Raw genomic sequence first — 56,957 nt, forward strand, 5'->3', positions numbered from 1 at the left:
TCTTCTTACTTTACCGCCTTCTTTCATGAATCATGTGTTTTACGATCTACGTTTTTACGACACTAATTAATTTCTTATATCTAAACCTTTTAATTTTCCTTTTTTTCAATTAAACCAACAATATTCAACTTGCTTATCAATAAAAATTACACTCACGTTCAATTCCTAACATAGTGTCATTTTTTCTTTTTCTTTTTTATAGATACATACTTCCGTGTTTGATTTTGTTTCAAAATGTTCACGAGCCTCATTTTGTATAGATAATAATAATGCATTAATAATACAATTCATAAAATACATAATATATTAAAAATCGCAAATAATTAAATAAAAAAATTAAGTAAACTTAAAAAATAATTTATGAAACTTCTTTAACTTGTAAATAAATTTTCAGATTTTTTTTTGCATAAATTATGAATCTTCTTAATCTTATATATATATATATATATATATATATATATATATATATATATATATATATATATATATATATATATATATATATATATATATATATATATATATATATATATATATCCCACAAAGTAGGATGGTAAAGGGAATGACAAGGAAGTTGCCAAACCCAAACCTACTGCTCCTACTTTGAAGCCTATTGAAGGCATAGTAAAGGATGGCACTTGCTTCCATTGTGGTCAGACCGAACACTAGAAGAGAAACTGTCAAACCTTATTTTAGACATGGTTTGATCCATGATGAGTCACGTCGATCTTTCAAACTCATTTTGAGGACATGCACTTTTGACAGCAGCTTACACACTTAACTGTGTTCCATCGAAAATGTTGAGAGGACACCATATGAGTTATGGAGTGGTAAGAAACCACATATGTCTTACATGAAGATTCGGGGTTGCGAATTTTATGTGAAACGACAAATTCAACTAAGCTTGAGCTCAAACCTAACAAATACTTATTTGTGGGGTATCCTAAAGAAATAAGAGGGTATTACTTATATAATCCTTCTGAGGGAAAAGTGTTTATCATTCGAACTGGAGTTTTCTTGGGAAAAAGGACTTTATTTTCAAAGGAATCAATGGGAGAAAAGGAGAGCTTGAAGAAATTCAGGAATCACAAAGCATTGATACACCTAGGGGAAATAGAGCTGGAAACACAAGTAGTTGTGGAAAAGCAACATGCTTAAGTAGAACAAGACCAGCGTAGGTCAAGTACGATACATGACCAACTTGAGATGTATGGATATCTCATAACTGATCAAGGTAATGTATTGCTCATGGATCAAGATGAGCATGTGACCTACCAATTCAAGAGGCCATAACTGGTCCTGAGTCTCTGAAGTGGCTAAAAGCCATGAAATCTGAAATGGATTCCATGTACTCAAACCAGGTTTGGACCTTGGTAGAGCCTCATGTAGGATTTAATCCTATAGAATGCAAGTGGGTCTTTAAAAAGAAGATTGACATGGATGATAAGGTACATAACTATAAGTGGCACAATTTTGCATTCATATGTGCAAATATATACTTATGAATATCATCTCATACTTGGTGTGAGTTAACACATATGACAACATGAGGGAGAACTGCATCATAAATTGTTGTGCAAAGCCAAGTGAACAATATCAAATCTTGCTTCTCCCATGGGTCACGGACGCATGGTTCTCGATGTCACTGGTACGTTCATCTTTTATAAGGTAAGGTGGAGGAATCGAAGGATTCACAAGGAGGAAATGAAGTTTGTGAGTGCGAATTATGCCTTCAATTTTCTACTTCCACCGAGAAAAATTGTTCTCATTAAGCTTCAGCGTAACATGTTGAGTGAAAGTCTTGAAAATGTTCTTCCTATTGGAATCGATGCACGCTCAATGTTAGTTTAGGTTTCTTCAGTCGTCATAAAAGGTGACCGAACTCAAGTACATGATACCATATTAGAAACCGAGAAAGGAAAGAGAAAAGTGTGAGGATTTGATTCTATTGTAACTGAATTGTGATTTTGCTTTTTAAAATTAGTTACAGTAGAAAAGAGACTGAAATTATATAATTTAGTTAGAACTGTGCTGACTCAAACATAGTTTGTTACGAAGATTGTTATGAAAAACTAATCTCCTATTCTATTTACACTAGTAATAAATGCGTGGTCACTTGAAATTTGTAATAGTAAGAATATCTCTAAGTCGGTATAAATATATAAAAAGTAAAGTACTTGAAAATTACAAGTTAAGCCCACTATTTAAAAGTTAAACCTAATTTAATTACAAAAATAAATCTGACATATTGCAAACTACTTGATTTTATATTGATTTGGCATTAAATATGGCTGATGTGGCACACCAAGAAATTTTGTTATATTTTATATTTTTTTCATATCCCCAATTGTTTTATTTTTTTTTTGACATCTTCGTATCCGTCCTTTCAACCCACTAATATTTTTTATATTTTTTCATATCCTTCATTGTTAATTTGCATTATTAATATTTGTAATCAATACTTGCATTTTTTACTGTGAAAAAAATAAATAGAAAAACTCTTCGGAACATGATTCAGCAATGGATATGAACCATCTGAAACGTTTTCATTATCAGTTTGTTATAGACCTGCAAAGATACCGTCTTTTATTCCTTGGTTTGGTTTTCTACACATCAAAGTTCGTCAAAATCCTACCTCTTCCATTCATAGCTTTCCCCTAATTTCTAAAATCATTAGCAAGTTTCGAATCAAAAGGTAGGCTCTTTTTTTATCAAATAATAACAATAGAACATCCAGGATTCAAACCCAAGAACACACGGATACAAAGAATAATTAGAACAAAAATTGGAAATAGAACAAATCCCTAATCTTCCTTCCATCTTCTTCTCCAAATTGAAACACGTTTCTCTAATCCTCCATGTTCCAATTTTGATAACAGATAAAATCAACACAGTGACACTAAAATCATCCATCTCCGGAATCAATTCAGTCGTAAATACACTACGACTATGAAATTAATTCCTCCGTAATTTAAAACGAAAATCCCCAATTCTAAAACCCTAAATCTCAGTATATTAGATTGTTATGAAATGAATGTTAATTTGGATTTTCAGATTCATGAACAATATCAGTTTATTATATTGAAGGAGAACCAATCATTTCCCACTAGAACGATAAAAGTTATGCGCGATATTGTAGCAGAGCTAATGTCACCACCGGGAATCTCTATAGTGAAAATTTGAAAACCCCATTTTTTGAGATAAAAATTGAATCTTTTTCTTGTGGGTGTGAGGGATTCAAATTAAATTGGGGTTTGAGAAAATTGTGAAAAGATTGTTGAAAAGTTGGAGAAAATTGTTATAATTCGCCACTTACAGTCTAATGGAAGAAAAACTGAAGAAAATTGTTCTCTTCTTGTTGTTATTATTATACAAAAGCAATTATAAGAGAGATGAAGCAGATTTGCTGGGTCCTTCAAATAAGATAATTGTTACAGCTTGGTGTTTGCTTGGCCCGTTGTGAGAGAGATGAAGTAGATTCCGTTTTGGATTCTTGGTGTTTGCTTGATCATAGCTACTCCATACAAGAACTTGTGAGAGAGGTGAAGCATTAACAAAAAAGAGTAGTTAGTCTGGTGGTTGGGCATTGGCATTTCATTCCATGTTCCTAGTCAGCCAAACAAGGGATACGAGCTGCAGAAAACAGAATCTTCATTTTATAAGGGGGGAATCACAAAAAAAAAATTACTTCTGGGGGAAAACCAAAACTAGCCCTAATGGCAGGGGGTCATATATTTAACCCTAGATTCTATTATCAAGCTAAAACATTCAATTGATGATTTTTTTTTTTTTAAAATTCAGTAGTTATCAGTATTTATCAAAACTCTCATTTTACCGTTATCATTCTTCTTAGAATTGATTCGTTTTCAATTGTGAAATTGTTTCCACTTTTCAAATTATTTGTTGATTTATTTTATATTTATTATTTTTTAAGTATTTTGTTTTGTGTTTACCTCTTAATATGTTTTTCATAGTACTGAATATGTGTCATAGTTATTGAAAATTAAAACGAAGTTGATTATATTAATTTGTTTTGTAGATTTTTCAAACCACTATGGAATATGAACCATATGCTAGATTTGAGAAGGCAAGGATAGACTCTAATATATACCAAAGAGTGGAAGGACCAACAATAAAGTTGTTTACTTTGTGTTTACCTCTTAATATGTTTTTGATGTTTTCCATGGTATTTTTGTCGGATATGTGTCATAGTTATTGAAAATTAAAATGAAGTTGATTATATTAATTTGTTTTGTAGGCAAGGTGATAGACTATTCTTATGAAAATAAAGAGAAATATAATTTGCAATTTGGGAATAGATTTGGAAATTGTTGATTTGGGTTTGGGAATGAGATTATTTGATTTGTTGTGTCATTATTTGAACCACGGATATCCATTGCCCTGTTTTTGTTTCTGAGAGAGAGAAAATTAGTCATACATATAAAGATTTACGGTGCATCAAAAGTAAATTTCTTCTTAAAATAATGTATAAAATGATATATAATAATTTGTACATATAAAATTTCTATACGATTCGACCCGTGTGTTTTTTACACTATTGGGTCGGTTCGGTTCAAGTCTTCGGGTCTTCGAATGGTTACAAAGCGTTGGGGAAGTTTAATTAGGTCGGAATTTGCTTGTATTCTTGGGCACGTCAGAATCTGAATCCGACTGAGTCCAATGATGTTTTTATGAGCCTTCTACTCGAACCCAGTCCGTGTTCAACTTGCTACTTAACCTTATTATCCTTTCCTAACCCTAAATCTCAGCCTTCATCTGCGTCGCACTCCATTTGCAACTCTGCTAACAATGAACGCCGAAGAAGATGAAATAGCTTAAGAAGTTGAAGCCATGAAATCCGTTTACGAAAACATTGCACCATTCTCCATTCCTTTCGTCCTCACTTCTATCTATCCCTCAAACCCATAACCGCCAATGTTTCCTCTCACCAGGTCCCCAATTTTTCCTTAACCCCTAATTTCAATTTTTTTCTAACTTTTAATCATTCAAATTAAATATCTTTGCAATTTGTAGAAATTGTTCTTAAGGTACATGCAACTCCACAGATACGTTTCACTAGATTATGATTGTTCTTATGGTTCTGTATGTGTTTAAAGTATATTGGGTTCATAAATCTAAGTAGTTTGTGTATTTATTTTTCCTCCTTGCAGATCAGAAGGGGATTAGAAGTAGATCTGAAGCAGAGATTATTTGGTTTAAAACTATGTTTGATTATGCCGATCTGGGTAAGTTTGTTTTCTAAATCATAAGTGTTTTTTTCATTTTACAATCATAATATCTATGAAGTTTTTGTTTTGTAAAGTGTGATATGTTGTTGTGTTTCGTTCTCAGGTGATGAACTGATTTGAAGCCATGAGAGGTCATTCAACTGCTTGAATGAAATGAAGACAACATATGGTTAGTTTTTATTGATTTTTAATTTTTTTTAATGATCTATGGTTAAAGTTTTTTAATTTTTATTGTTTGTGTTTTAAAAAGTTGATTTAGAAACTTTTTTTTTGTAATCTTTAAGACTAAGTCACATGAACTTGTTTTTGTGATCTTTAAGACTAAATCACATGTGTTTCAATTTTGGTTGTGTTTTGATTTATGTTTGATAAGATTTTGATTTTTCTCTCATTGTTATTTTTTAATATGTATACTCTTATTGCATCTTGATAGATCTCTAAATTTTTCAGAGATTGCGTAGATTACATGGCCTTGAAAAGAGAACTCAAGTCCTAAAAACATAAGGTTAGTGAACTATCTGTTGGAAATCTCATAAGGTTTATTTAATTAGAGTATAATCTCATAAAGTAGAGATCTAATGAAATATGAGTTCATAATAAAAGTGAAATGGTTTCAAAGAGTTATGGTTCTGGTTTGTCAATAAATCATGTAATAAGAGATAGTTTTGGTTCTGCATCATAGTTTTTATCTTATTTAATAGTTGATGCATCATAGTTTTGGATCTGCATCATATTTTGGATCTAACAACAAGCTAATATGATGAGTCTAAAGCTTTCCCAAAAAGAATGATGGATCAAAAGAGAAGATGATTGAACTTCTTATATAAAAGTATATTAATAATGTCATTTTTGATAATGTGATTGAACTTTTTAAATATAATTTGTTTCACTAATATGATTTTTTAATGTTTTATTGTAGATGAGTTTGTTACTTAATCTCACATTTGAAATGGAAGATGGAAGCTTGGTAGATGAGTTTTTGTTTAATTAACAAGATTAACATTAAAGGATCAATAAAAAGTCTTCTTTAAAATAGAAGTTTGGTTTGGAATGAAGCTTGGTAAATTGGAATGTCTTGATTTGAAATGAAATGAAGCTTGGATGAATGACTATTTCTTGATAAATGTCCATAATAAGAAAATAAAATTGTAAGAACAAGATTTGGTTCTGCAATACGTCTATGTGTTTTGATGATAACAATGGAGTATTTGTGAAAAGAATAATTTGTGTTCTGATGGGGTTCATCAAATCTATCAGATCAAACAAACACCATCAAGATAAATTCTAAAGATCATATGTGAGTTACTATGTGTAACACTAGTCGCAAACATTTTGGAGAAGCAAGTATGCTTCTGTATCTGATCACAATCGGAAAGATCTTAGGACATCTTATATTGTTGTTGCAATGATCCTATAGACTCTGTTCTGATAAGTGATTCTGACTCAGAAGTCAGTGGAGATTCTGAACGTATAATCTTCTGAAGAATGTAGGAACAAGTGTTGAAGACTCTAAAGACTGTAGGAAGAAGTGCTAAAGATTCTGAAGACTAAAGGTTTTAAAGATTGAAGTTCTGAAGATTTGGCTCCTGAAGACAAAGAAACCAGTTATGAAGACCAAGTGTTGAAAGACTCTAAAGAAGTGGTTCTGAAGACTTGAAGCTCTGAAGACTAGAAGTTCTAAAGAATGAGTTCTCAAGATAAAGGCTGCAGTTTCGAAGACAAGGTTCCGAAATGGACAAATTCCTAAGACTGAAGACCTGATCAGAAGATGGTTTCACTCCTCTACTCATGCTTCAAATAAACTACCATCAGAAGCCTCTGAAGTTGAGAAGACAAATGTCACCGTTAGCAATGATAAAGTACAAAGTACATAAACGCTTTATACCATTATCTCTCCTTCAGCATGCTTTATGGAAAAAGGACAGACATGGTTGTACTTCTCAATATCATTGTGTAACGACTCTTCATCCATAGCTAGCTGGTTCTCAACGGCTATTTCTTCAACGGTTCTATTTCCCTTGGCTATTAAGATGAAGATGTTCTGAAGAGAAATGTTGTTGGTGCTGGTGTTAGTGCTACCGTCACTGGAACACAGCCAAACCATCAACCTATAACAACAAGAACAACTGCCTCTGTATGACTTTTTCATCATGTTGTTAGTTACAAAATGATCTTTGAAGAAAAGAGAACATGGGTTGTTGTTCGATATGTTCTCAGAAGATCCAAGATGAAGACGTTCTTCCTTCTGATGTTCTCATGTAATAAAAACTTCCTCAATATTAAATGGTAAAATGAGTCTAAATATTTTAGATTTTTTTTAATATATAATTAGTTTTAGTGATAATTTTTTTAAAAGAAATTTAAAATTTGATTGTTTTGTTTGACTTTACCTTTAAAATGATCTGAAATAAATAATTGTAAAAATTTAATTGCATTTATATTTAATTATTTTTAAATGGGCCAAATTTGTATAAAAAAAAATTAAACTTAAATTGATTTTAAATTTGGGCTTGATTTCAATTTGGTCCAGTAACAAGCTTAACAAAAAAAATCGACATGACTAACCGAACCCGAAAAAACCCGAATCCTATTGATTTGAAAGTTGAAATGGTTAGAAGTGAGTTCATTGGGCTCACCCATCCGGTTCAAGGTTTTGGGCCCAAATCCAAACCGATATCCACCCCTTCTTATAACTTATAGGCCTCAGATAGGTTTCTTGTAAGCAAATGCATGCATTGTTGTTGTTGCTGTAGCCGCGTGTCAATCATTTATGAAACTAAAAATATTCCATATTTGGGATATAAGGGTAAAATTTGTATTAATCTGAGATGGTTGTATTGAGTAGCTCTTTGATGGATAATCCAAATTCAAATACTAGAAGAGAGGTGATTATAGAGAAAGATATTTCACTTGAAAAAATTACACACGATAATTAATTACAAATTACAAATATGGCTATTTGTACAACAATATATTTTTTTTTCCATCAAATCAAAATTCAACCTGGTTGGACACCAATAACTACTACTTTTTATTGCATACGCAGCAACAAATATTTGTGCATCATCTTTCCGATCAATATCACTATAATAAAGCATTTGGCTAAGTCCTAATAAATAGAAAATGTTTAAAAATGATGATTTATTACAAATTTTAAAATACTCAATAACTTATGACAAGTTTAATGTACTATTTAATTGATATGATCATTATACATTATAAAATTAAGGAAAATGCTTAATAGCCCGAAAAGAAATTCCTGAAAACCATACGAACATTGTTACAAATCTCAATTACTCTCAAAATAGCATCATTGACAAAGACAATACTCCCATGCAAAAACACAATACAGATGTCAATTAGATTTTCTACTTTTTTTAATACTAGTTATCTAGGCAGAAGAGGAGAAGAAAATAACCATATAAAAATAACCACATAGAAAAGTGATGAGATACATTACAATACAACCATGACTATACATACCATACCAATTATCTAGTTTTTTATTTATTAAAAAATAATTGTAAGTAGCAATATTTCAAAAGATTAGACAATTTCTGAACACATGTGCGTCTTCGTAAAATTTCGTGAAATTTTTTTTTGCACCATATAGCATTGCTCTAAAATTAAATTTATCATTTATCATTTCATGTTTATAAGCATTTAATAAATTATATACCAGTTAAAATTAATGGACCCGTGCAGACACGCTCGGGTCTTCTACTAGTTGTCAAAAGAGACAATTCAAGTGAAATTAAATTTGTTTTGTCAAGCAAATAGTTTACCAATTTGTAGTTCATACACATCGAAGAGTGTACTACAAGGGTTTCACATGTGATTGGTTAAAAAACATTTATTTAAAATTAAAAAAAAAAAGGCATTCCAACTTAAGTATATTCAATAAATATGTCATATTTAACACATGAAAAATTCTATTTTATATAAAAGATATGCAACAAAATACTGCGACAAGTCCTTCAAATCTCTCCAACCAGGATGAGCCACACTGAACCATTTTTAGCCATTATATCAACTTAACCTTTTTGCTGTTAAGGATTTTCTTCTTGAAATGATTTCGGCTGCCCAACTCTTACCTAATTCAGTTTGAAACTTGCCTGAATACAAAATAAAAATCATGTGATTGACAAAGGTCTAAATAAGGATTCATGCATTTCATCTGTATAGTATAAGTTTCAACTCTACCTGCAGTTGAAACGAAAAATTCATCTAATACTTTTCCATGCTCTGCCACAGAGAACGATACAATCATTAAAGATACTTAGTGTTGCAAAAGCATATCATTATGTTGCTTTTGTAATATGAATTCAAAAGCTACATGTAAATACTGTATTTTCCTATCTATATCTATATATTACTTACCCATTTCATATTCCAGAGCTTGTAGAATCATTTCAACCTGATCAAAATTTAGAGCAAGGCAATACAATTAGAAACTAACCACAAGGTCTCCAATCTCCATATTATAGTTCTAGATATGCATGTTATGAGGACCAAATTGAACACTTTAAAGACTAGACGTTATAATTAAACAAATGTTTGGAACGGATGTATCCCTCAACACGAATACTGTAATTGTGCAACAGATCAGGTAGCTGTAAGTGCCAAAATTGCTAAAGCAGTCTGCATAGAATTTTCCGAAAAAAGCTTTTATTGCTAGACAGACATAGGGTATGTTCTTAATAATGTGTTTTCTACTGAAAAAGGTAATTGATGTTCCAATTAAACCTGAATCCCTATAGGGTACTCAGAAAAGCAACCGAGCATGGGAAAACAATGACTAAATGGCTGACTCCATGGAAGTTTTAAGTTTAGACTGGCCAAATGAGCTGCATTGGAGGACGAAAGTTGCATTGGGCCATTTTCTTAATTTCCACTTTGAGGACAAGGTGACATTTATTAAATAGAAATGTAATCATATATTCCAAAACAAAAAGCCATATTTCAATGTTCCCATTTTCAGAAACATCTAGGTTGATATATTTTCGTTGGTTTAATAAACAGATGATAACTAATTGTACCATAGAAAGGTTCAATGAAGGAGCAAGCAGGACAGAGTTCTTTGATCTCGTCAGCATATGTGTACCTTGTCAAAATCTTTAACAACATTAGCCTCTAAAGAAGAATTGTTTTCATACTCCGCCCACAGTTCTTTGATCTCGTCAGCTTCAAAATACAAAAATGTTTCATCCTCAAATAAACTTTACGTAGAATAATTTGGAAGTTCTTAAAAAATATACAAGAAAATATGTTTAGCAATACCTCTCATCCCTCCACCAAGAACTTCACACATTTTGTTTAAAGCTTCTTCCTCCATTCGGCTTTTTTCAGCCTTAGGTACACCATCCGATGGTGTTATATCTCCAACAATAGCTATTCAGTACAATACTGAGCTCAGATTTCAATATTAACAGTATATACTTCAATTGAAAAACTGCATAAGCAATTGAGTGAGAGGAACATGTACCTTCTGCAATATCATGCACCAAAGCTATTTTAATACATCTGCACAGAAAAAAGAGTTGATATGAAAGAAGGTAAGAAATAGAGATGATACTAATTGAAATAGAAAAGATAGTAATGAGTTGTAGTCAGCATTCATTGGGACCGATTGTGACAATAAATTAGAGTTCATTTGTGAAGGTCTAAATGATTTATTTCTTAAGGTAGAATCTATTTGTCTCTTTGTATAGCTATATAATTTACTATCATTATATAGCTATACAATGACCCAAATGCATTCTATCTTACAAAATAAATCGTTTTAAACCTTCACAAATTAATTCTAATTCATTGTCACAATCAGTCACAATGACCGCTTATGCCAACCAATAATACTACAGGTCATGCAAACCTTTCTCTACAGAGTCCAGGAAGATCAGAAGCAATTAAGGACATCAAAGCCATGCGGTACATATGGTCAGCTATGGACTCAGCACCCTTAATCCCGTGATTAACCCATCCTTTCCTCTTGGTGGTCTACAAGGCAAGAGGATGTTTAACCTAATTCTGAGTAATAATAATGTATAGCAAAGAGAAGAAATAGTGGATGGGTGTTTGAAAGGGTACCTTGAGTCTGTGGCAGAGAGTGAGAAAATCGATGGCAGACGAAGATGACGGTACGTTGGGAGAAGCAAACCCTTCCGAACCGGAGGTTTGGGACCGAACCAAAATGAGGCTTAGGCTCGGAGCGTAGCGGGGGAGAAAGGGCTTGCAATTTGGTGTAACGGAAATGGAGCGGTAAGGTGAAGTGCGATGCAGAGGTGACATGCAACACCGGCTGCCAGAATTAATCCTCATTTTTTTTGTATTTTAAGATTTTGTATTCATCTGAGAAACGGAATTGAAGGTGACGATACAAATAACGTGCTTTGGTCTTTCTTTTTCCCGATTAGGTCTTCATTCATTTCGGCAAATCCTAACCAAACTAGATTATCAATTAAAATTTAACTTTTTTTTTTTCAATTTTGGGAAAAATTGAACGAAAATTTCTCTTTATATTGTGGTAGGTGAAAATCACCCCTAAAAACTCGAATAAATCTTTCGGGGATGTATCTCTGAAAATATCTTTTATGTATTTGAAAGATGTTTAGGAGATGCATCTTCTAAATAATCACTTATAGTGGTTTTTTTATAGAAAATTATCAAAGTTAAATTTTAATATGAATAATGAAAACGTGAACGAAATAAAAATGTTAAACAACAATGACCACAAACAATAATAAGCAATATCAGACGATAATAAATGATAAGCACAACGATAACAAACGATAATATGTTGTTCTGAAAATAGTAAAACATTATACATAAATTGTTATGGAACAAAAAAAAAGCATAGCATACTGCGTATGCCTAATCCTCACCACATGTCCCCTCCTATGCCTCCTGTATCTCACCGTAGTCTCTGCCTAGCTAACCACTCTCTGCATGATGGCCACCGCCTCAAGTCCGCCCCTCTCAACGATCCCTAAGTGTAGAGTCTCCTGCACAATCGCTTGTATCCGCTGATAAGTCGGCAAGACATCAGTGGCATGGTCATCCTCAGCCTGCTGGTTCTTCACAATCTCTTCATGAGCTGGACTAGATAGACGTCCAAGAGCATCTGGTGTCATGATAGTGTGTGACACTATGTAGAACCATGTCATGTATCCCTCTACATAATGCTAAATGTTGCATGCCGACATCATCTGATAGTCTTATGGCACCAAATTATGCTCCCAATCATCAAAGATCTCATTAAGATCTCGGCGGACAATGGTGTCAGGAGCAGTCTGAGATGGAGATTTGGGTATGATCTGGACATAACCAAACTATCGCATACATCGCTCCGGCAGATACCTGACCATAGTGTCGGTCCCACATGCCAGCCACCCAGGGTACAAAGAGATGGAGTTAAATGGGATAACCTCTCTGTGGTCCTCGAACAACGTCCATAGGATGTCCTTGTGAACAGTCCGATCGAGATACACCCAAAACGGCAATACAATCTGATTCCATCTGTGTAGGAGATACATGGCAGCCCTCGGCATAACCTCCGTATAGTCAAGATCCAGAGCATATCCATGAATGCGGTGGAAGTGAGAAATGATACATCCTTGAAAAACAAATAAGAGTTGTGTAAGAAAAAATTATTAATAGTAATTAAAACAAATTTAATAGTAGGAATGAAATGTACCGCCAGTAGCATGCAATAGCCTATAAGTTGCATCGTCCTCCAGTTAGAGGCTTCATTCAGCTTTTGGTATAGGTATACCAAGAAGCCGGCCCTCTGGTTCCACTCACTCACCGCATCCAAATCCACAAAGTACCAGAGGTATGTTACATCCACGTAGTTAGCACTTTTGTCCACAAAAAGGGACGTGCCAACCAAGTACATGAAGTAACACCTCAAAGCACACTGACGGTGATATCGAGCAAAGAAGTCGTCGCCCTCAGATTTGAGTCAATAAGAAATCATGATTCAAATCACAATATATTGTGATTCAAGTCAAGTTAAGTTCCTAATTCGAGTCACTTTAAGAAAATCCCAAATTTAGCTTCATTAAGACATTTGATCTGAGTCGTGGTTATCACTTTATTCGAGTCACAAGAGTTTGTGATTCGATTAAGGCTTATTTTGTGATTAAAATCAAAGAATCCAAAAGAAAGTTCCAATTTTTACATGGTTCATGATTCAAATCACACTTAATAGATGATTTGAATCAAATCACTCAACATTTTGATTTAAGAGCTCTAACTTGTGATTTAAACCACGTTTGATGAAACGAAAGAAAGAGCAATTTACTAGGCTAAAGAAGGAACATTATCAAGGATCAAACACTCTTATTTTATTGAGTAATGAGGGGTCTCAATGGTACAATATTGCAATAGTCGAAGCGATTATAATACAACTCAAATGTGAATAAAGTACAAACACGCGAATATTAAATGATAAGAAAATTTGTAATGTAATTGATGCAATGTACTAGACCCGATATAGCATTTGCAGTTAATAAAATGAGCAGATTTACTAGCAATCTAAATATTGAGCACTGGAAGGACATCACTAGGATTTTTGGCTATCTTTTGAAAACCAAAAATTTTAGCCTTCAATATGTTAAGTTTTCTGCCATACTAGAGGGATATACCGATGTGAGTTGGATATCGAGTGTTGAAAATCATAAATCTATAATTGGGTGAGTATTTACATTAGTTGGGAATGTAATTTCTTGGAAGAGGAAGAAATAAATGTGTATCACTCTCTAGACCATGGAATATGAGTTCCTGGATCTTACTTGCGTTGGTCGAGAAGTTAATGGTTGAGGGACCTTCTACTGGAAGTTTCATTGGCTAAAGACAATGCTTCAAAGGTATTGATGCATTGCGAGAGTCAAACAACTTTAGTTAGAGCATTCAACAAAGTGTATAATGGAAAATTTAGACACATACAACTTAGACAGTAGTCTTTCGTGTGAAAATTAATTAAAGATATAATAATCGAGGTATAACTATGTTGATCTACTTACTAAACCAATAACCATAGATTTAGTAAAGACTACCTCAAGAGGTATGAGATTGAAACTCCTTGATTAAGAGCTCCAACAACGGCAGCAACTCAATATAAAGTTAAGAAAACCTTAACCTAAGATTCAATGGGTAAAAACAAGTCGTTGATTTGGATGTTTGTGCAATATTATGTGACAATGTTGACTATTGCATATTGGGGGTTGATTTTTCAACCTCTTAATGAAGTTCAATGTCGAGAATATGTATCTCAAGAAAATAGATACAATATGAACACCTATGTGAATTTCGAGATGTTGATGTCTTTAAGTGAGAATTAGAGTTTCTTTCGCGAAAAATTCACTAATCAAGGAAAGCACATGGCCATAAATAGTTCTAGGCAAGAGATGTAGGTGAAGAACCATTAAAGAGTGTGTGTAAGGTAACATCAGTCTAATCACAAGGGATAACGGTTCAATGCATTGCTACCTAGCATTCCGATTAGGCTTTGTGTTTTCACAATTTTAAATCGAAAGATACTTAGTTGTATTAATATTCTTTATTTTCCCTTTTTTCGAAATTGTTCTTGTCATTATTAGAACAAGTGGGGAATTATTGTAAATACTACTATTTTTGTTTAAAAATAATTGTCGTTTAAGGTTTTTTGCATATAGATTAAGAAATGTAATAATTTTGTCTAAAACATTACACTTTTAATAAATTAACCTTATTAATGTGTTGGAAGAAGTGTATAGAGTAATAATTAAAGGACACAATTGGAAAATAGTAGTCATTTATACTTTGAAAAGTAAGAATAAGAGTTATTTTGAAAAAAAAAATTATGTGCTAAAACGACAGTCATTTTGAAACAAATTTTACGTGTTAAAACGACACAAACATTTTGAAATTAAGGGAGTATCAATTAATCAGTGTGTTCCAAAATGACAAGAAAATATGCAAGTGAAGATTGTCTTTTGAATTCAGAAATACGCAACACTTTGTGAAGTGTTGTATTAGGGAGTTTGTATTTTGAATTCATAAATAGGCAACACTTTGTGAAGTGTTGCAGTAGGCTGTTTGTATTTTGTATTCGAAAATAGGCAACACTTCTGAACTGTTGTAGTAGGCGAAACAATGTAATAGTTGGTAAAAGTTTTATTGTAGGCGAAACAATACAACATTTGGTAAAAATGTTGATGTAGACGAAACAATACAATATTTAGTAAAAATGCTATTGTAGGTGAAACAGTACAACATTTGGTAAAAATGTATTGGATGTTGTTAGAATTTAATAACTTCCATTGAAGAAGAAGAAGAGAAGAAAATTTGAAAGAGAGAGAGTAGATTGAAGCTATTGTTAAGTATTTAGCTTGATGAATAATGTGTCACATCACAGTATATATAACATAGTTTTAACCATATTTTCTAACTAACTAACTAATCTATAATAGAAAAAATAGTTAGTTACAAAAGGAATCTAAATCTATCCATTATTCTAACAGCCTCCCTCAAGCTTAAGCGTGATAGATGTTGATCATGCCAAGCTTGGATACAAAAGAATGAAATTTGGATGGTTGCAATGGTTTTGTGAGAGAATCAGCCAGTTGTTCCTTGGATGCAATAGGTAGCAATCGCATCAGACTTTGTTGCACTTTCTTCCTTACCAAGTGGCAATCAATCTCTAGATGCTTCGTTCTTTCATGCAAAACGGGATTAGATGCAATATGGATGACACTTTGATTATCACAGTATATGACAGGTGGTTTAGAATATGAAACGTGTAAATCTCACAAGACATGCAGACACCATATTTATTCACATGTTGTTGATCCAAGAGTGCGATACTCAGCCTCTCAAGAACTTCTTGAAATCGTTTATTGCTTTTTAGCCTTCCACGAAACTAGGGATGACCCCAAAAATAAGCAATAACCTGAGGTTGATTTCCTTGTATCCATAAAGCCAACCCAATCAGCATCTGTGTAGCCTAGTACTTGAAAATTAGATGATCTGGCAAAGTACAAGCCATGTCTAGGATTCATTTTCAAATCCCTCACAATTCTGCAGGCTTCCTGATAGTGTACTTGTGTGGGCTTGTGAAGGAACTGACTTAGCTGTTGTGTAGCAAGAGTGATATTTGGCCTGGTGTTGTTCAAGTAGACCATCCTTCGAGTCATTCTTCTGTATGCAGTAATGTCTTCTAAAGGAGCACTATCATTATGATGGAGCTTTAATGATGGATCAAGGGGAGTTGTTGTTGGCTTTGATGCTAGAAGACCTGAGTCATTGAGTAAATCTATGCAGTATTTTCTCTGTGATATAGTGATGCCATCTTTGGACTGAGCAACTTCTAGTCCAAGAAAATATTTCAGTGTTCCCAAATCCTTTATTTTGAAACTATCATCAAGAATGCCTTTGACACGATTGAACTCCATCAAAGATGTACCTGCCAATATGATGTCATCTACATAGACAAGTAAAACTGTGATATTGTCATCATGTTTCAAAGTAAACATGGAGTAATTAGAAGTGGATTATGTATAGCCAAGTTTCAACAAAAGAGAAGTAAGTTTCTCATACCACTTACGACTAGCCTACCTTAAACCATACAAGCTCTTCACAAGTTTGCAAACTTGATTTGGTTTGGAAGAATAAACACCTTATGGTACAAGCATGTAAACATCCTCATTCAAATATCCATGCACAAAAAAGCATTATTTACATTAAGTTAATGTAAATGCCAATGATTGATTGAAGCAGTGGAAAGTAAAACTCTAACTGTGGACATTTTGGCAACAGGTGAGAAATTATCAAAGAAGTCCAATCCTTCAACTTGGCAATATCCCTTTGCAACCAATCTAGCTTTATACCTTTCTATAGATCCATCAGCTATATGTTTTATCTTGTAAACCCATCTGCTGCCTATAGGTTTAATAAGAGGTGGAAGGTCCACCATTACCCAAGTACCATTGCTAGCTAGTGAATCTAATTAAGCCTTCATAGCCATTTTCCAATTTTCATCCTTACAAGCTTCCTCATAAGTGTTAGGCTCAGAATCATGTGTGATGAACAAACTAAATGACTTATGATTAGAAGACAAGGAATTAAAGGAATGGAAAAAAGTTATGGGATAAGGAATACCTGAAGTTGATGATACAACCAAGATGTTGGATGAATTGCACACATAGTCCTTAAGGTGAGATGAAGTGTGTTTGAGTCTAATGGGTCTGGTAAATGTTGGTGAGGAATCACCATTATCATCAATGGAAGTTTCAGGGATGTGAGGTGTATTTTCAGGGGGAACTATATTAGGTTCTGATTGAATTGTGTCAGGACATGGAGGTTGGATTGGATCGGGATAATCATGGGGCTGTCATGTCCTGAGGTTAAAGTGTCTATATAAAGTTCATGAGTGACATTGTCACTAGTATGGTATTACCAATTTGGCTTAAGAGGAAGAATATGGTCATGATGAATCACATGTCTAGATATAAAAGTTTCATTGTTGTTTATATCAAGTAATATAGTTCCTTTAACATCTCGCTTATATCCCAAGAAAACACATTTTCTGCCTCTATGATCAAGCTTGGTTCTATGAACCTGTAATGTAGAGGCATAAGCAAGAGTGACAAATGTTTTTAAATCATGCAAGTCAGGATTCTTGCTGAATAAACATTTATAAAGTGGCCTATTTTCAAAACAACAGTAGGAACACGATTCATACTGAAGACAACATGGTTAACAACAAAAGACCAAAACTTTTTAGGCAAATTGGTTTGAAAAAGGAGGGCTCGAGCTATGTTTAAAATGTCTTGGTGTTTCCTCTCAACTCTCCCATTTTATTGAGGGGATTCAACACAACTTGTTTGGTGGGAAATTCCCTTAGAGGCATAAAATGTAGGCATAACAAATTCTGGTCCATTATCACTTCTAATACATTTTACATTGGTGTGATGTTGGATTTCAGCTATCTTAATGAAATTAATGACATTTTGTCTGGCTTCTTCCTTAGATTTCATTAAGATGATCCATGTATATCTGCTGAAATCATCCACATTAGTCAAGAAATATGAATGACCATTATGTGACTTAATGGCCAAGGGACCCCAAACATCAAAATGTACTAAATCAAAGGGTTGAATTGAATTAGTAGAAATATTATTAAAGGGTAGTTTCTTGTGTTTGACATAATGACAAACATCACAAACAACATTTTTATCAGAATCAATAAAAGGAAAAGAAGAATGTAAATGTTGTAATCTAGTAAAGGACAAATGTCCTAATCTAAAATGCCACAAGGCACTATTTGGTATGCTAGCAAATACATTGTTTAGGCTAGAGGTGGATTCTTGTTTGTCTTTGAGGACTAAGTGATACAATCCATCAATCTTTTCAGCTGAACCAATCATCTTCAGAGATTTGGTGTCCTGAATAAAACATTGTGAAGCATGAAAATTGACAGTGTATTAGTGAGTTTGACAAAGTTTGGGAATTGATATTAGATTAACAGAAAAGTCACGAATATATAAAACATCACATATGCTGAAGGAAGAAGAGAATTTGACAGTGCCAATATATTTAACTAAAGCAAATTGACAATTTGGCAACTTAACATGTATGAGTCTGATTAAAGTAAAGTTGTGAAATGAAAAACGATTTGAGTAAATATGATCACTTTCTCCTGAATCAATTATCCAGGAATTAAGTGTTGAACACTTGTAAATGCAAGAAAAAAGATTACCTTGAGCATCTACAGATGAATGACCTGTAAATGAGGATGAGCACACTTGATTGGAAGCTACAGTGGATGAACTTTGGTGAATGGTTGATTGTTGAAGAAGATTCACTAGTGTAGCATATTGCTCTTGAGTAATGTGAGTCTGCCTAGGAGACTCATGATGTTGTGGAGCTAGATCATGATTGCCATTTTCAAGATGCTCCTCATTTGTGTTGGCATTGTTTGCAGTTGATCCTTTGCCAAAGTGTGGTGGAAAGCCATGTTTCTTGTAACAAACCTCAATTGTGTGGCATGTTCTTCCATAGTGAGTACAAATCTTTGACTTGGAAGTGTTGAATTGGGAACCAGAATTACCAATGTTAGAGCCAGTTTTCTTGAAACCTACAGCATTGACTAAGGCTTGAGAATCATCAGTAGGAGTAAAGTTGCCTTCGCGTTCATGTTGTAACACCATTGAGAAAATTTTATTCATAGGGGGCAAAGGATCCATGAGTAAAATGTGAGGTTTAACTACAGAAAAATTTTCATTCAAACCAGTGAGAAATCTAATGACATATAACAAATTATGATGGTTTCGAGCGTTTCTCATGGCAGCACAAGAACACCTAACTCAACACACACATTGTGGTATAGGCATGTAAATCTCTAATTCCTCCAAAAAAAAATTCAACTCAGAATAGAAATCAGTAACAGATTTAACATCTTGTTTCAAGGTATAAGTTTCTTGATAAAGTTTAGAAATACGAACCAGATCATCTTGAGAAAAATGTTCTTTCAAATCATTTCAAACATTGAGTGCATTCTCCATGTAAACGATTGATTGAGCTATAGAATCGAAAACAGAATTGATGATCCATGAAATGATTAACATGTTGCATCGATTCCATGCACGTGTAAAAGGATCGAAGGAATCTTCAGGATTAGGAATGGAACCATCTATGAATTCAAGCTTCATCTTTGCACCAAGTGCACGAGGCATCGAGCGGGCCCAAGAATGATAGTTAGCTCCGGTGAGCGGCGGCGCAACCTTGATTGTACTAGGACCATCACTAGGGTGAACGAAATAAGGACTGGTAGGGTCAAGTTGAGGATCGACCGGAGGAGTAACACGCGGTGGCGCCATTAATGAAAAAGAAGAAGAAAGAATGAAGGTTAGAGAAAAGGTTGAATCTCAATGGCGAATGGTACCATGTTAGAATTTGATAACTTCCATTGAAGAAGAAGAGAAGAAAATTTGAAAGAGAGAGAGAATAGATTGAAGCTATTGTTAAATATTCAGCTTGATGAATAATGAGTCACATCAGAGTATATATACACATAGTTCTAACCATATTTTCTAACTAACTAACTAATCTATAACCCAAAAAAAGAAAATAGTTAGTTACAAGAGGAATCTAAAGCTATCCATTATTCTAACATATGTAAAACAGTGCAACATTTATTTTTCAATTTTGTTTTTAATTGATAGAATTTGCATTTTATGAAATGAAATTATAAAATGAGTGAGACGAAAATTGTGGTTTTTATTTATTACGTTTATATTTTTCTTACATTAGACTTCTTGTATTTTGTCTTTCCGTTGACGTTTGATTGTTGGGTAAAATTTAACGTGAAAGTTTGAAATGAAGTTACGCTATTGATATGAAAGAGAAAGGAATTGAAAATAGTGTATAAATTTATAAAAATGGTGGGAATTCAGTTTTATATATTATTTGGGTCTGAAAAAGTATTGTAACTAAATTGGCAGCGGACCCCATAATGCGTGTTAGTGAAGAAAGAAAGACAAGGAGAAAGAAAGACACAGTTTGTGTGAGTGCTTGGAAATGGTATTCCAAAATAAGAAGCACTTTTTCCCTTCTCCTTTTAGTATTTACTACCATTACCATACTCTCATGTTCTGAAATATGTCAGCACCGTCCCCACCACCTTCCATATCCACTCCTCCGCCTTCTTCACCGTCGCTGCCTCCTACTCCACCTCCGCTATCATCGCCGCCTCCTACTCCAACTCCGCCAAAAACCTCTCCTCCGCTATCATCGCTGCCTCCTACTCCAACTCCGCCAAAAACCTCTCCTCCGCCTTCACCTCCCTCCAATCCACCAACATCACCGCCGTCCAATCCATCTCCTCCACCGGAAAATTCACCACCTCCTTCCGTCCTATCACCACCTCCCAAAAACTCAACTCAAACTTCTCCACCAGCATCACCTCCTACGTCTTCGCCTCCACCACCCCCTAGAAACTCAACTCAAACTCCCCCACCTAGGTCATCGCCTTCACCACCACCCCCCAGAAACTCGACTCAAACTCCACCACCTAGGTCATCGCCTTCACCACCACCTAAAAACTCAACTCAAACTCCACCACCTAGGTCATCGCCTCCACCACCCCTCAAAAACTTAACTCAAACTCCACCACCAGCATCACCTCCTCCTCCACCTTCAAATTCACCACCAAGGTTATCTCCTCCATCACCCTCAATCATTCTGTTGTCGCCGCCGCCGCCGCCGCAACAGAACGGATCAGAAACCGAAGCAGTGGTGGAATTGGTTCTGGTGCTGTAGTGGCTGTTGCCGTGTTTGGTGGAATTCTATTGCTTGGCTTCATTGGAGTTGCTATCTGCTGTTTGAGGAGGAGGCAAAAGAAAAAGGATTCTCCTAATGATGCTTATGTCGTGCCTTCCACTCTTCCCTCCTCATCTCAATCAGGTATGTCTCTTTGCTCCCATTCTACACCACTTTTTGCAATGGTGTGTGCCAAACACCCCACTTATTGTGGTCTGTTACTTACTAAGTTAACTACATAGTAAATTTGCAATCAAGTAGAACATGGTTTAGATCCCAACAATCCCGCGTTGGTCACAATATATCTAGCTTTTGATATATGTTTCATACGATAAACCCATGTATGCCTAGAATGATCATCAACAATAGTAGTATGTAAGATCCCAAGGCTTTATCAAGATTTACAGTCTGAAAATAGGTACAATCCACGATGTAACTCAGCACGCCCAATCGTCCTCAAAGTGGTTAATCCTAAATTAAACAAGAATTTTGAATGAAAATCAATTTGCGATGGAGATTGTGAACTAATTGGGAAACAGAAATGATGTTGCAAGTGAATTCGGGAATATACGAAACATTATGCAAATGAGAACCATTGGAGAAATGGATAGAACCAGCAGAGTTTGCTAACACAGTTGTGCCATTAGGAATCCAAACACTGACAGAGTTAATACTCGGTGAATTATGTAGCAGATGGTAAAATGAGGTAACATGATTTGTGGCTCCAAAATCCAAAATCCAAGAAGAAAATTTGGAATGAAAGATATTATTACCTGAGACATCGAAGTTGGAATGATGTTGTTGTTGAGTGTGTTAACTTGAAGATTGGATTGATGAATGTTTAGGAACTGAATAACCTGTTGGATTTGCTCTGACTGAGTTGGTTAGACCCTTGATTTGGATTAAGCTGATTTGAAGCTGGAGAATTGTCCATACCAGATGCAGATTGATCAACAAAATCAAGACTTGCTGAGTTAACGGAACCAGTGTGTTTAGGTTGATATCCTGGAGGGAAACCATATTTTAGACAACGGTGTGACCAAGCCTGTTGCAATGAGTGCATTTCCGTGAGGAACCTCTCCCTTGATCTTCATTGAATCCACTTCCATTACCACGACCACCGTTGAAATTTTTGTTGTAGGAAGCTGCAGAAGAACTGTGAAGAACTTTTTAGTTACCAAGAAGGGAAAAACTATTGAATTTTCCTTCTTGTTGTAAAATTAAGGAGTATACTTATTGATGTTAGGAAGAGGTTCCATAAGGAGAATTTGAGATTTAACTGCATCTAACACGTCATTTAATACTTTGAGTAAGCAAATCACATATTCCAATGGAAGATGATCTTTGACATTCTTGATAGAGCCACAGTTGCATTTAACTACACAAGAACAATCTTTAATTGGTCGTAATGCTTCTAGGTCATCCCATAAGATCTTTAAATCGGTGTATAAATCAATGATGGATCGTTCACCCTGTTTGATGGAATGAACATCACAAAGAAGATCGGAAAGACTGAAATGATTACCTTTGGTAAATCGTTCATGCAACTCATCCCGTAGAGCTTTACGCTATCAATGTAGATGACACTGGACGAAATTTGGGGATTTACGGTTCGATTGATCCATGAAACTACTATAGAGTTGCAACGCTACTAAGCATCATAGTATCGATTGTCTTCATCTGGTATTGGAAAATTTCCATTAATGAACTGTAACTTGTTCCTCGATTGCAAAGCGCGCTTCATCGCCTTGCTCCAAGTGTTGTAATTTGCAGGACCAGTGAGTGCAGGAGAAACAAGCACAGTTCCTGGATTTTCACCAGGATGGAGATAATAGGGAGTCGATGCATCTTGGCAAGGATTTTTGAAAAATCTTGATCGAGAATTTTATGAAGAATCTATGGAATTTGCCATGGAAATGGATCAAGAAATTCAGAATCTCCCAGAGAAGAAGCAGAAGTAAAAAGCGAATGATACCATATTGAAGTAATTGAAAATGATTTCTATTGAATGAAAAAAAAGATAAGTACATTGGTTTATATACATAGTAAATTTGTAATGAATTGCTCTATAAACTATGGTAGCAGGTTAACAAACTAACATAATTTTCCAACGAGAGTTAGACTAACTAGCTAAGTAGCAGACCCCAATATGACCCACCTTCAACCTCAAGTGTTGTGCTAAATATATGTTACTTTATAGCTTTGTGAATTTCTTGCCATTAAATCTGAATCAATTAAGGTTTGTAACATTCTCCAGATTCATCCTTTTTTAAGATACATGCTGCCTCTGCTTCTTTTGTAACAAGTGGATCTAGCAGTAATGTTGAACATAAACCATCTGGCCCTGATGGTGGAATGAGCTACTCAAGGAACTGGTTTTCCTATGAAGAACTAATCAAGGCCACAGATGGTTTCTCAACTCTGAATCTTTTGGGAGAGGGTGGTTTTGGTTTTGTATATAAAGGATGTTTACCTGATGGGAGAGAGATAGCAGTGAAGCAGCTCAAAATCGGTGGAAGTCAAGGGGAGAGAGAATTCAAAGCTGAAGTTGAGATAATTAGTCGTATACATCATCGCCATTTGGTTTCTTTAGTTGGATACTGCATTCAAGATAACAGAAAAATACTTGTCTATGACTATGTACCTAACAACACCCTCCATTTTCATCTACATGGTAAATAAAACTACTTCTCAGTTGCTACAATACACGATTGTTTCATACATGAGATTTTTTTAATAGCTTTGATTGTGTTGTGTTAAATGAAATTGGAATTTGCAGAAAAAGGTCAACCAGTGCTGCAATGGGAAAAACGTGTTAAAATCGCAGCTGGTGCAGCTCGAGGAATAGCTTATCTCCATGAAGACTGTAATTTCCGATCCTCGTTATTCTGTTCTTTGTGCATATAAAAATTGTCAAGTATAGATGTTTTCAGATAAGGATCAATTTTACAACAGAATGAAGTCAATTGAGCTGACAACCTATGTTGTTTAATATTATGCACATTTCAGGCAATCCTCGGATTATTCACAGAGATATCAAGCCATCTAACATTCTTTTGGATTACAACTATGAAGCTCGTGTAAATGTCATTCCATTTATTCAATGCTTGTTATTGTTTGCTCCATTTCCTTCCAAATCTAAGTACTCCTACTTTTAATGTTATAGGTCTCAGATTTCGGTCTTGCCAAATTAGCTCTAGATACAAATACACATGTAACAACGCGTGTCATGGGAACTTTTGGGTGAGTATATATTTCTTAATGGGTGTCAAATGTCAAATTATTCATGTTTTTACTATTGCATATAGACTAACAATTTATTGGTACAAAAGTAAAATGTCGATATTGATTGCCTTTTTTCTGTATTGAAAAGGTATGTTGCCCCTGAATATGCGTCAAGTGGAAAACTGACTGACAGATCTGATGTATATTCCTTTGGTGTTGTAATTTTGGAGCTCATTACCGGACGGATGCCCGTAGATCCATCACAACTGGGAGATGAGAGTCTAGTTGAATGGGTATGTATATCAATCTTCCTCTCATGACATATCAACTACTCTTGCTTTGAGGTACTTGATAATTTAACAAGTATCATCTTTCATCTAAAAGACAAAAAAATGTAGAGTGAGGTCACTGAGTATTGCTTTGCAATTACTCTTCTACTCGCAGAAAGTAACATTTTTGTTGACCTTATCATAGTATGCTTGTGTCAACCAACTATGCATGCATACTAGTATTGTCAATCACAGTTTTAGGAACATAGTAGTTTGTTCAAATTCAGCTACGCTATAGTCACAATTTGAAAACACTTTGTACTAAACAGCGTATCATGGAACAATAGTGAAATTCTTCTATATTATAGCACCTTTATAGCCCCGCCAGTGGACTAAACTGATGCGTATATGAGAAATGAGAATATAGGTCATAAAGTTGAAGCGTCCAATGTCTAAACATCACTTTAATCACTGTGAATGCTCTCTGCTCTTCAACCTTTGATTGATCAGTGAAGATGCTACCTTCATTCAGGCTCGGCCTTTATTAAGTGATGCACTTGAAACTGGGGAATTTGAGAGTTTGGTAGATCCAAAGCTAGGAAAGAAGTACATTGATACTGAAATGTTTTGCATGATTGAAGTTGCTGCTGCTTGTGTTCGGCATTCAGCTGCTAAGAGACCTCACATGGGACAGGTAAGTATTGAAAATAAATCTGAGAGTTTATCAACAAGCAAACTAGTGACAATGTTATTTGTTGATTTCATTTCATAGGTTGTTAGAGCTTTTGAAAGCTTAGCAACTTCGGATTTAACAAATGGAATGCGAGTTGGTGAAAGCCAGGCGTTTGACTCTGCACAATCTGAAGAAATAAGATTATTTCAAAGGATGGCATTTGGTAGTCAAAATTATAGCTCGGACTTCTTTAATCACTCTAGCTTGCATATGTAAAGGCTGCGGTATGTATGTAGTGGAAAAGTTTATTTTGGACCAAACGCTCTTAATCAAGCAAAGCCAAAGGGATTGAATTTTGTTGGCTGTAGATATGGCAAAGCTGCATTGTTTCTTTTGATTCTGGAACTGCTGACTGGACTCTTTTCAGTTTCAAACACCCATTCTTGTAACCAAAGTTTATGTTTGCTTTCATTAACTGTTATTTGACAGCAATTTTGTTTTGTTGTAATTAAATTTGTAAAATATTACTTACAATAATAGATATTGAATTGATAGGAACTCAAAATCAAATAACGATATACTTCTTCTAAACTGCGAAATAGATAGAATCACGATGAAGCAACCTCCAATTGAGTGTTCCTTTTATTCATCATATTATCGCTAGAAGTTTGGCAATAATGGAATTTAGACATTACAGCACTTATGCGCTCTAAAGGGAAGGAAAGAAGTGACGGCTAGCATTGGCTACCTTTGAATATTTTAAAATCAACGAAATGAAATGAGATAGAGATTCAATTATATTGTTTGAATATTTTATAATTGAATATAGTAATTTTTTCATTCCGTCCAATTGGAGAGAATAAAATTGGCGGTAAATAATGGAATAGATATAATTTCATTTTGTTTTGTTTCTTCCAATTTAAAATACCTGTTTTGCTGTAGAACCTCGGGTTCATAATACTGTCGGCGGACTATTGGGGTGATGGACTTAGGTTGGCCTCGACGGAGAGGACACGCAAAGTACTTGCAAATAATTTGACACTCAAGTTAGTATAAGTCATGAGTTTTTAGAGTTAAGAAGTGTGTACCTGGAGAGGTGTTATGTTATACTTATATAACCGTGAAGTTGTTGTATTAGGCTTAAACCAGCCAAACGACCAATCTCAAACAGTAGACCCCGAGTTTTTAGCTGATAGAGTCAAGTAATGGTTTGAGTCTAACGTTTCATCGGAGTTGCGGATTACAAACAGGGTCTAATGAGGATTTGACTCTGATATTTACTGATTAGGAATCCCTTATGAAAACCATTTTTGATTGAATCTATTGAATTAATAGATGGTCTGAGGATGAAGTTGACTTATGTGTATAGTCTTTTGGGCTTTGATGTTGTTTTTCTCTATGTTGGCGTCGCAGATGGTGCGTGGCTCTTCAAGGTTAAGTTTTGACCATGATTTTTCTTTTTTTGTGTGTTCGATGTTATTAATATCCCAACATCTCTGAAAACAAGGTGTCGGCCAACATTTAAATGTCCCCGTCCTCGGTCCAATGAGATTAGACCATTGCTTCAAATCCTGGTAGCTAGACGAGAAAGGGTCATACAAAAGATAGGGTTAGACTTCTCACTCAACCAAGTACAAAAGCTTGGAGGGAAAACTTGACTTCTTGAAGCTGAAGGTCAGGACACTCGACCAACCGCATGAGCTTGGAGGAGGTCTAACTTGCACAAAGTAAGAGTTTAGATTCCGACTCAACTAAGACTATGGGTTTGGAGGAGGAATTTGGCTTGCTGAAGCAGGGGTCGAGATTCACACAAAACATAGCGTAGGAGCTTATACGAGAAATTTGACTTGTGATCATGCATAACAGAAATATGTACCAATCATGGAAAAAATTGTTAGTAATATTGTGGACCTATGTGCTTGCAAGTATGAAGTTTATGATCCCGATGTTGGCGGCCTTCATGGTGTTGATGACGACAACGGTGATGATTGTTGAAGTTGGTGGTGATATCTTTCCAACTCTTTGATGATGGTGACTAACTTGAAGATATCTCAAGCCTCATTAAGTAGAAGATTAAAGGTTCCGTGAAGTGTTTATATGATCGATATATCTTGCAAAGCAACATGAAAGCTTCAGAGTTGTGAAAAATAGGAAGTGTAAAAGCTCGTCTAACCATGTCAGCCTGAGTGACCAAAGTCTTGTAAAAGTAGGAGAGTTACTCCTAAGGTACTAAGGAAACTCACACACACACCTAAACTATTTTTAAGGCCTTTCTTTACTTGACAAAATCACCAAAATTGTTTTCAAGTCCTAGTCAGTTAATTAAGGAAATCTTTGATTAATTGAAAGACTTTTTTCCAACTAGATAATCGATTAGACCATTAACCTAATAGATTAATTCTTGCTTTTTTTAGTCTAAAATTGATTGGGATAGTTTCTTAATGATTGGTGATAGCAAAATATCAAAATCTTTCATTTCTGGTCATTACAATCGATTATTTTGGGGTCTCTAATTGATTATCCTAATTGACTTTCCCTTTAATTTGGCCAATGAATTGTTTCCTTTTTTAGCCACGTTTCTCCTATATAAAGGAGGCATATCCTCATTCGAAAACACGCCAGCATTTAGAGTTTTCCTATTTCTAAACATTTTATCACTCTCTTACTTTCTCTTTAAATATTCTCTTCACCAAAGTTGTCTTAGTGTCTTGTGAGTAAAAACTCCTTGTGAGAAAAGTGTTGTATTGGTGTCGTGTCACGTTTTTATTTCAAGAGCGTGATACTCTTGAAAGATCGGGCTTGATTCTTGAGATCAACCATTGAAAAATATTTGTTTGGTTATAGAACTCAGCTTGCAAAAGTTCTGTTTGGTTATTGCGATTAGCTAGTGAAATCTCTACTTGGTTTGTGAGTTCATCCTGTGGAAAAGCTCTCTGGTTGGGATAAGTAGTTGTAAAATCTATCAATTCGCTTGTATCAAAGGTTAATGGGCATAACCTATAAAAGCTCAAGATTTTAGTGAACTTTCAAGAAGATCTCTTGGGGACATGATGTAGCTCAAGCTAGAGAGCTGGCGGGGAGAAGTGACAAAATTCCTTCAACATGGAAACAAGTTCATGAAAGGGCACCTCTTAGAGAAGATGTTGAGATAGAAAATATGGCGAAATCATTTGGGGCTGTGGTGATCAGTCCAACTCAAGGAGCAACAAATGTGCTTCTTAGCCAAGGGAAGCAAAATGGAAGGAAATGGATCAGATAGAAGGTGGATAAAAAAACTACAAATGAGAGAATAAAGCAGATTGAAATAGAGAAAGGTAAAATACAACTAATAGAGGTTCCTATTTTGGAAGGATCACCAAAGAAGTTGGGATGTGAGGGAAAGAAGCCGCGTCCAAACCAAGAGATGCAAGAAGAAAGCTTGAAGAAACCAGAGGTGATGTTGGTTAACAGACACCGCCTACAATAATGAAAATCCTAAGTTGGAACTGCAAGGGGTTGAGGAGTCCTCGTGCACTTCGAGCCTTGCAAAGGCATATTCGAAATGAAAATCCCACCCTTTTCTTTCTGATGGAGACACACCTGAAGGATGGGGAGCTGCAGGTAATTAAGTATAAAATTGATTTTGAGCATGTTTTCTCTCTTGAGTGTGTTGAGTATGGAAGAGAAAGGGTGGGTGGTCTAGCAATTTTGTGGTATGATAATCTGCAAGTTGAAGTAAAGTCCTTTTCTCAAAATCATGTTAGTGGCACTACGCCAAAAATGATTTTAGGCAGTGCACCTTAGACAGCGCTTTTTCTGAAAGCGCTGCCATAGCCTGGGAAAAAATACACGGAAAATGTTATAAGGAAAAAGCGCTGGTAAAGGTCCCCCTTAGAAAGCGCTTTTTAAAAAAGTGCTGGTAAAGGGATTAGGGTTAGTATTTGGGACCAATCTCCCTCTCTCGTGAAGCTCAAAATCTCTCTTTTTCCTTCCTCACTCGCGATCAAGACGAAGCGGCAGCCTCCGCTCCAAACTCTTCTCCGTCCTTTCTCTTCTCCGTCCTTCCTCTTCTCCATCCTTTCTCCGGCGAACGGCGCAACGGCGATTTGCAACCAAACACGACGAAGATCATCTCTCCGCTCCAAACTCTCTTTCATCGTCGATCTGCTCTCTCTCTCTCTCTCTCTCTCTCTCTCTCTCTCTCTCTCTCTCTCTCTCTCTCGATTCAAATTTGAATCATTGCGATTGTGAAGAAAGTTTGATGTTCTTCGAAATCCAAAAGTCTCCAAGAAATTTGTAAGTTTCAATCGATTCTCCCTCTTCTTTTCGTTTTCTGATTTCATCTTCTTCTTTTTTCGTTTTCTGCATTTCCGATGCGTTTATGACGATGACGTTGATTTGTTATTGTTGTTTGCAGATTCACGGAAGTAGCGGCGATTGCGATACATTTCTGATACTATTCTTCTGTCAGTGATTTATTCACATATAGTTTATGTTTTTTCTCTCTAGCAAGTATATCTCTATTGTCATGATAAGACGAGGGCCATCTCAAATCAATTTGACCTCTTTCTTTATGAGGATGCAGTTGTTTTACCTGTACATTCTAACCTGCTAATGTTTCTTCTTGCTGCAGGTTTTGAAGAGAGATTTCAGAAGGAATCTTTGCTAAGTTCATCTGCTGTTCGACCGACCTTGGTTAAGGTAATTTGGTCTGGTTTCAATTAGCTAATGTTCCTTGAATACTCAAATATTGATTCTTTCACTAGCCTATGTCAACATCGAAGTCTGGAAATAGAGCAATTTTCTGAATGTGATACTAGTTCTGAGTTAGTTGGTCCTATATTGCATTTGAACCAGGTTCTGTTCTTGTTGAGAGTACGCAAGAACCAAAGCATGTCGTTCGGCAGCTCATTGTTTGCATAGACGTTTCTTTGACGGCAGAATAATGATAGTTCAGTATATTGCCCTGAGTCTATACAGAGCAAGATTTACAAAATGAGCATTTCAAAGTGAGGGGTAAGATTTGGTTATAAGAACATAAAGAGCCATGTGGAGGGCAATATCATAGATATCATAGATATCATAGATATTGTTTATGATATAAAATTAACTTCACATGGTTGTAACTTGGAAGACAAACAGTTCTGATATGCTTTCTTTACACTAGTTCAATTAGCCATTCTAACGAAGTTCTAATACCTAATGCTTGTTACATGAATGGATGACTGAGTGTTTTTTCTTTCAGTTTTACTATGCTCTTGATATTACCGGTTGTTCTGTCTAACTTTATGTTATTTGAATTTTGTATCCAGATATTGCTCCAGTTATTGAGGGTGCTGTTAACCACATTGCCTCGAGAAGATTTGAGTTTGGAGGTACTGATCTAACTAATTATCTGGCTCAAGAACTAGGCAAATCCAATCCGCAAGTGAATATCAGTATGTCTGATGTTGAGAAAATAAAACAGCTATACCCATGTTGTGCTGAAGATGACTTTGCTTATCTGAAGACCAAAGATCATTGTCCTGTGGAGACACATACCCTTCCTGATGGACAGGTCTGCCTTTTGATTCATTTTTTTAATAGTTATGACTTAATATGACAATTGCTCATTTACTTGTTCCTGATTTTATGTTTGGTTGGTTCTAAGTTCAAGTTTATGCTCATCTAGATCTTACAATTGGTAATTTAACAGTGGTTATGGTAGTGGGAAGCAAATAAAAAGGGAAGTGACGATGGGTTGAATAATTAAGGCGGGAGCAGGGTTTTGTTTTTTATTGCCTTTCTTGAGTTAAACCATGCCTGAACATAAAAGAGGAGGCGGTCAATGCTTGTTACTTTGGATTACATTTTGTTAACTCTGTATCAACGTCAAACTTTATGTTTTCGGCTGGTCATGAGGATTTTTCTTTCATTCTAATGTGTCTGAACAAGATTTAGGTTATTTAAGATTCTATTAGAGTTATTTGAGTTGAAATATGAAACAAGTTGCAAATCTCTTTTTTTTTTTTAATTTTTTTTTACGTCTTGATGTGGTGAAAAAAATTATCATTTGGGAAAGTAAATTGAATATTGCTTCATGTCTAAATCTGTTACTTTACCTGGAGATAACTAAATATTGATGGATAGTTATATCATAGTTTGTGAATATTTGATGGGCTCTAGTAGGTTTGTGACCATAGCCATTCCAGAGGAAGAATGTGGTTAATCCAACCTGAAACATGTATTTTTTTTATTTGGTCAATTATAACAAGTTACCGGTTTCCTACATGTTGAACAGTATGATCATATAGATGACGGACCTTTGCCTAACATTCTAGTGCAGGTGATAACAATTGGAAGAGAAAGATATACAGTTGGTGAAGCTTTATTCCAGCCAAGTCTATTGGGTTTAGAGGCTCATGGCATTGTAGAGCAGCTTGTCCGTACTATTTCAACAGTGACATATGATAATCATCGGCAACTTCTGGAAAATACTGTGGTTTGTGGTGGCACTTCTTCTATGACTGGTAAATTGTTATTTTTGTTAGTTCTGATCTATCAAGTAAATTTGATCAAAGCTTCAATTCTAATCTGTTACATTTTTTACTTTTTTATTCAAAGCATAGTTGACATGTATTTTATCTCTGCATTTAACTTTTCACTAAATGGAATCACAATTTTCGGTTAAGTGTATGGTGTCATATTCTTTGCTAAATTGTTGAGCCAATGAGGTTATATTTGATTTAGCCTATGAAAATATAACATTTAAGTTGTTTCATTCACTATCTAAATTTTAATAATTTTTATAGGGAAATATAACATTTAAGTTGTTTCATTCACTATTCCACCCTATTCCACCAAAAAAGGATTCTACATATACTCTTGACCACTGAGGGAAAGCATAATCTCATAATTGTGGAATTTCATGATTCAAACCAGGATTTTAACTACCATGTGTCCATGTCTAAGGACCAATTCCTATTTTCCTGGCTTAACTGGCTGATGTAGTTTGGTTAAAAAAATTAGGTTATGGTCTTTATATTAATGATCCATTGATCATTAAATACACATCCGTTCAACCCCAAAGCCACAAGCTACTCATTTATTCTCTACTGCTTGATTACCTTATAATTACGTTTATTCTTAACTATTGTGTTAATGTTGATTTTGTATGTTCTATTCATATTTGAAGTACTGCTCTGTTTTACAATAATAAAATCAATTTGCATCTAAAGGTGGAATGTAGTGGTGATCTATATGATGATGTTTGAACTTTGATGCTACTCATATCTCAGATAGACAGAATTTACTAGATAGACAGAATATACTATTCTTCTGTCAGTGATTTAGGCCCTGTTTGATTTAATTTTTAAAAACTGTTTTTTAGTTTTTGAAAACTTAAAAAAGAAAAACCTGTTTGTTCTATATACTATTCTTTTGGATAGCTAATTCTTTAATATGTTTAATTCAATTAAAATGTTTACGCATCCAGCTTTAATTTAAACTCACTTTTACTTTTTCATTTTTAAAACTGTTTTCAAAAACTAGATCATCAAACACAATTTTTTTAAAATTCTCTTTTCAAAAATACTTTTTAAAACTAATTTATAAAATAGATTTTAAAAACTAAAAACAAGAAGCCATTCACATATAGTTTATGTTTTTTCTCTCTAGCAAGTATAACTTATATGGGTTTATGTATGCTGGACTGTTTGAATGACTTTGAATATGGTAGTGTGACTGGTTTGAGGTTTTATCTTATACCTGAACTGTTTGTGGCAGATTGAACACTCCTATACTGATGTGCACTAAATTATGCAGGTTAACCGATGGTTGTCAAGTTGTGGTTATAAGCTTTGGTATGAGATTCGAATATTCTTTGGAGGACCTGACGATAATGAAGCGCTTGCTTACGGTATGAGAATAGCCAAACATCCTGACATTGTGCTAACTGTTGTTAAATTTGTGTCTCCACCCGGAACAATATTATCATTCAGCGCTAAGTTAGTCGGTGTTGCATCGGTAGAATATACTATGTTAGGAAGAATGTAAATAGGTTAACAGTTGATTGTATATTATCAAAGAATGTAAATAGGTTAACTGGTGATTGTATGTTATCATTTCATCATTAATTTTTTTACTGAGGTACTTTTGAATTTTCATTTGTATCATATTTCCAAACAATGATATTATTATTATTATTATTATTATTATTATTATTATTATTATTATTATTATTATTATTTTGTGTAAAAAACAGGTGCATATAAAATATATAATTCAAACAGCGCTATTTTAAGTAAATTATATAAAAAATTGTATAGCTTAGATAGCGCTTTACACTAAAAGCGTTGCCTAAAGTAGCTTTTTTTAAAATTTTGATTTACTAAAAGCGCTGTCGTAGGGGGGGCTTTAGCAGCGCTTTTAAACTAAAAGCGCTGGCTTAGGTGGGCCTTTAGCAGCGCTTTTAAATTAAAAGTGCTGGCTTAGTGGGGCCTTTAGCAGCGCTTTTAAACTAAAAGCGCTGGCTTAGGGGGGCCTTTAGCAGCGCTTTCCCTTAAAAACAAAGCGCTGTCTTTACCTACAGCAGCGCTGGAATAGACAGCGCTTTAAAGCGCTGTCTAAAGCCAAAAAAAGCGCTGTCTAAGGTCTTGTTTGGCGAGGATGAGGAAGAAGACCAACTGTGGTGTTTCTCTGGTGTGTATGGCTTCTCTGAAGAACATAATAAGCGAAGAACGTGGTTGTTGGTTCAAACTCTTAAGCATGAAAGAAATGGTAAGTGGTTGTGCTTTGGGGATTTCAATGATATCCTCAATGACAATGAGAAGATTGAAGGGAATGTAAGATCGCAGAGTCAATTTAACTGGGGTAGACAAGTGATGGAGCTTTATAACCTTCAAGACCTTGGTTTCGAGGTGTATCCGTTCACCTGGTCTAATGGGAGAAGATATTCAAACAATATTCAGTATAGACTCAATAAAGTTGTGACTTCGAAATTGGTGAGTTACAGATTCTATCCCATTTAGGATACTCGCCTTCCAAGATTCGGTTCAGACCACGCGGTTTTGAGGATTGAATTAGAGAAGAATGTGGAAGAGGATAAATGAGTTTAACAACTCCTTTTTATGTTTGAGGATATATGGCCCAAAGATGCGAAGTGTGCCAACATTGTGAGGCAAAAATAGGTGTTGCTCTTGTGGAGGTATCAACAAAATTAAGGTTATGGCGGAGCTTGGGAGGAGTTTAAAGAATTCAGAATCGGGTATGTGAGGGAGGAAATCAAGAAGACTGAGGAACTTCTCAAGGAGGACTCTAGATGAGGGAGTAATGAGGAAGACATCAAAACGTACAAGGCCTTGAAGCATAAAAAAACAACCTTCTTAAGGCGGAAGAAATCATTTAGAGGCAAAGGAGCAGAGCAATGTGGCTTAAAGATGGAGACCAAAACACCAAATTCTTCCATGGAAAAGCAAAATAGAGGAGGAAAACAAATACCATTGGTAAGCTTAAGAATGACTCTGATGCATGGAGGAGTGTGTGGGACCACTATGAAAAAAATTGTCCGTTGATATTTTGAAGGTATTTTCTCTTCCCCTCGGCCTGTGAGTATCCAAGGTACTTGTGACATTATTAAAGAGAAGCTTACTGAGGCGAATAAGTTTTGGTGAGGGTCTGTTCACGGAGCAGGAAATTGAGGATGCCTTTTTTCAAATGCATATGTTAAAATCTTTAGGACCTAATGAGCTTATGACACTGTTCTTCCTAAAGTTATGGTCTACAATTGGTGGGGATGTCAAGAAAGTAGTGCTAGACAGCCTTAACCATGAGAAGGATCCGAAGGAAATAAACCATTTGTTCATCGCCTTGATCCCAAAGTGCAAGAATCCTAAAACCCCAAAAGATTTTTGCCCTATGAATTTGTGTAATGTAGTGATGAAAATTGTCACGAAAGCAATTGCAAATCAAATTAAATAAGTGTTTCCGAATAGTTTACATCGAGTAGAGTGCTTTTATTCTAGGGAGACTCATTACGGACAATGTGTTGCTTGCAATGGAATATTTCCATTGGACGAAAAAGTAGAAAACTGAAAAGAAAAAAAAGAGTTATGACTTTGAAACTCGACATGTCAAAAACTTACGATAGGATGGAGTGGAGTTTTGTGGAAAGGGTTTTAACATCCATGGGGTTTCCAACGATGACGGTTAAGATGGTTATGAAGTGTATATTATTTGTATCCTACCAGCTCATTCTTAATGGGCAACCTAGAAAAAATTCCCAAAAATGGGCCTTCGCCAAGGCGACCTGCTCGCCCTTTACTTGTTTGTTCTTTGTGTAGATGTCTTATCTGAAATGCTGAAGATGGAGACCATGGCTAATAATATCCATGGAATTCAAGTGGCAAGGAAAGTTCCAAATATTTCTCACCTTTTCTTCGCCGATGAGTGTTTACTTTTTTCCAGGGCGAACTATCAGGAAATTGATACTATCATGAAAGTACTTGCTCACTACCAATATGCTTCTGGTCATATGGTTAGCCTCGAGAAGACGGAAGCCTCCTTTAGTCAAAATGTGTCAGAATTTGTTGTGGAAATGATCCGTAACAAGTGGGAGTAAAGATTGTTCAATTTCACTCGAAGTACGTGGGTTTACCAATCCTTCTTGGAAGATCCAAAAATGAGGTTTTCTCGATCGTGGTTAATAGAGTTTGGAAGAAGTTGAAGGGTTGGAAAGAGAGTTCTTTGTCTCGTGCTGGTAAAGAAGTTCTTATTAAGGATGTGGCCCAAGAAATCCCATCGTATGTAATGCGTTGTTTCAAGATCCCTTAAGGTGTGTGTAAGGAGCTAGAGACTTTGATGGAAAAAATTTGGTGGGGTTCAAGAGATGGAGAAAGAAAACTTCGTTGTGCTAGTTGGGACAAACTTGTTGTGGCTAAAGGTGAATGGGGCATGGGATTCCGGGGAATCTCTGATCTTAATGTGAGCTTATTGGGGAAACGCTTATGGAGAATCCAAATAGGGAAAAGCTCTCTCCTCTCTGAAGTCCTAAAGAGCAAATATTTCCCAAGAAGAACTATTCAAGAGGCAAAAGAAGGGTATGCTCCAAGCTATGTGTGGAGGAGTATTCTCTGTGCAAGAGATGTTGTTATGGAGGGCTCTGAGTGGAGGATTAGCGATGGTTCAAATGTGAAGGTGTGGACTGATAACTGGATTCCAAAAAATGAAAGTTTCAAAGTCATTAGTGATATAGGTGGACGTGACCAAGGGGCTCTGGTGTCAGATTTAATTGATCACGACCTTGGCAGTTGGAAGAGATATCCGTTGAATTCTTGGTTTGAACCGTGGGAAGCACGTCAGATAGCTTGTATCCCTATCTCGAGGAGTGGTTTAGAAGAAAACTCGTTTGGCACTGCGAAAAGGATGAGGAGTATTCTGTGAGATCCGCGTATCATCTCTTAAGAGTCAAGTGCAAGGCTTTTAAGGAGGGACCCTCAAGTCCTCTTTATTCTTCCTTGTGGAAGAAGCTTTGGAAGGTTCTGGTTCACGCCCGCATCAGGAAATTTCTTTGGAGATTCAGTAAAAACATCCTGCCCACAAAGACAAATCTTGAGATAAAAGGTATGCAGCTTGAAAACTCTTGCCTTTTCTGTCATGATCATCTTGAGTCGGTCCAACATATTTTCTTGGGTTATTCTTTTGCCAAAGTTGTCTAGTTTTCGTCTCCTTTGGGTTTTCATATTCCTCTAAATTTTGATCTGTGTAAATGGTTGGAGAAGGGCCTTGATTTTAAGGATGCTTTTGGTTCTCAGTTGGTCTGCACAACCCTTTGGAAAATCTAGAAAATGAGAAACGATTTAGTTTTTTCAAATGTGCATGTGAGGCCCCAAGATGTTGCCCAACAGGCTTGGGACCATGTCATGGAGTTCAACTTTGCCAACCCACATTTGTGCGTCAAGAAAAAGATTCAACATGGTGGCGAGGCTGTTGAATGCTCGTTTGACTGTTACAATGTGCAGGTGTTAGCTGGAGATTTCGACAACCAGAAGTAAAATTGTTAGATTATATGCTTCGAAGAGGAAATGAGAAAGAGATCAGGCAAAGAGGTTTCTTCAAGTCCCTTCGAATAAAAAGGCTTTTTCTTCATAGTAAGTTGGAGCTTTTGTTAACGAATCTTCGAAATGTTTTAGCAGAGATCGAAGGTATTCGCAGGATATTTCGAAGAATATACATGTTTTTAATAAAGTCACGTGGATCACGTTTTCGAAGGTAATGGACGGGAAGATTTGAATTTCGAAGTAATTCTCTTCGCCAAAAGGACGCGTGGAAGCTACGTGGCATTTCGTTAGAAAAAGACCATTAGGGTCGAGTTAGTATAAATAGGGATCTTAGTGTTAGGATTCAGGGTGTTCATTTTGTACAAAATTACTCAAAATTGCTCAAGTATCAAGTGTGAGAGAACGAGTTTTCGCTGAGAATGTACGTGTAACACCATTGTTATTTCAATATTGTTCTTCGTTTTATAAACACGAGTCATTTAAATACTTTTTCTCAAGTCATGTCTTCTACATTTACAATAGAAATCCTTTGAGTCTTTCTTTAAATTGCGTTGTTACATTACATTTTACATTGCTTTTACATTAGCCATGGATTCAAGTATTCTTTTTAAAGTAGAATCAAGAAGATGAATTTAGTCATTAAAATGGAAACACTTAGACACATGTCCTAAGATCAATCTAGTCGATCCTGCAAGTTACCAAAATACATTTAAAAATTTGGAAGACTAGCGATTGTTTACCAGAAATCACTGTAAACAACAGGTGGATGCAGAATGTTTTAAGGAAGGTGTAATGGCGATGGGGGTTGTCATTAGGGATAGCAACCACAATGTGATCATGTCTTCTTGCAACAGGAAGCAGATTAAGGTGGAACCATGTACTGCAAAAGCTATGGCAATTGAATGGGATCTTCATTTGGCTTGCCATCTCAATCTCAAGAAGATTGTGTTGTAGTCGGATGCTAAGGTAGTGGTGGATTGTGTCAATCACCTTACGGTGCGAGCGGACCTTGATCCCTTAGTTGTGGATTGTAATATTTTAATGGAAAAGTTTGATAATGTTTATGTTATTTTTATTAGGAGAACTGTCAGTGTTTTTGCTCATAATTTAGTTGGTCTAGGAAGGAGGATTGGAAGTAGAACTTGGTTGAGATTCATCTCAAATTTGTCTGATTACTATGTACCGTCTTCTATTATTATTTCAGTTTAATGAAACGAGTTAGTTATAAAAAAAATAAAAATAAAAACAATTGTGAGACTACTAAAAAAAAAAAAACCAATTATGAGACTAATTAGACTTTCTATATAGCATTCATAGTAATATATGGACATGGTACGAAATCGGACTTTCTATATCATTCATAGTATATATGGACACATGGTACGAAATCAGAGTTAGACCAAGTATCGTAATCAGAGATAGACCAAGTATTGGAAGTCGAAAACAGACCTAATTTTTAACCCACTATTGATTATATGGAAGCTGGTCTAATTGACTAGAGAAACCACTCTTTAATACTATTATTAGACTCCGGCACTCATTAGACTCAGCATTTGAATCTGCTCATTCAAATCTTAACCCTATGAAGCACAGACTCTATGACAAGGGCACTACAACCGCAACACGCCTAATCGAAGAGATATTTGTGCTTCATAGATCTTAACTCATGTTGATAAATAAACCAAGTCCTGCTGGATGGAAAAGTCTTACCTTCAAAGTGAAGGTATAAGCAAATTTGAATCCAAACAAAGCGTAGAGAAATAAACAATTTTACACATCCAAAAAACCCGTAAGATAAATTTTCAATTGTCTGATTCATTCATTGGTTAATACAAAAAAAAGATTATGGTTTAATTCATTGATCTAATACAAACCAAAATATAGATAATTCATCCAAAAAAAAATCTCAAACCAGTCTACACAACATTGTAACGTGTTTTTAGGCTGTATTGCCACGATATACAAGCATACTAACAAATTAGTTACAATTAACAAGCACTAACATTTGTCATTTCAAGAAACAAATGAACAATAAAAGTCATACAGCCTTTCTGATCGGTAGCAAGCTGATTTGAGTGATGAATTTCCCTTCTTGCGGATCAGCTGATTATATGATTCCATGAACACAAATGATGGCCAACAAACTCTGTTTAAGCCAAATTCATTCGTCAATGAAATGGTACCATACAGCAATTTCAATTAAAAATGAATACTAACTTTGCATTATAGTCAAGTAACATATTCCTGCCAAGGCCTGCTGAGTGTATGTATGTATGGGGGGAAATATGATAGACTGAATCAAAATGTCAATAGCACACCATCTTGGAAACATCTCTTAATTCTAGACCCTCTCCATTATGGGTTTGAGTGCTGTTCTTGATCTAAATTTCCTCTCCAGATGATTATCTGTTCATCCTTGAACAAGATAGGGACACATGGCACTAAATCCTGTGCTAATAGGAATAAATTTAAATACATTAGGCACAGCATGCACATTTTATTTTCATTCTAAAGATTAAGAGCATTGAACTTTACAGACATTATTCAAGTGAGAGAAAGTGAAAGAAATTGATTCAATATTCCTTGAGTAAAAATGATGAATGAACTATCCGGTATATAGGTGCGGATCTGTGTCGTCCTGTGTAGGAGCAAAACGGAATTAATGGATGAAAATGATCCATAACAAGTATTAGTCCTCGAAATTGACACAAGGACTCAATAAGCCCCGCGAGGAAAATCAAGGAATGTTCAGATTGAAGATGAAACACTAGTAGTTGTACACCGCCAGAATTACAGGTGTGAACCAGGAATTGTGCAAGTTCTTACCGAAGGCATTTCACTTTGGAGTCGTAACTGCTAACAGAAAGAGTATCTTGAGAGCATGCATGTATATCACGCCATTATTGAAATAGATGGTAAAAATCATTTCAAATGTTGGGGTAGATAACACTGGATATGAGTTCTTTGGTGACGGAATTGATCATCCAACAAACCAGGATGTTGTTTTTGCAGAGGCAATGCAGGTACAAGGGATCATCCTCACCCGGAGTAGATATTGATCCATCGCCAAATTCGAATTTCTGATTCTCTGTGTCAGACTACACTCACCTCTATTTACAATAGTATATAGAATAAATACAATAAAGACTAATTGATATTACTAGCTAATTCTAATTTAATAATAAACTCCAATCCTAATAATAAATATTTGGATTTGATTCTTTGATTTTAACACTCTTCCTTAAGCTCAAACTTACAAAGTTTTAAGCTTGTTACAATGGGTGGATGTACTAGAGAAAAACAATAAAAACTTCAGAACTGTAGCGGAAAGTTGTAGAGCTTTCGGAGGTGATTGTATCAAAGACATTTATGCTCGCCCGAGGATTCTGAATGTGGCTACGGTGGTTTCAAAAATGAATCTCACCGGAGAAAGTGCAATTGATTGAATCACAGCTGGATGTGGAGAGAAACATGCTGACGAGAAAGAAAAGCACCGGATGAATGTACACAACATGCCGGGAGCAAGATGAAATGTCGATCTCGGATGCTAGTAATGCTACTCATATGATATGGAAGTAGAGAGAAAGTGAAAGAGATTGTTTGAATGTTGATGGAGTAAAAATGATGAATGAATATTTAGAGAGGCAAATAGCTTTAAATACTATAGTTTAAGACATGTAACTAGTTAAATTTAAAGAAAGGGGAGGTGAGGATTAATAGACATACCCTTAGTTTGACTCCAATCTTTTTGCAGTCAGACATACCAACATGAGTGCAGTCCAGTCTAAGAACCTCCTCAGTCTTAAAAGCTTCCCTGACCCTCTCCACCACATTGACATAAACACCATTCCTGGCTGAACACGAAAAATCATAACTTAGAAATTCCGATGATAGGTAAATCTACAACAACATATACAAAAATGGACTTACTGAGTTTCATGAGAGGATGAGAGTTAAGTCCCTTGTTTCTCAATAATTTAGTCTCGTGATGCGTCAAAGTTTGGATGACATTGTTGACAAGCTTAGGATATATCGGAGCATAAGGCTTCCAGAGCATAAGCGGTATAAACGGCCGTTTAGTGGGGTCATAATGTCGTCCTCTGTACAAGAGGAGTATATTGATGTTTCTGTAGATGATTTTGCCACCAGATTTGTCCTCAAGATGGAAGCAGATGTTGTCCATATCTAGAGTTGGCACACCCAAGCACTTAATCCTCACAGCTTCAGCCTTTTTCCAATGGTTATGAATGTCATCCAAACTGTTGTGAGTAACTCCACCTTTACCCAAATTGATTTGTCTAGAGCAGTCGCTGTGGCGGTAGCGCTCAACCAATTCGGACACCTCCTGGTCCTCTAGTGGGGCTCCTAGAATCTTGTTACGCTCCTCTTGAATTCTGTTGAGGTCGACTTGATGCTGAAGTGGGGCAGATGTGCCTGTCCACTTGCGGTCGAGGCGGCCTGGTCCGAAGGGAGAGAATTTGGGTGATTCGCGGAAGCTGATGGGTTTAATGGAGAGGTTGGTTTCGGAATACGAGTATCTGAAGTGGAAGGGAAGATCCGATTTCCGAGGTGCATTCGCTGAACCATCTCCTTTTTTATGCGATTTCAGAGGTACATTTGGGGGACAATCTCCTTTTCTAGAGGGAGAGAACGGCGGATCGTATAGGTCGTGGGGAATCGATTGGCAGAAAAACCGGCGACAGCGGGTCGGGAAGGAAAACAGAGAATGCTTCCGCATTCAGACTAGTATTCTTGATTTCAACACCTCTCCTAACACTTTAACCAAACAACAATGGTGCCTAACTTTTGAAGTCTAACTAGTAACTACTACCGAAACAAAAACAAAAGGGAATTTCTTTTGCCACCCTCCGTATATTTGAATCATTGCATCAGGCCTCCGAACTCATTTTTCCAACGTTTTTTAATGGAAATTATTTTTTATTTATTCATTGAAATTTTTAGAGATAAATCTTCAAAAATGTTAAGTCGAAAATTGAATATATCACCATTTTGTATCATCATCTCTCTCGTACTTCATTCATTTTCCATAATTCAAAATCTTTAAAAAAATTTATTCGAATGTTAAAAATGTGATGATACCGGATCAAGAAAATGTGAGTGTCCGTTTAAATTATGTGGATACCGTAAGGAGGATGATACATGGAAATTTAATGTGATTTCTGATTTTCATAATCATGCATTACAATCAAACCTAACCGGTCATCCCATTGTATGTCATCTTAAATCAGAGGAGAAGAAAATTGTTTCGGACATATCTTAAATTAGCGTGGTGCCTAAAAATTTACTTGCATATTTGAAACGAAAAAAAGTGTTTCAAATATTAAGCAGGTATAGAATGCGTGTTATCCAAACAATATCGTGATAAGGGGTCCAAGATCCAAAATGCAACAACTTTTGAAGCTTTTGGATGACAACCACTATGTTTCTAGGTACAGAGTTTGTGAGGATAAAGTCATTGTACGCGACATATTTTGGACTCATCCCAAAAGTATTAAGTTGTTCAATATATTTTCCATCGTCCTCATAATTGATTCAACGTATAAGACCAACAAGTATAGGCTCCTGCTTTTGGAAATTGTTGGTGTTACATCTACATAAAATACTTTTTCAGTGGGTTTCACATTTTTGGAATCCAAAAAAGAAGACAATATTACACGAGAATTGTAAATGTGCAAGACCTTATTAAAGGACCAAGAAAACATGACAAAGATAATTGTCACAGATTGAGACATTGCACTGATGAATTTGGTTGCAAAGGTGTTTCTTGCATCTTATGCATTACTTTGTTGATATAACATAACAAAAATGTGAGAAGTCGACTCAAACTCGCGATTGGAACCAAATAAATCAAGGGTGAAGACGTAAAAATGGTCAAACCATGTGTGGTGGTTGAAAATATACTTGCTGCATGGACTGGTATATTAAATTCATCCACATAAGACTTGTATGTTGGCTTTGTAATGTATTTTAGGAGTGTGTGTTCCAAATATCCAAATTTCTTAAAATACTTTGAGAGTACTATTCTTCATCAAGTGAATGAGAAGATTGTTTGTGCTTGAACCGATCATGTTAGACACCTCGGCAACACAACAACCAACAGAGTCGAGTCTGCACATTCAACATTGAAGAAATGGTTGGGTGATAGTAAAGGTGATTTTTGTAGAGAGTGGGACGCCATGAACCAAATGCTTCAAAACCAACATAATGAAATACAAACAACTTTTGGTTGAAGAATTACTGTGTTAGAACACATATTCAAATATAACCCCATATATTCACAGTTGGTTAGCAACGTATCTTGGGCGGGATTGAATTTCATTTTGCACGAAATGAAGGGAGCTGAGAAGATAGGTTTGGATACTTATAAGTGTGGATGTACTCTTAGGAAGACTTGAGGTTTTCCATGTACGGTTTGTCTTGTAACACCCCATATTTTCTAATTTTAATTTAATCAGAAATTAAATTATTATTTAGAATTATTTGGTATTTTATTGAATTATTGGAGAATTATGGATTAAGGGCCATTGGGCCGGATGGTGAGACTAGTAGTATGGAGGTTCTAAGTGAGTAAGCCCATTACTAACTATTTTATGTTTTCATAAAATAAGGGAAATAAGGAAAAAGAGTCAGAACGTGAAAAAGGAGAAGTTGAAGAGACGAGCTGAGGAACGTAAAGAGGAACCAAAGAGGAAGAGGACCAAAATCAAGAATTTGGCTAAGGTAAGGGGGACTCTTCCAATTACCATCTCTTATCGTGTTATGAATAATAGGGCATGATTAGGGATATTGTTTGGGTCAATTTGATCATATGTCAGAGTTAGGTTTTGGGATAATTTTAGAAGAAGTTGAATAATTGACGAATACCTCTGTGAATTCTATATAGAATTGTATGTTAATTGATGTTTGTGTTGTGGGTAATGTATCAATCGTTGTGTTGTTGCGTTCTTCCATGAACACTGAATCTGAGTTATGGGTTTCCAATAATTGGATAGAAAGTTAGGTTTTAATGTGTAAAGCTGACATAGGATAATAGATTGATGAAATTGGATGAATACCATATGTTAATGTGTGAAAAGATTGTGTTTTAGACTTAAAATCGTAGCCTGTTATGAGTGAAAACGAGTGGAAAACGGACTGGTGCGAAATTGCACATTTTTGGAGAAATACTGGTGTTTTGCGTATGAGAATTGGTGATACGCGTATGGGATGAGGCCATACGCGTATGGGTGTGTTGATACTCGTATCGGAAATTTCAGTGTAAAATTAGTCCTGTTGATACGCGTATGGGATGGCTGATATGCGTATGAATCTGGGTGATACTCGTATGGGAGGTGCCATACTCGTATGGCTTTTGTGTGTTAAAATTTTGTTTTGTGATTTTCTTCGAAAGTTCAATGATGCGTAACTTTTGATCCGTAACTCCGTTTTTAGTGCCGTTTCGAGTATGATGAACCTTATGAGATAACCTATGAGTTTAAATGATAAAATAAGGTGTAGCTTTCAATTAATTTTGAATTATGAATTTATTGCTTGATGAATGATGTATTATACATATTGAAGGATAGAAAAACACTTAGAAAGGGGGGGTTTGAATAAGTGTGACTTTAAAAACTCTTAAGATAAAAACAATGAACACAATATTTTTATCTTGGTTCATTGTTAGCGAAACTACTCCAGTCCACCCCCTTAGAGTGATTTACCTCACCTGAGGATTTAATCCACTAATCACACAAGATTACAATGGTTTTCCACTTAGATACCCTCTAAGACTTCTAGAGTATTCTGATCACAACCTGATCACTCTAGGAACACAATGCTTAGATACCCTCTAAGACTTTCTAGAGAATCCGATCACAACTTGATCTCCTCTAGTTCTTTACAAATGAATGTAAACAAATTCTTACAAGAGTTATACAATGCTTCTTAAAAGCTATAATCACAACTGTGATATTTCTCTTTAAGTTTAAGCTTAATCTCACTAAGATATTACAACAGTAATGAAGTGAGGTTGAAGATGAAGTTTGAGAGCTTTTGAATTTGACAGCGTTTCTGTATATTTGCACAAAGTGTTGTATTCAGCTTCTCATCAGAACTTCTATTTATAGGCGTTTGAGAAGATGACCGTTGGGAGCATTTAATGCGTTGCGTGATCCGTACAGCATTGCATTTAATGTTTCACTCTTTTGTCAACTACCTCGAGCCTTGCTTTTCCTACTTTAACTGACTTTGCCTTTAATAGCTTCTAACGTTCCTTTTGTCAGTCAGCGTAGCCTGTCATCTTGTACTTGTTTCTGGTCTGATGTTTGTATAAACAACGTTTGAATATCATCAGAGTCAAACAGCTTGGTGCAGAGCATCTTCTTGTCTTCTGACCTTGAAGTGCTTCTAGCGTGATACCATGAGAACTTCAGTGCTTCTGCTTCTGATCTCAAGTTCTTCTGATGCTTCAGTAGACCATGTTCTGATTCTGCTTGACCATCTTCTGATGTCTTGCCAGAGCATGTTCTGATGTTGCATGCTGAACCTTCTGAGTCAGTGCTTCTTGCGTTGATTTGTGCATACTCTTTATATGTTTCCTGAAATAGAAATTGCATAGGATTAGAGTACCACATTATCTTATACAAAATTCATATACATTGTTATCATCAAAACTAAGAATATTGATCAGAACAATTCTTGTTCTAACACATATATATGATGAGATATGACAATACATGCTATGTTTTAAACATGATTCGTATGATGATTTGTTTGATTGTGTAATGGAACTCATGAGATATTTCATGTGATGATATGAGTATGATGTGAATACTTTATTTGTTTGATGGATGATATATTGTTGACATATATGATGGGATGTGACAATATAAGATGTGTTTGAAAACATGATTATGCGATGATTGTTGAGAATTGTACAATGATGATTGACTTGTTTTGGAAGATGTGAATACATGTATATTCTTACTTTTGATGATGATGATGATTAGTGTAATACATGTATGTTCTGTAATGATGGTGATGATGATTGATTTGTGATGAATGATGCTGATACATATGAACATACTTAATAATGACGATGATGATGATGATATAAGTATGTTATGTATGTTGCATTCATTGATAGTCATTTGATAAGGGTTGAATCCTAATGATGAAAGGATTCAGTGAAGGGCATGATTCCCATTGTGTGGAATTTGTGCTGGCAGGGCCGTATCTGGACGATGTTAGATCGGTTGGTGGGTTATTCCCATTGATGATGTCTGAATGTACTTCATTGTTATGATTGGTGTTGTGTGTTTTGTGTGATGATGTATTATTTGAATATAGATGGATTGGGTGAATAATATAACTATTGATGTATTGTTATTTATAATGCAATAATATTTGTTAATTGCGAATGAGACTCACTCTTACACTATATTTTTCAGATTGAGGATAGCGGCTTCGACTCAGTGAGGATTAGCTCATGAGTCAATGTGTTAGTTAGCGTCGGGTGTCATGCTCTGATAGATGTAACACTGGGGAACACGATGTCTTAAGTTTATGATAATAACTCTGTTTTGTTTTATTCATTTTAAGGATTAAAGCATTGATGATGTGTGTTGGTTTGATGATTTATTCCGCTGTGTAAGCATGAGATATTTGTTTATGAGTTATGTTAAGATGTTTCTTCAGTGAATGCATGACATATGTCCGATGATGTTTATTTTATTATGAATTGTGACGCCCTTGTGCATGTTACTCTGATTTATTTAATTAATTTCCGCGGGGTTTAGAATGGTGTTACAATAGTGGTATCAGAGCAGGTCGTTCTGTCTGGCCAATTGTCGAGTCAGTTGAGTTGCGCGACAGTTGTATACTGTCGGCGTTCTATTCCTTGGTACGCGACATGTGAGTGAATCACTGTCGGTACTTGTTTGTTTTGTTGCAGGTGTTGGATTGAAACAAGTGGGGGAGAAGCTTCACTTCTCAGTTATGTTTCAGTTGTAAGATGATTGACTCAGTAGGCTGTTGTTTGCAATAGTGCAAGCATTGTTGGAGTTGTTGTTTCCCGAATCAAAGGTGACTTGGAATTAAGACTTGACTGGTAATTAAGTTGGAGCATCTTGAAGGAGGATAATTAGATGTAATTGATGATTATTTGTGGGAGAGGGAAATTAGAAAGTTGCAATGTATCAGCTCTGTTGGTGGACTGCGAAGTTATCAGTTGAGTAGCCTTGCGTCTCGGAAGAGGTTCAGTTGCAAGTTTGCAAAGAGGTTCGCTGTCATGATGTTTCAGAAATCGAACTTCTGCGATGGGATGTGTTGCTCAAGTTATAAGAATGTTTGGAAGCGAAGAGATATGATAAAGGTCTGTATAGAATGTGATTGATCTGAAGAGGATGAGTTTCGGAGTGGAATTTCCGCAAGCAAAACGCAGGAAAGTTGTTGAATCGTTATGAAACTTCGGAAATTCATAACTGGAGTTCTAGACATCCGATTCGAGTTCTGTTTGAAGCGTCGGAAAGCTAATGAGATGAACTTTGTTATAAAAATGGTTGCATCAGCTGTAACAAATTTAATTGTGACAAGATGATGTTAGAAAGAGATGAAGTTACGGTTACACTTGTTCTTAGAACTAGACTTGTTCGTTGGTACCGCACGAGACGTTAGCGTCAGAGTTGAGCGGATTGAAGGAATAATTAAAGGCTTGTTGAGGAGAAATTTTAAAAATTAAGTGTACCATTTGAGGGGTTTTGGAAATATCGTTTAGAGTGTCGCCGCATGGCGTCGGTGTTGCATTTTTGGATAACGATTGGAAAATGCGTATCTTGGGTTCCGAGTGTCGGATTAATGTGCCGTTTGAGACTACGAAGAGGTGAAATTATGTTGTACCTTATGGGAGAGTTATAAATACAGTAGAGGTGATTCTATGAGGAGAGATTCGAAAGTCGGTTAAGGAAGCGTGAAGCTTGTTGAATAGGGATGCCTAATACTGCGATTGTTTGAAACGAAGTTGAGTAGAATATGTTATTTATGAATAAGTTGATGAGACGTTCGGTAATAAATATGATTTGAGTGACGATGGATTTTAGTGAGAATTGAATTAGTAGTAAAGGTGAAATAAACTTTAGAACGGTTGAAGTCGTATTTATGATGCCAAAGCAACGACATGTATAAAAGAAGAATTGTAGAGGATTTCTGACACCTATCGATGAGAGGAAGACCTTGTTGAGATTCCGAGTAGAATGATATTTGGATGCGAAATATGTCATGGGATTTAGAGTAAAACCACGAGTTATGAATGTTGTCGCAGTCTTTTGCTAAGATGAGGATTTTGATTTGGAACGAGATGGATAGTAATGTACGAGTATATTAGTGATTGTGAAGTTGGAAGTACTTAACAAGCGTGTGACGCTAAGTGACTATGAAGTGGATTGTGTAAAATGTTTGGATGTTGTTGTCTCACCGATAAGATCCAATGAGAGGGAAGCGTGCGAGTTGTAAAGACTCAAGGTGAATTATTGGGCTATGACGATGTTAATGAGTTTGAGTGCAAACTCGGAAGGGACACTATCATGTAGTAACGACAGTTTATGCTTAAATATGGTTGTTGACTATCTATTAACAAATTTAGGACTTGATCACCCTAAATCTCTTGTTGGTAGTAGATGGGACCATATAAATGGGATGGACTTGTTTTATTACCTTAATGGTATACGTCGTGATGGATATTAAACCGTGAGAATAGTCACTCACCATGCTGTGTGAACTTATGAAGAAGTGAATATGAAAGAGTGCAACATATTGGACGGTGACCTAAGACGGGTAATCAGAGTCGCGCAACGAAAGAGTGATGTAGAGTAGTGTTATGAGTATTACTCGTGGGTAGTGAGGAATTAATATATCGGAAGCCTACGTAGAGAATATGTATTGATCTATATGTTGGATTTATAATCTAGTGGAATAAAGGATGTCGTTCTGGAGAATTGGTACTCTTTTGAACAATTTCCAAGATGATGAGTATGTTATTGTGGTTGTACGTAGTTAACGAGTATGTATTCAGCGAAGTTAAGACGATGAGTTAATACTATATGATGCTATAATAATTTCGTGTTGTTGTAAGATGTTACTGTAGATTCCAGATATAATGAGGAATTATAATCTATGAAGGACGAAGTTGATTTAATTCTTAGAGAAGAGCGGGACTCAGTTTGAGCTATTTTGTAAGAAATGGTATATTGAGGCTGATGAGTGTGATTATAATTACTTGTGTGTACTCATTGTGATGGCTAGAATGTTTAAATAGAGGAAGTAAATCGGGACTTTGTTTTTGAGTGCGAGTAAGTATTGCTAAGTGGTAGATTAGTACCATGTATGATAAAAAAAAGGATTCTTGAACGAATGAGTAAAGAGAGTCGGAATTGGGTAAAACTAAGAAATCTAATTGGTAATGATGATTGTAATGAGTAATCAAAATAGTGCAGCAAAAGCGGAATGTAACGTGTTGGATAATTGCTGATGTGACTTGAGAGGAGTCAGATAGTTGAAATTCGATGGTATATGAATGTTATTATCGAGTTTCTTGAAGGAAGAAGTTGGTGAAAAGTGTGTCTAAGGTTGGTACGTTCGGTAGATGGAATGCTTTACTGCAGTGTTGATCAGGTGTGGTCATACCATGGTGAGGTAATTATATTACTCATTTATTGGGCGTATTGTATGGGTTGTACCTCAATGTTCCATTGTTGTCAATCTTTTAGAGGTATAACGAGTGGTACACCTTTGGATGGTCAAATATGACGTAAGAGTTAAGATTTGAATGTATGAAACATGTTTTCTGCTGTAACAACAGATGGATTTTGATGATCGACTGATGGGAATGTTACTTAGGAACTAGAGAGTTAGACGAAGGACTCCTATCTGGAACCTTTCACTAGAAGTATGTTTTCGAGGACGAAAACTCTTTTAGTGGGGGAGAGTTGTAACATCCCATATTTTCTAATTATAATTTAATCGGAAATTAAATTATTATTTAGAATTATTTGGTATTTTATTGAATTATTGGAGAATTATGGATTAAGGGCCATTGGGCCGGATGGTGAGATTAGTAGTATGGAGGTGCTAAGTGAGTAAGCCCATTACTAACTATTTTATGTTCTCATAAAATAAGGGAAATAAGGAAAAAGAGTCAGAACGTGAAAAAGGAGAAGTTGAAGAGAAGAGCTGAGGAACGTAAAGAGGAACCAAAGAGGAAGAGGACCAAAATCAAGAATTTGGCTAAGGTAAGGGGTACTCTTCCAATTACCATCTCTTATCGTGTTATGAATAATAGGGCATGATTAGGGATATTGTTTGGGTCAATTTAATCATATGTCAGAGTTAGGTTTTGGGATAATTTTAGAAGAAGTTGAATAATTGACGAATACCTCTGTGAATTCTATATAGAATTGTATGTTAATTGATGTTTGTGTTATGGGTAATGTATCAATCGTTGTGTTGTTGCGTTCTTCCATGAACATTGAATTTGAGTTATGGGTTTCTAATAATTGGATAGAAAGTTAGGTTTTAATGTGTAAAACTGACATAGGATAATAGATTGATGAAATTGGATGAATACCATATGTTAATGTGTGAAAAGATGGTGTTTTAGACTTAAAATCGTAGCCTGTTATGAGTGAAAACGAGTGGAAAACGGACTGGTGCGAAATTGCACATTTTTGGAGAAATACTGGTGTTTTGCGTATGAGAATTGGTGATACGCGTATGGGATGAGGCCATACGCGTATGGGTGTGTTGATACTCGTATGGGAAATTTCAGTGCAAAATTAGTCCTGTTGATACGCGTATGGGATGACTGATATGCGTATGAGTCTGGGTGATACTCGTATGGGAGGTGCCATACTCGTATGGCTTCTGTGTGTTAAGATTCTGTTTTGTGAATTTCTTCGAAAGTTCAATGATGCGTAACTTTTGATCCGTAACTCCATTTTTAGTGTCGTTTCGAGTATGATGAACCTTATGAGATAACCTATGAATTTAAATGATAAAATGAGGTGTAGCTTTCAATTAATTTTGAATTATGAATTTATTGCTTGATGAATGATGTATTGTACATATATATGATGAGATATGACAATACATGCTATGTTTTAAACATGATTCGTATGATGATTTGTTTGATTATGTAATGGAACTCATGAGATATTTCATGTGATGATATGAGTATGATGTGAATACTTTGTTCGTTTGATGGATGATATATTGTTGACATATATGATGGGATGTGACAATATAAGATGTGTTTGAAAACATGATTATGTGATGATTGTTGAGAATTGTACAATGATGATTGACTTGTTTTGGAAGATGTGAATACATGTATATTCTTACTTTTGATGATGATGATTAGTGTAATGCATGTATGTTCTGTAATGATGGTGATGATGATTGATTTGTGATGAATGATGCTGATACATATGAACATACTTAATAATGACGACGATGATGATGATATAAGTATGTTGTGTATGTTGCATTCATTCATAGTCATTTGATGAGGGCTGACTCCTAATGATGAAAGGATTCAGTGAAGGGCATGATTCCCATTGTGTGGAATTTGTGCTGGCAGGGCCGTATCTGGACGATGTTAGATCGGTCGGTGGGTTATTCCCATTGATGATGTTTGGTACCACATGCATAGAGTCAGTTGCATTCATATGCATGAATTTGATAACATGACTGAATGTACTTCATTGTTATGATTGGTGTTGTGTGTTTTGTGTGATGATGTATTATCTGAATATAGATGGATTGGGTGAATAATATAACTATTGATGTATTGTTATTTATAATGCAATAATATTTGTTAATTGCAAATGAGACTCACCCTTACACTATATTTTTCAGGTTGAGGATAGCGGCCGACTCAGTGAGGATTAGCTCATGAGTCAATGTGTCAGTTAGCGTCGGGTGTCATGCTCTGATAGATGTAACACTGGGGAACACAATGTCTTAAGTTTATGATAATAACTCTGTTTTGTTTAATTCATTTTAAGGATTAAAGCATTGATGATGTGATGCTGGTTTGATGATTTAATCCGTTGTGTAAGCATGAGATATTTGTTTATGATTTATGTTAAGATGTTTCTTCAGTGAATGCATGACATATGTCTGATGATGTTTATTTTATTATGAATTGTGACGCCCTTGTGCATGTTACTCTGATTTATTTAATTAATTTCCGCGGGGTTTAGAAGGGTGTTACATGTCTCATTTCAAAAAAGATGAACCTTCATTCCTCGATTCGTATGGATGAAATTTACAGTCATTAGAAAAGACTCTAGTTTGATGATGATGGTATGACGAATGGTGGTAAAGCAAGTATGACTATCATGACCGAGTGAGAAATAATTCAAGATAGATTTTCTAAAGAACACCTGTTTTAGCCTAGAACAAATTTCTCGATGCCATGCTAAAATATGTTTTAGGAATCTCGTTTTTGTCTTTTACTAAGAAGGATATCTTCACTATGACATCTTTTCAAATCATTTTTTCTACATCCTTGCATATGATAAAAACCTTATGTCATGCCTAAACACTTCTTAAGAAATCTTACGTTTATTGTCAAAATACATGCTTCTTTATATGACATGATAGAATTCAATATCCTTGCCATGCATAAATGTATTTCATCACTACTTGCTCTTGCATAGTTCAATACTTATGATATTATTGTTTTTAAGCAAGTCACATGATCTATCCTTGTTATGGTGTTTGATAAAATGCTTTATGTCATGTATTACTACATTAATTTGCCATGACATTTTGTGCTATAGATTGATATAACATAAGTGCATATTTGCATCTTTTACCCACCTGTTTGATTTTGAAAAAAGGGAGAAATATAATCTCAGGGAGAGTACACTCTATCTAACTCAGGGAGAGTATTATCACTCCACAAATATATTTCTTTGTTTCTTTTACCACCTCCCCTGGGAGATGAGTTGTCATCATCAAAAAGGGGGAGAATGTGGAACTTTGTTTTGCATGGAACATGTTTTGTTTTGATGATAATAATTGTGAAGATACTCAATATGATAAAGATGCAAAATGATTACAATAGCGAAAATATCAGAAAAGAAAGATAACATCAACATGATGTTAACTATAAAGGACATAACAAATATTCAGCATAATTAAGAAGAACATATATTCACCATAATAAAGATGCAAGTCATGAGTTTGATAAGGATTAACAAAGTCTCAGATATAGATAAAGTCAAACAATGCACTTAAGCGATTAAAGATTGTTGCACCCCAAAATTTGCCCTCTTCATCGTGCTATAAGTTATAAATGGCGTTTATTTCGTCATTCAAAAATCAAAAAAAATTAAAGAGTTTGCATTGTTTTGAGACTGTTAAGTCAAGAGGGTTGTGAGGTGGATTGTAAGAGAAAAAGTCATTGCAAGATTACGAGCTTGAGGAGGACATTTTGTTCAAGGCGCCTTTATACTCTCATTTTATTGGAGGCTTATCGTCCAAGGTTGAGTTAGATTGACAAATTGAATCGAATTAGAGCTCCATTGAAGTTTGCAAGCGGATTGAAGTTTAATCACTAAAAGAATAGTCATGCATGTGTTGATTCAAATATCACTCATTTAAATTCAAGGTTTAAGACCATTTGGCTCAAGTTCAAGTTTCAACTTCATTTATTTCATGAATCATTGGTTTGCGATGGAGACTGAAGTTCAAATTAAATTCACGATTCCAATTCTATTCAAATATATAAGTTCAAATATACCAAAGTCCAGTCCATACAAATCTTTAGAAAAAAAAGAAAGAAAGTTGAATTACAAAAGAAAAGCCCATCCTAATTTTTCCTTGTTTCAAGCCTCTCCATTTCAATCTTAGAATTTCATGCTTTGGCTTTCCTCCACCGATTTTGTTAAATTCTTCATGACTTACACAACAAAACAAAGAAACGGTGAATCGAAGAAGAAGTCAGCAGGCGTAATAAATCGAACTGGTTCGCTAATTGCAGATCAAAAAAGAAAAAATACACATAACTAAAAGGCTTGAATCTTTTTTGCCATGGAAGAGGGATTCATAACAGAAAAAGAGCTCTAACAGAATTCCACAAAAAAATGTAACAAACTTTCGGGTTCTCTCGATCATTTTCGTGAATCTTCATCATCTTTCTCCCTACACAAAAAAATCACCATAAGAGAACGCTCCTTCAACCTTCTTCTCTCAATCTCCAAATCTCAGAACCGAATATCTCTTCGCAATCTCCAATCTTCATCACCTTCAAACTCTGAATCTACAAAACGAAAGGAGAAATTCATAACAGAATTTCAGAGGAAAAAAGAGATGTAACAAACTCCTCACAAACTCTCTGAATCTTCATCTTGATCCTCCACCTTCACTTCACACGAATCGACTCTTGAATCTCACCACCGAGTCACCACCGATTCTCCATCATCTTCGACCTTCTGTCACAACTTCATCATCACGTAATAACCTGCTTCAACACCTCGCTTCACCTTCAATGAAGATACTCTTCAATCTCAATTCCGCATAATCTTCAGCAACATCACAAAAATCTACATCACGGACCTTCAACCTCCATCAACAAAGAAGCTTCACCAAACTCTTCAATCTCGAATCAATCAACATCTAATTCATCAGTAACAACAACGATTCAAGAAAACGCATAAGAAGACGAAATCATTGTGAAGACGAGATGAAGAGGATCAACGATGAATCGGAGAAGAATGGATGCAAAATATCACCTGAATAGCACCACGGAATTCTCGTAATCGACCTCATTGCAGCGCCATCGTGTAAAGGACAAGCTTGAAGGCGATGAACTGAGATGGTGAGGGTGAAGCCGCAGCGATAGAGAATTGAGACGGATGGATTTGTGATGTTGTCGGAGATTGAATCACTAATCCAAATTGAAGGTGATGATCGGAGGGAGAACCTCTCCGCCTCCGGCGCCGCGTTTTCACGAGAAGAGGAAGAAGGAGTGCCTTGATGAATCTGATGCGTCGCATTGAAAGTAAACCTAATTCCCCTTTTACTTTTGTTGTGATTAGTTGAGTTGATTAAGATTAATGTGTGATTAAACAATCTGGATGTAAATCATTTCAATTGATGATGAATAATCTGAATTTGGATCAAACTTGGACTTAGAAAATCTAGAAAATAACTTTGGGCCTGTACCGAAATTGATTGCTGCACCCCCCATGTAGCCCAACTCTGCTTTCACTTGTGCAAAAAAAACTGTGACAACAAAAACATATCCTTGGGCCATTGATTGGGGCCCTGCGCCCAGAACTGCTATGCACACCAAATGTCAATTTTAAACCCCCTGTGTCACTTCAATTTTGTATTAGAATTTAGATTTCCCTTCTAGTTTCTTTTCCTACTTTTGCATGATAAGAATATAAAAACAATTACGTTTGTTAGACTTTTACTTGATAAAAGGAGATAATAAAAAAACATGTAATATGTTCTCTTGTTAGAATTTAAATGTTTTGCTATATTGCTTAGTTTTAATTCTTTGATAAAATGCTATAAAAAATATGACGTTTGATTAGCTTTCTCGCATTGATAAAAAATAACCAAAAACATGTAATGTTTTGCTAGTTAGACTTTAATTGTTTTGTACATAGTTTTGTTCGTTTATTTTTAGATAAAAATGCCATAAAAAACAATTTAATCTTGTTAGATTTCGCTCTAGAATTTAATTAGAATTTAATTTCTATTATTTTTTATGGCGGGTGCGTGTCTCCTTGTTGCTACTGATTTGTTTGCTGAGATGTGCGAGGTACTTTGAGAGGGTTCGATTGTGATTTGATTGCTTCGTGTTCCACTTTATTTGTGGGACACAAATTCGCTTCTGGTGCGATTGTTTTGCATTGTGTTCCACTTTATTTGTGGGACACAAACCTATTTCCGATGTCAGTCACCCGATCTCTCATTCATTGAGATGTATACTCCTGTATTGTCTGGATTGTTTCCCTTGCAGGTTGCTCGTGTGGTTATGCTCGACGTGTACCACATGTCGCTCGTGATTTATCTTCATGGCGACGCTTTGTGACTCGCTTTGCTTGATGATGGCTTACGCGAAGTATTTCGGACTTCTCTGCTTACGCTTGCTAGCTCATTGCGGATTTGCTATCCGTTCAGTATTGTCTCCTTGTCCCTTTTACCGCTTTCTCGC

At 35.5% G+C, this 56,957-nt stretch overlaps 4 protein-coding genes across 8 annotated transcripts; 2 read left to right on the forward strand and 2 right to left on the reverse strand.

The window, feature by feature from the left end:
• Positions 1-9,087: 9,087 nt before the first annotated feature.
• On the reverse strand, positions 9,088-11,705 carry LOC131646030 (5'-deoxynucleotidase hdd1). 2 transcript variants are annotated; one of them, XM_058916204.1, is made up of 8 exons: positions 11,337-11,702; positions 11,122-11,246; positions 10,735-10,772; positions 10,530-10,640; positions 10,354-10,433; positions 9,630-9,666; positions 9,453-9,494; positions 9,088-9,364 (listed from the first exon to the last, which is right to left on the reverse strand). In XM_058916204.1, the coding sequence occupies exons 1-8, from the start codon at positions 11,565-11,567 to the stop codon at positions 9,279-9,281; spliced, it is 750 nt and encodes a 249-aa protein (XP_058772187.1). In that variant the 5' UTR covers positions 11,568-11,702; the 3' UTR covers positions 9,088-9,278. The 2 variants fall into 2 exon arrangements, with proteins under 2 accessions (XP_058772187.1, XP_058772188.1); XM_058916205.1 differs by lacking the exon at positions 9,453-9,494 and having other exon boundaries at positions 11,337-11,705.
• A 9,183-nt stretch (positions 11,706-20,888) lies between these two features.
• Positions 20,889-26,460, forward strand: LOC131648730 (proline-rich receptor-like protein kinase PERK10). Its single transcript, XM_058918459.1, has 9 exons — positions 20,889-21,140; positions 21,356-21,692; positions 23,806-24,222; positions 24,328-24,414; positions 24,558-24,628; positions 24,715-24,791; positions 24,922-25,066; positions 25,575-25,736; positions 25,815-26,460. Exons 1-9 carry the CDS (start codon positions 20,889-20,891, stop codon positions 25,989-25,991), a joined length of 1,725 nt encoding a protein of 574 aa, XP_058774442.1. The 3' UTR covers positions 25,992-26,460.
• Positions 26,461-29,180: 2,720 nt separating this feature from the next.
• Positions 29,181-33,892, forward strand: LOC131648731 (actin-like). Its single transcript, XM_058918460.1, has 7 exons — positions 29,181-29,407; positions 30,184-30,206; positions 30,328-30,395; positions 31,007-31,069; positions 31,162-31,251; positions 32,020-32,203; positions 33,498-33,892. The coding sequence occupies exons 1-7, from the start codon at positions 29,181-29,183 to the stop codon at positions 33,500-33,502; spliced, it is 660 nt and encodes a 219-aa protein (XP_058774443.1). The 3' UTR covers positions 33,503-33,892.
• Positions 33,893-39,593: 5,701 nt separating this feature from the next.
• Positions 39,594-42,573, reverse strand: LOC131649680 (CRS2-associated factor 2, mitochondrial). Of its 4 annotated transcripts, XR_009298241.1 has the most exons (4): positions 41,660-42,572; positions 41,456-41,583; positions 39,947-40,177; positions 39,594-39,875 (listed from the first exon to the last, which is right to left on the reverse strand). XR_009298241.1 is itself a non-coding variant. In XM_058919432.1 (3 exons), the coding sequence occupies exons 1-3, from the start codon at positions 42,465-42,467 to the stop codon at positions 40,171-40,173; spliced, it is 948 nt and encodes a 315-aa protein (XP_058775415.1). In that variant the 5' UTR covers positions 42,468-42,573; the 3' UTR covers positions 39,594-40,170. The 4 variants fall into 4 exon arrangements, 3 of the variants coding, with proteins under 3 accessions (XP_058775415.1, XP_058775413.1, XP_058775414.1); XM_058919432.1 differs by having other exon boundaries at positions 39,594-40,182; positions 41,660-42,573; XM_058919430.1 differs by having other exon boundaries at positions 39,594-40,177.
• Positions 42,574-56,957: the final 14,384 nt, after the last annotated feature.

Source organism: Vicia villosa, linkage group LG2, assembly GCF_029867415.1.
Source record: "Vicia villosa cultivar HV-30 ecotype Madison, WI linkage group LG2, Vvil1.0, whole genome shotgun sequence".
NCBI lineage: Eukaryota > Viridiplantae > Streptophyta > Magnoliopsida > Fabales > Fabaceae > Vicia > Vicia villosa.

Coding starts and splice junctions, on each gene's coding strand:
- LOC131646030 (XM_058916204.1), bottom strand. CDS start 11,567: ATGAGGATTAATTCTGGCAGCCGGTGTTGCATGTCACCTCTGCATCGC. Junction 10,641..10,734: donor GGTGCATGATATTGCAGAAG/GTACATGTTCCT, acceptor TGTACTGAATAG/CTATTGTTGGAGATATAACA. Junction 9,365..9,452: donor ATTTTTCGTTTCAACTGCAG/GTAGAGTTGAAA, acceptor TTTTGTATTCAG/GCAAGTTTCAAACTGAATTA.
- LOC131648730 (XM_058918459.1), top strand. CDS start 20,889: ATGTCAGCACCGTCCCCACCACCTTCCATATCCACTCCTCCGCCTTCT. Junction 24,223..24,327: donor CCTCCATTTTCATCTACATG/GTAAATAAAACT, acceptor TGGAATTTGCAG/AAAAAGGTCAACCAGTGCTG. Junction 25,737..25,814: donor AGAGACCTCACATGGGACAG/GTAAGTATTGAA, acceptor TTCATTTCATAG/GTTGTTAGAGCTTTTGAAAG.
- LOC131648731 (XM_058918460.1), top strand. CDS start 29,181: ATGAAAATCCTAAGTTGGAACTGCAAGGGGTTGAGGAGTCCTCGTGCA. Junction 30,207..30,327: donor ATGTTTTTTCTCTCTAGCAA/GTATATCTCTAT, acceptor TTCTTGCTGCAG/GTTTTGAAGAGAGATTTCAG. Junction 31,070..31,161: donor GAGAAGATTTGAGTTTGGAG/GTACTGATCTAA, acceptor AAAATAAAACAG/CTATACCCATGTTGTGCTGA.
- LOC131649680 (XM_058919430.1), bottom strand. CDS start 42,467: ATGCGGAAGCATTCTCTGTTTTCCTTCCCGACCCGCTGTCGCCGGTTT. Junction 41,584..41,659: donor TCATCCTCTCATGAAACTCA/GTAAGTCCATTT, acceptor TTTCGTGTTCAG/CCAGGAATGGTGTTTATGTC. Junction 40,178..41,455: donor AGATTGGAGTCAAACTAAGG/GTATGTCTATTA, acceptor CTATTAGCACAG/GATTTAGTGCCATGTGTCCC.